The 72,089-nt window shown below is 44.0% G+C and overlaps 1 protein-coding gene across 1 annotated transcript; it reads right to left on the bottom strand.

Moving 5' to 3' along the window:
- Positions 1 to 25,110: 25,110 nt before the first annotated feature.
- Positions 25,111 to 59,651, bottom strand: LOC145404829 (N-acetylated-alpha-linked acidic dipeptidase 2-like). The gene is made up of 16 exons (XM_080276327.1): positions 59,574 to 59,651; positions 59,165 to 59,266; positions 58,435 to 58,591; positions 54,020 to 54,140; positions 51,688 to 51,833; positions 50,518 to 50,707; positions 49,249 to 49,339; positions 46,411 to 46,598; positions 42,810 to 43,012; positions 39,075 to 39,203; positions 38,099 to 38,181; positions 37,690 to 37,780; positions 36,448 to 36,709; positions 34,670 to 34,754; positions 26,195 to 26,287; positions 25,111 to 25,312 (listed from the first exon to the last, which is right to left on the bottom strand). The coding sequence occupies exons 1-16, from the start codon at positions 59,579 to 59,581 to the stop codon at positions 25,111 to 25,113; spliced, it is 2,151 nt and encodes a 716-aa protein (XP_080132453.1). The 5' UTR covers positions 59,582 to 59,651.
- Positions 59,652 to 72,089: the final 12,438 nt, after the last annotated feature.

Here is a 72,089-nt window from a genome sequence, read left to right as displayed (position 1 = left end):
TTTTATAGTGTGTGTATGTATGTTTCGGGGGTAGGATTTGTGCACGTATATAAATATGTATGTATATAATGTGTGTGTTTTTTATGTGTACGTTTTATATATTTTTTCTTGCTCAGTTTATCTCCCTTTGTGTGTGTGTGCGTGTGTGTGTGTGAGGGGAGGATTTGTGTACGTATATAAATGTGTATGTATATGTACGTTTTTGTGGTACGAGCAGAGATGATGTGAGCAAGGTAGATAAACAGTTAAGTAGACAGATAAAAAGTATATTATTAAACCGAATAGATTCCATTTTAGATATAAATGGAAAGAGAGAGAGAGAGAGCATAATGTCGTTTCTAATGGGTGTTGTTCATCCCCATATTAACACTGAAGGTGGGTCTCTTCACACCAAATACTTACAAGCTGTATTACAGAATCTCTCAGCAGACAAAGCTACTGGTCCAGATGAAATTCCTTCAATAGTTCTTAAAAATTGCTCCTCAGTGTTGGCTTCTGTGTTGGCAAAATTTTTCCGCTTATGCATCCGTACCTCAAGTTTTCCAGCCTCTTGGAAAGAAGCAAATATCCATCCTGTTCCTAAAAAGGGGGCAACTTCTGATCCATCAAACTAAAGACCAATTGCAGTAACTTCCATTCTCGGTAAAGTTTTTGAGACGCTAATTACTAAACACATAATCAAGCATCTAGTAATCAATAAATTAATCAGTGATCGGCAGTATGAATTTATACAAGAACGTTCAACTGTAGACATTCTTTGCCTTCTTACCCATCAGATTAACAAAACAATAGACCAACACGGTGAAACACACACAATAGCACTAGATATATCAAAAGCATTTGACAGACTGTGGCACCGGGCCTTATTGTCTAAAATGTCACACTATGGCCTTGCATCACTGGTTCTTCTAATTTCTTCTTACCTTCATAATAGAAAAATACGGGTCATGGTAGATGGTATTTATTCTCAGTTTCATTCCATAAATGGTGGCGTACCTCAGGGATCAGTTTTGGCGCCAACCCTCTTTCTCATTCATATAAATGACCTCCTATCTGTCACTCACAACCCAATACACTCTTATGCTGGTGACTCGACCCTTCATAGTTCTTTTACGTTTAGTACTTCCTTTACACAATTTGATATTATAAATTCCCAAATAAAAACAGCAATTTCTCTGAACCAGGACCTTTTTAAAATTAATCAATGGGGACAAACAAATCTGATCTCATTTAATGCTCAGAAAACTAAATACATTAATTTCTCCAACAGAAAGAATCCCTCAGACTCTCACATAGTTTTAAATGATGTCAATATTCCTGTATCCACTACAATTGATATCCTAGGTGTTACTCTAAACCCCAACCTAAGCTGGACAGCTTATGTTAAATCCCTGGTTAAAAATGCTTCCAAAAAATTGGGACTTATGTACAGAGTTCGTGAGTTCTTCACTGACGAGCAGATGGCCACAATATACAAAAGTCATGTGCGTTCACAGATCGAATACTGTTCACCACTGTGGAGTGGATGTGGAGCGGTTGCATTGAGGCAGTTGGACAAAATTCAAAATAAAGCCATTAGATTAATCAATAATCCTTCCATCACACAAAACCTTCCTCCATTATCAGTACGTAGAGATGTTGCTTCTTCAGCATTATTCAATAGATATTGTTACCATAAGTGTTTTGACGAACTGGCTTCAATTGTGCCTCCCCTTCACATTTTCTCCCGTAATACTCGGGCAGCTGGGAGCGCCCATGAATTCACACTGTCCCCCGCAATGCAGAACCTCTGCTTATCAAAATTCATTTATCCCCAGAACTACTACTCTCTGGAATTCACTTCCTGAGAGTTGTTTCCCACAAACATTTAATCCACTTCAATTCAAATCCAGTTGTTATAAATATTTTATGAATGGAGGATGCCTTTAGGCACATGGACTTATTTTTTTTTTTCCCATTTGTTTTTCCTTCCTCCATTCATTATCTATTTAAAAAAAAAAAATCCCAGGACGGTGTAAGCGAGCGAGGGAGAGAGATGGGGGGTGGGGTAATCTTCTGGCTTTGTGTTTGTATACTTGTCATTAATATTGTGGACAGATGTATGTTAATCACAAATTCTCTCTCTCTCTATTTAATTTTTGCCCAGCCTTTGATGCTCTTCAGCACTCACGAGCGCGGGTGTAAAATTGCCCTGACTTGCTCTAGTTATAGGAAGGTAATATTAACCATATCCGTCTTTATATTGAAATGATTCTATCTTTTATGTAAGACATTGCATTTCCTACCTATAGCCAGATGCCATAATCCCGTAAGGGATCGCCAAAAATAATCGACTCCGTGTTGCCCTGTCTCCAGACATGGAGGCGATTCGATTGTGGCCAACTTTTTCGGGATTAAGGCTATGTAAACTGTTGAACAGATGCTTAGGTTTCAGGCATTTTATCCATTACGATATTTGAAAATTTTAGAGTAGTTCCCGGTGACTCGTTTTCTATGGTCCGTCAATACGAAGTTTATGTTGATGATAAATTTCCAATCGGTCTTTTTCTTCTGCAAGGCTGATTTTTTTTTTCTATTATTATTGTTATCAGTCAGATGTTGGTTTTATGTCGACATAAGAAAAATTTCAGGTCTCGAATGATCTGCAGTGCTTGAAGTTGGTGGCGGAGGATGCTGGCGGCCATGTTTGAGGCGAAGGTGAAAATGTAGCTTGTGTTTTCACGTCTAAATTGTGTCAGCGGATAACAAGACGTTGAAAAACGGGTCAGATGGTGTTTTTAAGTAGCCAGGAACAAGGTGGAAGATGGCGGCATGAAGTGAATATCAAAATGAAGGATATAGATGCCCTTGAGGTAAGCGTCTGTACGGTCATTTTGCCGGCTCATGCATAGAGCGAGTTTCTAAGATGAATTATAGTTTTTAAGATGAAATGCAGGTTGTTAGGATATTTTTAGTGTGATATGTTCAGCTCTTATAATTTCTGTGGCAGTATGGCTTTAGATTAAGTGTAGCCTAATGTAGTGTAGCCTAATTGTTGATGTGACCCCGGCTTACGAGATTGTGAAACCCCATGGACTGTAGGCTGAAATTTTCCGGTATTATTTTACAAGTTGCCAGTATGCGGCTCAGAGCTATTACCGTCATAAACGCATAGTATGATACCGAACTCGAAGGTAAGCATTGCGCTGCAGCAGGTTAGGTTAGGTTAGAATGATACCGTACCTAACTTTTAAGGTAAGCATTCCGCTGCAGCAGAGGTTAGGTTAGGTCCAGAAAAATATACTGCACAACCTGGGGGATGTATTGGCAGCTTGTAAAAATTTACCAGTTTTCCTTCTGGAGACAGCCTCCTTGCTTTTGAGGGATAGGGAAGTAGTTGAGGGACATACTTAGCCCATAACCAGGCAACTCCACTCCCTGGTTCTCAGTGCCACCACATGAAGGCATCCCTCACTATAACCTAGCCAAACTGAATCCTGCCTATTTTATTTAATGCAAAAAGACAAGGAACCAAAGGCCAGAAACACGAAAGATTAACCCAAGAAAGAAAACAAAAAACATTAAAATGCTCAATAACGAGACATGGGACCAAACATCAAAACAAACAAAAAAAGAGTGAGAAAAGCAATAACTCAAAGAAGGTTTTTGGCTAAGAAAAAAATCACTTTTCCATTATATCCGAACGCAGCCGAGGGACGAAAGGTTATAAAAGCATTGTGAATTATTGGGCATATTTTTTTCCCCTAATTTTGCATTATTATTATTATTATTATTTTTTCACAGGATGGCCCTGCAGGAGCAGTTGCTTGCCTGTGGTTGATGGGTCTTCTCGATTGGACAGACTGGGTTACCACAACTGCATGACATCTAAGTAGATGGTAAAAATGAATACCCGTTTTTTTTCCATTTCTTTTTTCCATGTCAGTCATGAATATTACCCACTGGAAGTGAAATTTAATGATGATAAGTATTAACTGGGGCCATGTGCTCCCAGATATATTAGTTTTAAAAGCCTTGAAGAGGAAAAAGGAGGTAAATGATGATCTAGGAAGAAATAGGAGTACAAATCACTCTGAAAGTAGGAAGTTATTCTGGAAAGAGGTGTGGAAATGTAGAAGTGACACTGGAAAGAAATGTGAAAGTGTGAAGGATGTAAGTGGTAGATTATTAACTTATGGTGATGAAGTAAGGACCAAATAGAAAGTATATTTTGAAAGCCTGATGAATGGAAATAGAGAGAGCAGAGCGGCTGTAAACATGATTGGTTTTGGGGGTGTGCAGAGAAAGAATGAAGTGCCAGGAAACGTAGTGCACAGGAGAAGAACGCCATGAAGTGGCTGAAAAATGGGAAAGCAGCTGGGGTTGGTGAGGTCTATGCAGAGTTGATTAAGTGTAGTGGAGAGAGAGGAATGAAGTGTTCGTCGGAGATATGCAAAAAGGCATGGATGAGTGAAACTGTGCCAGCAGAGTGGAAAAAGGCTGTGGTTGTACCCCTGTACAAAAATAAAGGTGAACGAAGTGAGTGCCAGAATTGTCATGGCATAAGTTTATTGAGTGTTGTAGAGAAGGTATGTGGAAGAATTATTATAGAGAAAGTAAGAGAGATCTCAGAAGTTCTTGAGTGATGAACAAGGTGGCTTTAGGAGTGGCAGAGGATGTGTGGATCAAATATTTGCAATGAGACAGATAGTGGAGAAGGCTTGTGAGAAGGACTTTAGGTGTTTATGGCATTTGTGGATCTGGAAAAAGCATACGACAAAGTAGACAAAGAAGGATTGTGGAAGGTTTTGCGCACGCATGTACTGTGTAGATGGTAAGCTGCTAGGTTCTGTCCAGAGTTTTTATGATCGTAGTAAGGCATGTGTAAGGGTAAATGTGCATCTAAGTGAATGGTTCACGATCAGTTTGGGCATGCGACAAGGTTGTTTGATGTCCCCATGGCTGTTCAATATATACATGGATGGGGTGATAAGTAAAACACGAGTAATGGAGAGAGGGATGGCATTGGTAATGAATGGTGATGGATGGAATATCTCAGATTTGCTATATGCTGATGATGCAGTGCTACTTGCAAATATCAGACAAGAACTTGGTAGACTAGTGCAGAGGTTTGCAGAAGTCTTGCAATGGGGTCTATAAAAGCCTGCTTTGTATAGAGGCAAAGCATGGATTCTCTCTTTGGGTTACTGGTAACGTGCATGCATATGGAGCACGAGGGCCTGAGAGCGAATCTTGATCAGACCAGTGATTAATTTGTTATGTTTCAGATCGGTTATTGCGTTGGTTGGCACGGTGTTGGATGTAAGGCAAGGCTTGGAGGGCAATGTTGTTGTTGGTTAACTGACAGCATCCTAGTACCGGAACTTACATTACAGGGATGAGCTGTTTGGTGTGGTCCGTAGTGTCCGAGTGGTGGCCTCTGATGCTACGCCACCATGTGTTCAAAACTAACCAAATTAATCACCAAGAGGAGAAAAGTGTGATGTATTGGGATCTATATAAGCCCACTTTGCTTAGAGGCAAAGTGGGGATCCTCTGTAATAGTAGTAGTAATTGTTCCCAAGGCAGTCTGGCCAAACAGGCCCGAGTCTTTAACCTGCCGCGTGCCAGTACTGTTTTAAAACGGTCTGACAATGCCGCGGCCAGTGCCAGTACCATTTTAAAATGGCATAAAATAAAAAACCACTGTGACTGCATTTTTCAAGATTCCCGGGTAAAAATTGGCAGGCATGTAAGGTAACTGTTCCTCTACCATCCCCCAGGCTGTCAAGACCATACACTCACTCGCTTCCCCCCTCACGCTCGCTCTGCCTCACTCTGCCTGTGTGCCTCACCCAGTGTTGTACATAGTGAAGGCATTTTGTAAATATTTTCATGTAAGTGTAAGTTGTAAATATTTTCATGTAAGTGTAAGTTGTAAATATTTTCTTGTAAGTGTAAGGACTATATAGTGAAGTCAAGTTGTAAATACCTTCTTGTAAGTGCCAGGACTGTACGTAGTAGTAATAGTAGTTGTTCCCTAGGCAGTCTGGCTGAACAGCCCCAAGTCCCTTAGGAAGGCCATGACCGAGACCGGGCTTTCCCAGAGCTCTCAAAGAGTGTATGTTGTGTTGTTGGCGTAGGTGATTGTGTGCAATGCAGTCTTCCATAATGTGCTTAATAGTATGGGGTGCTTTGTTGCATCCTGGACAGTCATCAGCAACGGAGTCATCCAGCCTCTTCTGGTAGCTTAAGTGGGCTGGATGGTGCCCACATCTTGGCCTGGCCTGGTGGACCCCGTCCTCACAAGGGAGATAGGATTCAGAAGGGTGGATATCAGGAGGCCGTGCGTGCAGCTGTGTGTTGTCTTTAAGTGACTGAATGGAGCGGCAAGTGATTTGAGTATGGATATGATTCTGGAAGCTGGTTTGAGGTGGCCGAGGGGGGAGAGGTGACAGTATTTGTGTATGATATCGTGTGCTGGGTGTTGTTTTGATGTTCCTTGGTGTGTGTGGGTGTGCTGCTATGTAGTATAGTGGATGGTGGGGGCTGCGGCAAGAATTTGGGTGCCTCTCTTGCCTAGATGATCCTTGACTTTGAGGACTTTGGTTTCTTGGTGTAGGTGGTCGGTGGATGTGCTAGCTGTGCAGCCTGTGATTATTTTTAGGGCCTTGTTCTGTATTGTCTGTAGAGTGTTGTAGTGTTTTAGTGAGGTTAGAAGCCCAAGCAGGGCTTGCATAATTCATCACTGAATGTATATATTGTTTGTATACTGTGGTGGTGGTTTCTTTGTTATGTCCAAAGGTTGTATGGGCAAATAACCTTAAGGTGTTGAGTCTTGGTGTTAATTTATCTTTAATGTTTGTGATGTGTTGTTAAATGACATTGATGTGTATTACACATAGGATTTTGGGGGAGTGTGGTAGGGGAATGTTGTTTATGGTGAGGTGTAGAATGTGACTGTGTTCTGCTGTCCAGTTAGTGAGAGGGGTCATTTGTAGAATTGGCAGGGGCTAATTTGAGCCTGTTTGTGGTGAACCATTCGTGTAGTGTGTTGAGGTAAAGTTGGAGGATGTTTGCTGCTGTGTTTGTGTTTTGGTTTATACATGTTATGTCATCCGCATAGGAAGCTATGTGTATCTGTGGTGTGTGAGGTGTGGGTATGTCTTGCATGTATATATAGGTTAAAGAGAGAAGGGAACAAAACAGGTCATTGGGGGATGCTGTTTCTGATGTTCGATGACTGACTGGTAATTTGTGTGTGTGTGTGTGTGTGTGTGTGTGTGTCCGACTCTGGGCATAGGCTTCACAGCCTGCTTTCAAGGTCCAGTAGTCCTCCTACATATCATACACCTCTATCCTGCATGTCACCACTTCGGCGTTAACACTCACCATCCATATTGAATACATGCTGGGACTGTCTCATACAGGACTGGTGTATTGGTATTAGTGGGGGTATTTTCACATGTCAGCGGGTCTTCTGGTAGATCAGTAATGTCTGCTTTAATGAAATTCAAATCCTTACAAAGTTCCCTGTCCCAGCAGAGATTTGAACCTGGGTCCGGTAGAACTGCTTGCCACCTCGATTGAGCCACCGCCTCCCCCATGTGCACACCTGCCTGCTAAATGATTTGCCAGGCATCTTAGTGTTATTGTGCATGTTTTTGTTGAATATTGTGTTTGTGAGGTTGTGGCGGGGGATGGCATCAAAAGCTTTGCTAATGTTTAGTGTGACTAGGAGTGGTATGTGTGGTGGCCTAGCTGAATTGATGCCATCAAAAACTCTCTGTGTAAGGTATGTAAGAAGAGTGTTTGTGGAGTGTAGTGGCCTAAAACAATGTTGTGATGGGGCTAGGGGGGTGTAAGGTGTAACTAGTTGTAGTACCAGTCGTTCAGTGATTTTGGAGGGGGTTCAGAGGAGCTTGATGGGGCGGTGTGAGGAAGGTAACGTGGGGTCTTTGTTGGGTTTGGGGATAGTGATGATAGTGCCATGTTTCCAGATGTTGGGTATTATGTTGTGTGAGTAGCTGTAGTTTGATATGTTGGTGAGTGCTTGTTTGCCCTGTGGTCCAGTGTGTTTAAGGTGTATGTTGCTTACGTTGTCTGGTCCACAGGCAGATGAGTGCTTAAGGTTGCTAATGATGTGCATCGTCTGGTTGTAAGTGAAAGGTGCGAAGTCTGGGTCTGTGGAACTCTCTCTTGTGTTGGATGACAAGTCAGTCGTTGCGATGGGGGTTTAGATGGCTGACATGCGAAAAGTGATTGATGAGAGTGTTTGCTTGTTGTTTGTTTGAGGGTATGGTGTTTGTTGTGTTGTTGTGATGGCAGCATGTAACTGTGTAGTGTTGCTGTTGGAGAGCGTGATGCTGTTTAGTGTTTTGTAGAGTTTGGTGGTGTTCGTTTTGTGATCAAGTGTTTGGAGATAATTATTCCAAAACAGTGTTTACTGTTCTGATATTTTCATGTTTATTTGAGTGTTGAGTTCTTGTATTTGTTATGCGATGTCATGTGTATGGGGTGTTGGGGAGTGTTGTAGTGTGTCACGTTGGCTGATGAGGCCTTGAATTTCTGTTGAAGTTGGGGATGTCTTTCTGTTGCCTCCTGGGGTGTCTTTTGTCTGCATTTTGAATAATTGTATTGAAAATGTGCACAGAAGTGTTGATGTCTGTGATGGGTGTACTGTTTAATGTTTCAAAGTGTTGTTCTGTTTCAGTTGTGAAGGCCTCCCAGTTGGCTCTCTTATAATTAGTGTATGTGTGTCTGTGGCCAGCGGGGGTGATTCTGGTTTTAGTGATGATGATTGGGCAGTGGTCAGAGCCAAGGGTTTAGACCACTTTCCAGGATGTGGGGGTGAGGTTTGGAGAGCAAAAGGTGATGTCTGGGGATGATGGGAGGAAGAGGGCTTGATGTGGGATATGGGTATGTTGATGGAGATTATTGAGCATGAAAAGATTATCTGTCTGGGATTGCAGTACCAGCCCTCTGTCTGTGTCAGGGTTGTTGACATGCCAGGCCGACACCTTGATGTTGAAATCACCACCCAGGATGATGGGTGTGTTAGTGATGTGGTGTATTTGTGGAGGGTAATTTTGTGGTACTGTGGGGGACAATTGGGAGGGAATGTTTTGTGTGTGTGTGTGTGTGTCCGTGTCCGACTCTGTGCAGCGGCTTCACAGCCTGCTCCCAAGGCCCAGCAGTCCTCCTCCATACCATACACCTCTACATGTCACCACTTTGGTGCTAACACACACCGTCCCTATTGACTAAATGCTAAGGCTGTCTCATACAGCACTAGTGTGTTGGTATTAGCGGGGGTATTTTTACATGTCGGCGGGACTTCTGGTGGATCAGTAAAGTCTGCTATTATGAAATTCAAATCCTTGAACTGTTCCCTGCCCCAGCGGGGATTTGAACCTGGGTCCGGTAGGACTACAGGCCACAGATTTGTTACCAGTGCGTATTTTAATTGTATTTCTGTTGAGGTGTCGTGTGGAGGAAGAAGTGACTTTGAGTGTGTGCTAGTATATATCTGAAGAGTTGATGGATTGGTGTATCAGGGTGATGAGTCCACTGCCACTGCCATTGGCCTGGTCTTGTCTAATGATGGTGGATCCTCTGTCTGGCTCAGTGGTAACGTGCGCGTGTTGGAAGCGCGAGGGCCTGAGATCGAATCTCGGTCAGACCATTGATTAATTTGTTAAGTTTCATTTCTGGCCCTTACAATCCGTGAGCGTCGTGCCTTGAGAGTAAATGTAGAAAAAAGTAAAGTGATGGTAATCAAGAGAGAAGGTGAATCCCAGTGTGATGTTACAGTGAATGGTGAGAGGCTGGAATTGGTGAGAGTTCAAATACCTGGGTACAGTGAGAGAAAAGAGATGAAAATTTGCAAAAAGAAGTGGAAATTTGAGTGACACAATGATGGAAGGTAGCTGGTGCTATGAAAGCCTTAATAAGAAACAGAGGCTCGAGTGTGCTGTTGCGTGAGGCTTACGTGAAGGAATGTTAGTGCCAACTTTAACATATGTGTGAGACTATGGTGTGGCATGAAAATGAAGAGTCAAGAGTAAGAGCAGTGGATATGGGACTGCTGAGGAATGTATGTGGAGTACAGAGGGTGGAATTGCATACGAAATAATGTGATTCATGAAAGATGTGGAGTGAGGAAGTCGGTGGACACCAGAATCGAAGAGAGTGTATTGAGATGGTATGGTCATGTGGAGAGAATGGATAAATATAGAGCGGTGAAAAAGGTATATCTGAGCGAATTTGAAGGGAGGAGGCAGGGTAGGCCAAGGAGGTGGAGAGATATGGTAGATGAGTGTGTGAGGAAGAGAGGTTTGGAAGTTGGTGAGGCTAGGGAACTGACGAGATCGAGCTGGCCAGATGAACGTTGTGAGGAAAAGTGCATGATCAGGGATTTGGCACCCCATTTTAATGTGGCAGCATCTGGATTGACTCAATTGGATACGCTTATGTGAAGCTACAGAACGTGTTGAATGTTTTTGGCATATCCGATAGAGCCAGGATTCCGGGGGCTTGAATGATGAGTGAATGGAAGCGTGGCCCATTGGACTGGGCAGATTTGGACTGTGTGGACATTGCTACTCCTCACCCTGCCCTAGGGTGGGAAAGGAGGTCCGAATGATGAGGAGGAGGACATTTAAGGTCCAGATGATGATGATGATGAGGACTTATTAGACTTAGGTGGGTTTAGATACAACATTAATACGCCATTAGTATAAAAAACACTTTCCTGAGTTGAATGTGATTTTCATGTAGCAGCAAAAATAAACCGATAAATGCCATCACCCTGTTCGGTATATTTAATCTGGTTTTGGGCTGCTTTTAAAATTCTGTATGCCCATTTATATTTAAAGCCTGTAAGGGATGGGCACAAACAAATCACTTCCAGGTTGCCCTGTTCCCTGCCATTTCACTGCCCTCCCCCAACGTACACCTCCTCTCTCATACATCTCTTTTTGATTTTCATATATTAAATCTGCTTTTTTGAGCCGCATTTATTAATTTTCAAATTATTTCAGGTCTCATGGCCCCAGTGGTGCAATCGTATAGAGTGCGACAATCGTGTCCTGTGTTTGGATTTCTCTTGCCTTGGACTGCCTCTTGTCTGTTTTCGTTTCCTTTCCGAGTATGACTTGCGAAGGAGTACCCAACTAGGTATGTAAACCTTGCCCTTAGTGACTTACCTACCTACATGTACTTCTAAGTATACTTAGTCTACGGTACTTATTTTATTTCCATATATGCCAAAGCTAGTTACAGTTTTTCATTCAACTTGCTACCTGCTTTTTTTTTTTTTTTTTTTTTTTTTTTTTTAGTCTCTTCTTGACTTTTTAGCCTTATATTCGTAGTTTCTCTCTCTCTCTCTCTCTCTCTCTCTCTCTCTCTCTCTCTCTCTCTCTCTCTCTCTCTCTCTCTCAGCATTTATCATTCTCCATGACATCTTCAAAATGTTATACTGTATAAAGTACTTGCGGTATTTCCTGCAATATACTGACATTATTTTGTATTTTATTATTATTAGGAAGCATATTACTGGCTTTGTTCCAGATTTGTTAGCTATTGTCATTTATTCATTTATGTAAAGTACAGTATTTCAGTTTTGTCTGATGTCTTATTTAGTTGCAGTTACCAAAATCTAAACCATTATTTATTCATTTTTTTAAACTGTTTATTTCCAAGTTTTTTCTATTGTCATTTACTCAATTATTGTGATTTATTCAATTATTTTAGCACTTTCCCATCCACCCACACCCATCCAACTACCCACCAAATCAACCACACCCATCCAACCATCCATCCCAACCCCTCTTCCCACCCACAGCCACCTACTAACCCCCCCTACCCACAGCCACCTACCAGCCTGCCAACCCACCCGTAGCTACCTCCCCACTCACAGCCACATACCAACCTACCCACCCAATCACCCACAGCCACCTGCCTACCTCCACATAACCACCCACTAACCCACTTCCACCCACCTACAGCCACCTGCCAACTTAAAGCCATGCACCAACCTGCCCACCCACACCCAGCCACCAACCAGCCTGCCCACCCACACCCAGCCACCCACCAGCCTGCCCACCCACAGCCAGTCACCCACCAACCTGCCCACCCACAGCCAGTCACCCACCAACCTGCCCACCCACACCCAGCCACCCACCAACCTGCCCACCCACACCCAGCCACCCACCAACCTGCCCACCCACACCCAGCCACCCACCAGCCTGCCCACCCACACCCAGCCACCCACCAGCTTGCCCACCCACACCCAGCCACCCACCAGCCTGCCCACCCACACCCAGCCACCCACCAGCCTGCCCACCCACACCCAGCCACCCACCAGCCTGCCCACCCACACCCAGTCACCCACCAGCCTGCCCACCCACATCCAGCCACCCACCAGCCTGCCCACCCACACCCAGCCACCCACCAACCTGCCCACCCACAGCCAGTCACCCACCAACCTGCCCACCCACAGCCAGTCACCCACCAACCTGCCCATCCACACCCAGCCACCCACCAGCCTGCCCACCCACACCCAGCCACCCACCAGCTTGCCCACCCAACCCAGCCACCCACCAGCCTGCCCACCCACACCCAGCCACCCACCAGCCTGCCCACCCACACCCAGCCACCCACCAGCCTGCCCACCCACACCCAGCCACCCACCAGCCTGCCCACCCACACCCAGCCACCCACCAGCCTGCCCACCCACACCCAGCCACCCACCAGCCTGCCCACCCACACCCAGTCACCCACCAGCCTGCCCACCCACACCCAGCCACCCACCAGCCTGCCCACCCACACCCAGCCACCCACCAGCCTGCCCACCCACACCCAGCCACCCACCAACCTGCCCACCCACACCCAGCCACCCACCAGCCTGCCCACACACACCCAGCCACCCACCAGTCTGCCCACACACACCCAGCCACCCACCAGTCTGCCCACCCACACCCAGCCACCCACCAGTCTACCCACCCACACCCAGCCACCCACCAGTCTGCCCACCCACACCCAGCCACCCACCAGCCTGCCCACCCACACCCAGCCACCCACCAGCCTGCCCACCCACACCCAGCCACCCACCCACCAGTCTGCCCACCCATACCCAGCCACCCACCAGCCTGCCCACCCACACCCAGCCACCCACCAGCCTGCCCACCCACACCCAGCCACCCACCAGCCTGCCCACCCACACCCAGCCACCCACCAGCCTGCCCACCCACACCCAGCCACCCACCAGCCTGCCCACCCACACCCAGCCACCCACTCTCAGTCTGCCCACCCACACCCAGCCACCCATCAGTCTGCCCACCCACACCCAACCACCCACGAGTCTGCTCACCCATACCCAGCCACCCACCAGCCTGCCCACCCACACCCAGCCACCCACCAGCCTGCCCACCCACACCCAGCCACCCACCAGCCTGCCCACCCACACCCAGCCACCCACCAGCCTGCCCACCCACACCCAGTCACCCACCAGCCTGCCCACCCACACCCAGCCACCCACCAACCTAGCCACCCACTCCCAGTCTGCCCACCCACACCCAGCCATCCACCAGCCTGCCCAACCACACCCAGCCACCCACCAGTCTGCCCACCCACACCCAGCCACCCACCAGCCTGCCCACCCACACCCAGCCACCCACCAGCCTGCCCACCCACACCCAGCCACCCACCAGCCTGCCCACCCACACCCAGCCACCCACCAGCCTGCCCACCCACACCCAGCCACCCACCAGCCTGCCCACCCACACCCAGCCACCCACCAGTCTGCCCACCCACACCCAGCCACCCACCAGTCTGCCCACCCACACCCAGCCACCCACCAGCCTGCCCACCCACACCCAGCCACCCACCAGTCTACCCACCCACACCCAGCCACCCACCAGTCTGCCCACCCACACCCAGCCACCCATACCAAGCTACCTACCAGCCTGTCCACCCACACCCAACCACCCACCAACCTGGCCACCCACATCCAGCCACCCACCAACCTGCCCACCCTCACCCAGCCACCCACCAACCCTCCCATCCTCACCCAGCCACCCACCAACCTGCCCACCTACACCCAGCCACCCACCAACCTGCCCACCTACACCCAGCCACCCACCAACCTGCCCACCCACACCCAGCCACCCACCAACCTGCCCACCCACACCCAGCCACCCACACACACCCAGCCACCCACTCCCAGCCACCCACATCCAGCCACCCACCAGTCTGCCCACCCACACCCAGCCACCCACCAGTCTGCCCACCCACCTACGAGTCTGCTCCCCCATACCCAGCCACCCATCAGCCTTCCCACCCACACCCAGCCACCCACCAGCCTGCCCACCCACACCCAGCCACCCACCAGCCTGCCCACCCACACCCAGCCACCCACCAGCCTGCCCACCCACACCCAGCCACCCACCAGCCTGCCCACCCACACCCAGCCACCCACCAGCCTGCCCACCCACACCCAGCCACCCACCAGCCTGCCCACCCACACCCAGCCACCCACCAGCCTGCCCACCCACACCCAGCCACCCACCAGCCTGCCCACCCACACCCAGCCACCCACCAGCCTGCCCACCCACACCCAGCCACCCACCAGCCTGCCCACCCACACCCAGCCACCCACCAGCCTGCCCACCCCCACCCAGCCACCCACCATCCTGCCCACCCACACCCGGCCACCCTCCAGCCTGCCCACCCACACCCAGCCACCCACCCCCCTGCCCACCCACACCCAGCCACCCACCAGCCTGCCCACCCACACCCAGCCACCCACCAGCCTGCCCACCCACACCCAGCCACCCACCAGCCTGCCCACCCACACCCAGCCACCCACCAGCCTGCCCACCCACACCCAGCCACCCACCAGTCTGCCCACCCATACCCAACCAGCCACCCACCAGCCTCCCCACCCACACCCAGCCACCCACCAGCCTGCCCACCCACACCCAGCCACCCACCAGCCTGCCCACCCACACCCAGCCACCCACCAGCCTGCCCACCCACACCCAGCCACCCACCAACCTGCCCACCCACACCCAGCCACCCACCAGCCTGCCCACCCACACCCAGCCACCCACCAGCCTGCCCACCCACACCCAGCCACCCACCAGCCTGCCCACCCACACCCAGCCACCCACCAGCCTGCCCACCCACACCCAGTCACCCACCAGCCTGCCCACCCACACCCAGCCACCCACCAACCTGCCTACCCACACCCAGCCACCCACCAGCCTGCCCACCCACACCCAGCCACCCACCAACCTAGCCACCCACTCCCAGTCTGCCCACCCACACCCAGCCACCCACCAGTCTGCCCACCCACACCCAGCCACCCACCAGTCTGCCCACCCACACCCAACCACCCACCAGTCTGCTCACCCATACCCAGCCACCCACCAGCCTGCCCACCCACACCCAGCCACCCACCAGCCTGCCCACCCACACCCAGCCACCCACCAGCCTGCCCACCCACACCCAGCCACCCACCAGCCTGCCCACCCACACCCAGCCACCCACCAGTCTGCCCACCCACACCCAGCCACCCACCAGTCTACCCACCCACACCCAGCCACCCACCAGTCTGCCCACCCACACCCAGCCACCCACCAACCTGCCCACCCACACCCAGCCACCCACCAACCTGCCCACCCACACCCAGCCACCCACCAACCTGCCCACCCACACCCAGCCACCCACCAACCTGCCCACCCTCACCCAGCCACCCACCAACCTGCCCACCCTCACCCAGCCACCCACCAACCTGCCTACCTACACCCAGCCAACCTGCCCACCCACCAACCTGCCCACCCACACCCAGCCACCCACCAACCTGCCCACCCACACCCAGCCACCCACCAACCTGCCCACCCACACCCAGCCAACCTGCCCACCCACCAGCCTGCCCACCCACACCCAGCCACCCACCAACCTGCCCACCCACACCCAGCCACCCACCAACCTGCTCAGCCACCACCCACCAGCCTGCCCACCCACAACCAGACACCCACCACGCTGCCCACCCACACCCAGCCACCCACCAGCCTGCCCACCCACACCCAGCCACCCACCAGCCTGCCCACCCACACCCAGCCACCCACCAGCCTTCCTACCCACACCCAACCACCCACCTGCCTGCCCATGCACACCTTACCCACCAGCCTGCCCACCCACACCCAGCCATCCATCAACCTGCCCACCCACACCCAGCCAACCTGCCCACCCATACCCGGCCACCCACCAACCTGCCCACAAACACCCAGTCACCAACCAACCAGCCTACCCACCAACCTGCCCACCCACACCCAGCCACCCACCAGCCTGCCCACCCACACCCAGCCACCCACCAGCCTGCCCACCCACACCCAGCCACCCACCAGCCTGCCCACCCACACCCAGCCACCCACCAGCCTGCCCACCCACACCCAGCCACCCACCAGCCTTCCTACCCACACCCAACCACCCACCTGCCTGCCCATGCACACCTTACCCACAAGCCTGCCCACCCACACCCAGTCACCCACTAACCTGCCCATGCACACCCAGCCACCCACCAGCCTGCCCACCCACACCCAGCCACCAGCCAACCTGCCCACCCACACCCAGCCACCAGCCAACCTGCCCACCCACACCCAGCCACCCACAACCAGTCACCCACCAACCTGCCCACCCACCAGCCTGTCCACACACACCCAGCCACCCACTAACCTGCCCACCCACACCCAGCCACCTACCAACCTGCCCACCCACACCCAGTCACCCACCAGCCTGCCTACCCACATCCAGCCACCCTCCAACCTGCCCACCCACACCTAGCCACCCACTTAGCTGCCCACTCACCATCCTGCCCACCCACACCCAGTCACCCACCAACCTACCCACCCACACCCAGCCACTCACCAATCTGCCCTCCCACACCCAGCCACCCGCCATCCTGTCCACCACTAATGTGCCCACAAACACCTAGCCACCCACCAGCCTACCCACCTACACCCAACCACCCACCCACACCCAGCCACCCACCAGCCTGCCTACCCACATCCAGCCACCCACCAGCCTGGCTACCCACACCCAGCCACCCACCAGCCTGCCTACCCACACCCAGCCACCCACCAGCCTGGCTACCCACACCCAGCCACCCACCAGCCTGCCTACCCACACCCAGCCACCCACCAGCCTGCCCACCCACACCCAGCCACCCACCAGCCTGCCCACCCACACCCAGCCACCCACCAGCCTGCCCACCCACACCCAGCCACCCACCAACCTGTCCATCCACCAGCCTGCCCACCCATACCCAGCCACCCTCCAACCTGCCCACCTACACCCAGCCACCCACCAGCCTGCCCACCCACACCCAGCCACCCACCATCCTGCCCACCCACACCCAGCCACCCACCAACCTGTCCATCCACCAGCCTACCCACCCAAACCCAGTCACTCTCCAACCTGCCCACCTACAGTCGACCACCCACCAGCCTGCCCACGCACACCCAGCCACCCACCAGCCTGCCCACGCACACCCAGCCACCCACCAGTCTGCCCACCCACACCCAGCCACCCACTAACCTGTCCACCCACCAGTCTGCCCACCCACCCACTTAGCTGCCTACCCACACCCAGCCACCCACTTGCCTTCCCACGCACACCGTCACCCACTAACCTGTCCACCCACCAGCCTGCTCACCCACCAACGTGCCCACCCACACCTAGCCACCTACCAGCCTGCCCATCCACACCTAGCCACCTACCAGCCTGCCCATCCACACCTAGCCACTTACCAGCCTGCCCATCCACACCCAGCCACCCACCAGCCTGCCCACCCACATCTAGCCACCCACCAGCTTGCCCATGTACACCCAGCCACCCACCAGCCTGCCCACCCACACCTAGCCACCCACCAGCCTGCCCACCCACACCAAGCCACCCACCAACCTGCCCACCCACACCAAGCCACCCACCAACCTGCCCACCCACACCAAGCCACCCACTGGCCTGCCCACTCACACCCAGCTACCCACTGGCCTGCCCACTCACACCCAGCCACCCACCAGCCTGTTCACCCACTGACCAACCTGCCCACCCACACCCAGCCACTGACCAACTTGCCCACCCACACCCAGCCACTGACCAACTTGCCCACCCACACCCAGCCACCCACCAGCCTGCCCACCCACACCCAACCATCCACCAACCTGCCTACCCCCACCCACCCACCCACTAACGTCCCCACCCACACCCAGCCACCCACCACTCTGCCAACTCACACCCAGCCACCAACCTGCCTGCCCACCCACCAACCTGCCCGTCCACCCACACCCAGCCACCCACCGGCCTGCCCACCCACCCACGCCCAGCCAACCTGCCCACCCACCCACGCCCAGCCAACCTGCCCACCCAAGTTTTGCCACCCACACCCTCCAACCAGTCTGCTCCCCCAGTCACTCACCCACAGTATATCCACCTGCCCACACACCCACCTACCGATCTGCGCTCACAGCCACCGACCCACCAACCAGCCTTCTCACCCACCCCCACCAGGTACCAGCCTTCCCACTCACTCCAAACCACCCACCTGCACACCCATAGCCACCTGTCCACCCACACCCACCAGGTTCTAGCCTTCCCATCCACACCCACGTACTGACTTTCCTACCCACATCCACTTATCAGCCTTCCCACCCTCCCAACCAACTGCCCCTCCACAGCCACCTATCCACGTGCCCACCCACAGCCACCCATCCACCCACATCAGCCCATCCACCTGCCAGCCCACACTCAAACCCAACTGCCCACCCACACCCACCCACCTGCCCAGCAACAGCCACTTGCTCACCCATATACCCACTCACCCACCCACAAGGGGTGACTGAGTGGTGAGCAGGTGGCTGGAGGGGTGATGGTAAGTTGATGGATGGGTGGGTGGTTGAGTTGGAGACTGGAGAGGTGGGTGTGTGAATGGGTGGTTGAGTGGCTGAAGAGGTAGGTGGTTGAATGGCTGAAGAGGTAGGTGGTTGAGTGACTGGGTAGCAAGTTAACAAAAATAAAATCTGAAGGTTTATAAAAGTTGTGTACAACTGTGTGTTTGCATTCATTTATTCAGATACTTCAGCATTAAGTTAGGTTTTGGAGACAATGCATGATAGAATAACATTTTTACATTTATGTAACTATTAAAGTTATTTGTAAATTTGAAATAATGAGCCATAAATAAAAAAACAAAGCCATAAGACTAGGTGGGCTATGCTTGGACACTTAAGAGCATGTCATAACATCAGCGTAAGATTTTTGTGTGGTAAAATAATCAGCTTTGGAATATGCTGTCCTGATTACCGGTGGTCTAGTGGGTGAGTATTGCGCTCCAATCGGATTGAGCCAGTGAAGGTTTATATCAAAGGGATGGTTGGGGTTGATTGCCCATGTAATGCTACTTAGGGATGAGTGAGGCTGGTCACTCTCATCTTAAATGTCGGGACCAACTGCCTAGCCCCGGGCTCCTACGCTCCTCATGGGGCAGTGTAGGATTGGATGATGGAGGGATTACCACTGGCAACTCAGCCTTAACCAGTAGTGTACAGACAGGACTTGAACAGGTATGTATCGGAATTCTGGGCAGTTGCTTTCAGCCTGAACCATCAGTGGATAGACAGGACATGAAATAGACAGTATTCACTATACTGTTTTTGAAATATTAGCTATATAATATATATATATATAATCAACCCTGCTGGGTAGGTAGGTGGGTGGGTGGTTTAGTGGCTGAATAGGGAGGTGGTTGAGTGACTGGGGGGGATGTGTGGGTTGGTGGCTGGTTAACTGGGTGGATGGTTGGTTGTGGGTTAGTGACTGGGTGCATGGGTGGGTGGGATGGTGACTGGGTGCATGGGTGGGTGGGATGAGGGGTGACAGTGGGTGAGTGGGTAATGGTGGTTGGGTAAAAGGGCAGGTGGGTGGTTGAGTGGGTAGTTGGGTGATTGGGTGCATGGGTGGGCAGGTGGCTGGGCAGGTTGGTGGCTGGGAAGTTGGGTAACTGAGTAGGTCAGTGGTTGTGGCTGGGTGACTGTGTCGGTGGCAGACTGGGTGGGTGACAGTAGGTGAGTGGTTGGGTGACTGGGTAGGTCGGTGGATGGCTGGGTGACTTGGTAGGTCGGTGGATGGCTGGGTGACTGGTCAGTGGGTGGATGGTTGGGTAACTGGGTAGGTTGGTGGGTGGATGGTTGGGTGACTGGGTAGGTCAGTGGGTGTGACTGGTGCATCAGTGAGTGGGTGTCTGATTAGGTGGGTGGTTGAGTGACTGGATTCGTGGGTGGGTGGGGTGAGGGGTGACTGGGTAGATCAATCGGTGAGTGGGTGGGTGGTTAAGTGGCAATTGGTAGGTGGGTAGTTGATGGTGCAAGGAAGGGTGGGGTGATGGTGTGTGGGTGGGTGGGTTTGAGGGGTGATGGTGTGTGGGTGGGTGGGTTTGAGGGGTGACTGGGTGGTTGTCTGGGTGGGTAAGTGGAGGGGTGACAGGGTGGGGGATGAACAGGTATATAGGGTGGAAGACTGTGCATTGCTGGGAGGGTGGGTGCATGGATTGGGTGGGGGGTGTGATGGGTGAGTGGGCAGATTGGTAGGTAGGTGGGTGTGGGTGGTCAGGTTAGTAGTGTTTGGGTGTCCAAGTGGGCAGGTGGGAGGGTGGGTGGGCAGGTGGGAGTGAGTGGGAAGGTTAAAGTTAATAAAGGGGATTAGTACCCGAGCTAGACCTCATCAGATCATATAGCCCTGCAAGGGTTACAGGAGAGCGCTACCCCTCCCAGCACAGCAGCCACCAGGCGGGGCGCGAACTCGCAACCTCACGATTACGAGCCCGACACCCTACCCCCGAGCTACCACGCTCCCCTCGTAGGAAGGTTAAGTGGCTGTTGACGGGTAGGTTGGTAGGTGGCTGTGGGTGGGCAGGGTAGTAGGCAGCGGTGGCTGGGCAGGGTGGTAGGTGGTTGTGGGTGAGCAGGCTGGTAGATGGACAATTCGCTAAGGAAGTGATACAAAGCCTCTAGTGCCACCTATAGTTCATTCACTTTAATTAGGTGGGAAATTTTGACCTTTTGCTACTTATTTACCCTGAACTCAAGGGCAGAAGAGGAGAATACTATAGCTATACAATACATCCTCTGCATAGCTCTTTCTCATGACAAGAATCATAGCCTAGTGCTAAATTCCTCTTACAGTTTAGCATTCCAGATGAAACAATGGGAAATTATTGCTTAGTTACTGTGAACAGAGAATAAAATATGGTGCTAAGCCCCTGTTTGTCTTGATGACCTTCAAGTAGTCAATAGGTATTTATCTAAGCCTTCGAGATTAGTTAGCGGTGGGGTGGAGATCGCCCATGAGATCAAACATCATAATACAGGTGGCACAGGAGACTTGTTGCAATTTTTCTTAGCGATATATGTTTTATACCTCGGCTCCTCTTGTTGCATACGAGGTCTTGTTGCACCCGTTACATTTCTACTTCAATGGTACAGTACAAGAATGTTATTGGATGCTAAGATTCAAATATATTGTATATATAAGTAGAGTGGACTGGTCAGTTTAACAAGGTGTACCCTAAAACTTTTTCTTTATAAAATGCTATTATCGTATGGCATTTTGGGGGGGTAACTAACAGGTTGTTGAACCAATTTCTGCCAACTGTTGTTTCAGGTAAAACTATAAATATATACCTGTGACCTGTATGTGAATCACTGCCCAGCACATCTGAACCCATATTATGTACAAGTTTATACTGCTTTGCAAAGACATACTGGGTAGTCTTGGTACAGCAGTTATTTCGCAGCCAGCGTATGCATGGTGGGATGGTCACCCTATTTTTGCAGTCAGATAACCATGGACACTGATCACCCAAGGCCCGAAGACATTACACAACAGTCATTTGTGTTACAATGAAAACGGAAAGCAAAAAAAACGGAGATATTACACAAGTCATTTGTGTTACAATGAAAAGGGAAAGCAAAAAAAAAACTGAGATATTACACAAGTCATTTGTGTTACAATGAAAAGGGAACTAAGAAAAAAAAAGAAAAAGGAGACATTACACATACCAGTTGTGTTACAATAAAAGGGAAAAGCAACAACGGAGATGTTACACAAGTCATTTATGCTACTAGGAAATGGGAAAGCAAAAAACAGTGACGCTACGCAATAGTCATTTGTGCTACAATGAAAAGGGAAGGCAAATAACAGAGACATTATGAAAGTCATTTATGTTACAACAAAAAGGGAAAGCAAAAAACAGAGACGTTACGCAAGTCATTTGTACAGTGAAATGAGAAAGCAAAAATCGGAGACATTGTAGCACCAGTCATCTGTGGTACAATGAAAAGGGAATGCAAAAAAGTAGAGACAGGGAAGGAGAAACACGACAATGACATGGAAATCATGAGATTCTGGAAGAGAGGGCTGGAGAAGGTGTAGTGAATTATCCAATCAGCAGTCAATTACTGAACTTGCACATGAATTACCAAAATTGGCACTTTTAACTGCAAAGTAGGAAATATTTTATCACCATACGGCTCGTACATATCCCCTTATGTGATTTTAGCCAACACATTTTTATTTGACTTCAGTTTTAAAAAAAATCTGGACAATGCAAAATGTCTTTTTCAAGGTTATGACTGTTGGCTGAAATGGGCACAGAATATTTCAAAAGGTATTTAAGACTATAACAGAACTGCTAAACAATATCCACATAGAAATATCTGGGGTACAATATGCATGAGCATTGGCGAATCATTCAGGGTGAGGGTAGAGGAGGCGATGTACAATTTTTTTTTTTCAGTTATACAGGAGGTATAAATGGTAAGAAAATGGTAAAACTGAAATACCGGTATTTATAGGCATGTTAAAGATTTTTGTAACCACCTCTAATGATTAAACTACAGCATGTAAACAGTCTTCACATTGACAAAGAATCCTCTCTAAGGCCAAATTTCTTATTGTGACACTACGTGTCAACAAGTGGGTTGGTGGAGGGTTAGTGCCCCTCCCCGTAAAACAACTAACTCAAAGTCAAATGGCCACCCCTTATGGGATTGTGGCGTCTGGCAATAGATAGATAGACACTAAAAACCATGTTTTAACTAAAATTCACACAGATTTGTCTGACACAATACAATGATTAAACAATAATTTTTTGCAGTTAAAAGTGTCCATTCAGTGCCAACTCAGTAATTCTTGCACCAATTCAGAGATGAGCAGGTGGGGTATGTGGGCTGGGGGTGGGTAAGTAGAGTGTGGGGGGTTGGAAATGGGTAGGCTGGAGTATGGGGTTGGAAATGGGTAGGCTCTGGCATGGGGGTTGAAAATGGGTAGGTTGGGGTATGGGGATTGGAAATGGGTAGGATGGGGTATGGGGGCTGGAAATGCATAAGATCTGGTATGGGGATCGGAAATGGGTAGGTTGGGGTATGGGGGTTGGAGGTGAGTGGATGTGGCATGACGCTGGATGGATTAGGTAGGGCATGTGGGTTTGAAGTGCATCTGTGGGGTATGGAGACTAGAAGAGCATAGCTGAGGCGTGGGGGTTGGAGGTGGTAGGTGAAGTATGGGTGTTAGAGACTGGTAGCTGGGGTATGAGGGTTGAAGGTGGGTAGGTGGGGCATGAGGGCTGGAGGTGGGGTATTGCAGTTGGCTGTGGATAGGTGAGTATTGGGGTTGGGGAGGGTAGATGTGGTATGGTGGTTGAAGGTGAGTAGGTGGGGTATGGAAGTTGAAGGTGGGTAGGTGGGGTATGAGGGTTGAGGTGGGGTACAGAGGCTGGAGCTGAGTAGGTGGGGAATGAGGGTTGGAAATGGTTAAGTGGAGTGTGAGGGAGTGGGTTTTGGAGGTGGGGTATTGGATGTGGGTTTGGTGTTTGGGTCTTGGGTCCACCTACCCACCTCCAACCTCATACCTCACCCATCTACCTGCAACTCCCATTTCTCATGTACCCAGATCAAACCCATAAATCACACCTGCTCTCCTCCATTAAAAAATCTACCTTCCATGACCTGCACCTGTCCTGTTGACTTACATCTACTCTTGCTACAATATCCTCATGCAACACTCATGCCTGTATCTTGGAAAAATTCAAATACATAAGTTTGGTCTCTGGAACGTAATGGTAAAGATCTGTTATGTCTTTCTCACACTCACACCACCACATATCCACATCCACATATAACTACCTCACATAAATCTATTGGAAAAATTCAAATACATAAGTTTGGTCTCTGGAACGTAATGATAAAGATCTGTTATGTCTTTTTCACACTCACACCACCACATATCCACATCCACATATAACTACCTCACATAAATCTACACCCACCCACACCATCATACATCCACAATCACACCCACATCAATCAATCTCCATAAAATTACCTCTCCCAAATCCAAGACCACAATAATCCTCCATGTCCCCTAGATAAATTTTAACTCGTTCATAATGCTGCTTGGTGTGTAACAGATGTCTGTAAGGATTCATGTATCTTTGCAAAGGTCCTTCAGCAACAATTAATTATTCTTCCCACACCTACATTTTTCCACATCTACACACTGACCTCTCTAGATATAAACAAACTCCCTCATTAGGCTGACTGCTGTTTATAAAGTACTAGTGGTCTAATGTCTGTCTCTGTAAAGCCTTCTCTGAGTGTGCCACTTGTTCAAACTCATGCCTCCCCAACACTCCATCACAGCGTCTAGACCACCTCGAGCTCCGTCAATAGACTGCTTCATGTTTGGATGGAATGGTGAGGTCTGATATTACATACCCTTTTAAAGCTCTGTCTCCCTTTCACACCCACACTCTCCACAACCCATAGGTAAACTCACATTCCATCATAAGGTTACTTGCTGCTTGAAAGCGAATGATGAAATCTGATATTACTGTCTGAAGTACAGCTTTCTTCATGTTCACCAGTTACATACTTCACATGCACACACACACACACACACACACACACACACACACACACACACACACACACACACACACACACACACACACACACACACACACACACGCGCACACACACACACACACACACACACACACACACACTTACTTCTCTAGATGAACTCAAACTCTCTCATAAAACTGCTTGCTGCTTGGAAGACAATAGTGAGGTCTGATATGTGCCTACGTAGTTTTTTCTGGGTGGCTGCCAACTCCTCCCCTTCCTGGTGTTTCATCTGGTACAGCAGATCTGTGATTCCAGGGAAGCCTGAACCAGAATAGCTGTCGAACTGACTGGGGGCGAAGACAGCGTGTCTGGAGGAGGGAGAGAGCATAAAATATGACACAGAAAGGGAAGCACGCAGGATGATGACATGATATAAAGTCAAAAGATAAAGGTAAGAGCATGATGAGGTTGGGGATTGGGTAAGAGATGTTAGCACTGTGATAAAGGTGATTAAGTGAAACCGAGCAAAGACCCTGAAGGGTAGTAAAGGTTGAACAAGAAATAGTAAGAAGAGATGGAGAATGATTATGTAGCAGAAACAATAGCAAGACAAGTATGGCGGTAAGTATGGAAAAAAGATAATGAGCATCATGGAACATAGCCACCGAGAGAACTGAACTCGAGACAAAAAAGAGAAACAGAGGGCTCGTGAGGTGGAGAGTGAATATGTGAGAGAAAGAGAAGCAATGCAGATGATAATGAGTTATGAGAACCTTACTTGACTCATACCCAACCCCATCCCACCAAACCTAACCTAATTCAACCCAACCCAAGCAAACCTAACCTAACCTGATTCAACTCACTTTAAGCAAACCTAATTTAATCCAACCCAACCCAACCTAATCTAACTAAATCAACCAAACCAACAAACTCAATACAACTTACTACTGTACTTCCAAATACCTCTTACAACCCCCATACACCACCTGTCCACCTCCAACCATCATACCCCACCTGTTCACCAGCAACCTCCATACCTCACATACATCCCCACATATCTCGCCTACAAACCCCAATTACAACCCCAATACCTTTCTACCCTTCTATATGGCATTTAACCCACATACCTATCATAATCTTACCCAACCCTCATTTTAACTAACCAGAATAACCATGTTCTTTCCTATATAAGTGGGCCAGCTGCCATACCCCATATACAACCCCCATGCCCCATCTACCCCTGAACACACCTTTCCATGGGCCTGCCTGGTAGTCCTGTGGGCAGAACGAAGACTTGCTCCAGTTTCATCAATTGGTCGTTAAGGGCACGCAGCTGAAGAGGTCTGGAATGTAACAGAGGGGTAACAGTAGAACATCATGGAGAGTAACAGTAATATGGTAGTAACACAGGGAAATTTATCTATCTATTGCCAGATGCCTCAATCCCTTATACGGGATGGCCACAAATAAATCGCCTCCACGTCACCCTGTCCCCAGGCATTTCCCTGCCCTGCTCCCAATTTACTCCCCCCTCTCTCATATACCTCTCCACTCCATCCCTCCATCTCATCCTTGGCTTTCCCCTGCCTCTCTCCCCCTCCACCTCACTCACATACACTCTCTTCGTCAGTCTCTCGCTCTCCATCCTCTCCACATGGCCAAACCACCTCAATGTGTTTCTCCTAAAGCTTCCCATCACATCCACATCCACACCACAATGCTCCTTTATATCCTCATTTGTCAGTCTGTCTCTCCACGTGACTCCACAGGCTCCTCTTAAATAACTGATTTCCACTGCTCTCACTCTTGACTTGTGTCCCTCCAACAACATCCAAGCTTCACTTCCATATGTTAGAGTTGGTATCACAGTACTGTCATGTAGTAACTTTTTCACTTCCATACTCACTTCCCTGTTTCTTAACATTGCCTTCAAGGAACCAGCAATCTTTCTTCCTTGTTGTACCCTTTTGAAGCACTTCACCTTCCAAACTTTCATCCTTATTCATCACATTACCCAAGTACCTAAACATACTCACATTTTCCACTTCCTCATCATCCAGCCTCACTGTACATTCACTAACTTCACCTCTCTCGAAGACCATAACTTGACTCTTCCCTACATTCACCTTTAGATTCTGTTTCTTACACACTCTCCCAAATTCATCCACCAAGCCTTGCAGCTCCCCTTTGTCTTCACTTAACAACACAGTATCATCTGCAAACAACAGTACAGGGAGTTTCCAAACACTGCCCTCTCTCATTAGTGCCACTCCAACATCCACTCCCCTACCTTTTATCTCTTTTATTACCCCATCCATATACAGATTGAACAGCCATGGAGCCATGACATACAGTATCTCTGTTTCAACCCAACCTACAAATAGAAAACTCACTCAGTTCACTATCCACACGCACTGCAGCCTTAGCACCATCACACATACTTTTCACAGCAATCAACAACTTCCCATTTACTTCATATATTCTTAATACTTTCCACAATCCTTGACTATCCACCCTGTCATATGCTTTCTCCAAATCCACGAAGGCTGCATAAAACTTCATTCCCTTCTCTAGAAACTTTTCCACTAAAGATCTAAGAATGAATATCTGATCTACACAACCTCTTCCTAAATCCTCCCTGTACTTCTCCAACAAATTCCTCTGTTACTTCCCTAACTCTGTCAGTAAGTATCCTACCGTATACTTTTCCTATTACACAAAGAAGACAAATGCCCCTTTGATAATTATCACACTTCTTTTTCCCCTTTCCCCTTATACAAGGGAATAATTATATCTGGCTTCCAATCCTCTGGGACTCTACCTTCTTCCCAAGCCAATCTGCACATCGTCCACCTCCATTCTACTACTATCTCTCCCCCATGCTTCAGCATTTCACCACACATTCCATCAATTCCTGGGGCTTTCCCCATTTTGACTTTCTTCATTGCTTCCACAACTTCCATCCTACTGATTTCTTCCTGTCTTCTCACCTCCCTCCTTCTCCCAGCCATTCCCCAGCCACTTATACTTGCATTACTTTCATTCTCTATGTTCAGCAATTCATTAAAGTGTTCTCTCCATCTGCTCATTTTTTCTCCCTTCTCAACTAGTAATCTACCATTTTTATCTTTCACTCCCCTACTAACTTCATTGCCACTCTGTCTGACTCTCTTTACCTCTTTCCAGAACTTTTTCTTACATTCTCTCCACTTGACACTCAAATTCATTCTAAATTCCTCATCCACTCTCTTCTTACTCTCTCTTACTAATCTCTTCACCATAAATTTGTGTACAACAATTAAAACATGTAGCAGTACACTGCTAACATAATGGACTTGGGACTGCAATGGATGGCATAAAAATTCAGCTTAAGAGGGATTTTTCTAACTGGGGGAGGGGAGAGAGACACCCTTCACCAACCCCTTCATTATGTATTTACCTATTTGTATTTACCTATTTGTAGTATACAGGAATTGAGCAATGCTCGTGTTGTCCTGTCTCCATATCCACATTTATCAAGTCTACCTTTACACACATGAATGTTTTTCTCATGCACCACCTCTTTGTCTAAGTCGTTCCAAATATTTAAGAATATACCTAATTGTGATATACACGGAATGTACTATGCTTGTGGGTTTCCGTCGCTGTTTCTCAATAAGTCGAATTTAACTTTAAACTCGTTTAAGCTTTTAGACTGGACGATCTCTTTGTCCAGGCTATTCCATAAGTCTATACTTCTGTAAGGAAAGCTATATTTCTTGATATCCTTCAAGCAGCTTGACTTTTTCAATTTCATTCCATGTCCTCTTGTTGCTCTCTTATCCCATACAAACAGATCTTCTTTGTCAATTTTATCTACTCCCACCATGGTCCTGAACACCGCAATCATGTCTCCCCTCTTTCTCCTTTGTTCTAACGAAGGCAAATCCAGTTTTTCCAGCCTCTCTCTGTATGACAGGTCTGTCAGACTGGGGACCATCTTGGTTGCTGTTCTTTGTATTCTCTCAATCTTGTTTATATCTTTCTGTGTGGGGACCACACTATCGCTGCATATTCTAACCTGGGGCGGATCATGGCCACTATCAATTTTTTCATCATTTCCTCATCCATATAATGAAATGCTACTCTTATGTTAGTCAAGAGCTTATAAGTCTCTCCAACTATCTTGTTAATGTGCTTTTCTGGTGACAAACTATCTCGGACCAGCACTCCCAAATCTTTCTCTTCTCTCCTTTTTGTGATTAATTCATTACCCAAAAAATAATTCAGTGATGGTCTCCTGGTACTTTTACCCATTTCCAATATTTTACATTTCTTTACATTAAATTTCATTTCCCACGTCCGGCTCCAATTGTGTATCCTATCCAAATCCTCCTGCAGTATTTTACAATCCTCCTCAACCTCTATCTTCCTCAAGATCTTTACATCATCAGCAAACAGACTCGCATAACTGTTCACTCCATCTACCATATCATTTACGTAAATCAGGAACATTACTGGCGCCAACACTGAGCCTTGAGGGACTCCACTTATTACTTCCCTCCATCCAGACATCTTTTCCTTTATTACTGTCCTCATTTGTCTGTCTGTCAAAAAGTCTCTCATCCATTCCAGAAGTTTCCCCTTTAGTCCTCCTATATATTCTAGTTTCCACATTAGTCTCTTATGAGGTACCTTGTCAAAGGCCTTCTCTAAGTCTAAGTACACACAATCCACCCAACCATCTCTCTCCAAGCATGAAAGTTATTGTGGAAAAAAAAAAAAAAAGGGGGGGGGGGGTCTGTACTGAAGGGGTGAATTTCTCCTCCCTAAATACACACACAAAGATAGCTAGTCTTGCTGCAACCATGAAATTTTATTCAGCCCTGGAGAGCATCTTTGTAGTGCAGGAGTCAATGAAGGCTATAAATGCCTCTACTAGTTTGAAAGGCATCTCAAAAACTGAGTATCAGGGTATAGCATGAATAAAATACAAATGACATTCCTGACATGAAGGTGTTGGTTTTACGCACTAAATACTGCACAGATACCTTGAACCCCTTCATTATGATGACACATTAGTTTAGTTTAATCTTCCTCTCTCCAGATGAATTACTTCAATTTTGGAAAGACCCCATCATGAAGGGATTAATGAGCACTGTGTGTATAAAAAAAAAAAGTTGTAGCCCCATCTTCATCTCATCATAAACCTGATGGACTCCAGGCCGAAGACTCCTTTTAGAAATATGACACTGAATCAAATGGGTTAATTTTAAAGCCAAGAACATAACAAATATTATATCATCTGGTGTTATCCTACATAAAAGTTCTAGAGGTACCAAGAGCAGAGGAGGGGTTACATGTGGTAATTTTTGAGGCCTCTGACAACTAAGATTTCTTTCAGCTGGATAAACCTCTTTGGCGTTAGTTTAATACAATAAGTAAATGCACCAATCACAAAGTAAAGGTTAAACACAAGAGAGGAAGAGACTGAGGATGAGCTGGAGGGACAGAGTGAAATATATGAATGAGGGTGGCCTGAGTTTAAGGGATGACAGCCTTATGGTGGAGGACAAGATGGTAAAAAGATGTTTGTTTGTGGCCAGCCCTTCTGAAATAAAGACATTTGGCTGTAGGTAAATAGAATTAATGGCTATAAAATCACTACACTGTTAACTGTACAATGACCTTGCTCCAAGTTATCACTTTCATCCTCTATCTGTATGCCAAAGACCTAATACAGTATAGTCCATTTACTCTGATCTGACAATGATACCTCACCCCTTCCAGATTGGCTGGAAGTCATATTCTATCTATCTAGCTATTGCCAGACGCCATAATCTCGTAAGGGGTGGCCATTTGACTTTGAGTTATTGGTTTTGCGGGAGGGGCACTAACCCTCCGCCAACCCACTTGTTCACACGTAGGGAGCATGTATGGTTTGGTTATATGGTTACCACCCAGCGTTGTAAATGATTTCTCGGCTTGGCTTGTCACTCAATGTAAAACCACCTGTAAAGGAAAGAAAAGCAATAAGAAGTGACAGGAAAGATGGGAGAAATAGAAAGAGAGGAGGGCAGGCACAGAAAAAGAATGATAAAGGCTTAGGAACAAGTAGGCAGCATTACATCTTGTGAGTGGATGATGGTCACCACCACCTACCACTCATATTGGCAGGATGATATGACTAGCACAGCGGCCTCTCATCCAGTGCTGTAATTAGATCAGGCAACACTTCCCTTAGGAACCAGACTAATTCCATACTGGACAAATAATAAACCTTATGGTGAAAAATATTTAGAGCAGACAAAACTAATTTATGGCATAAGAATCCCTACAATGATGTAAACAATGAGACATAAACACATCCAACTGCAATTTGGCATGATACATAAGGGCAAGTAGTTAAAACACACACAAACGCACAATGGTACAGTACTGTCCAACACATTATTATGACATTAGCACACCAGTGAGCACAAGGAGACTGTCGTTCAGTGATGTCACCTCTCCCAGCCAATGCATGTTCTCACTGGCTGTGGCACCTGTCACCTCTCCAGAGTAATAAAGGCCCCCTCATCCCCCAAAAAAACAAAATTCAATTTCATGCACAACTTTGGATGCAAACTGTTCTAACATAAGTTTTCTGCAGGAAGTACTCAATACTAAAGAAACACGTGTTGGACAAGAGGCCACTATACTAAAGAAACTCATTCCTACCTCATTACTAAGGCTCTCTGAATTTGTTGTAACCATGACACAGTATTTACACAGCAAAAATGCCCAGTTGTCATGTGAAAACTGACTACAGCAGCAAGAATAATCTAGAAGCCTTTAACTGTCAGAGACTGTTACTGATCTCCACCTATGAGAATATTGCTGAACTTATGTTTTTAGGTGGAGGCGCTCACCATCCACTTACTCAATGTAGTGCTGTTCTCGGGTGTCTGCTCTTTCCTCTCCTCCATCTTGCTTTCCCTCCATCCTCTTCTGTCTTTCTTTTCTTCCTTCTTTCCTCGTCCTTCTGCCTATGGGTGACTTTACACTCCCTCTTGTCTTTCCTTTCATTCATTACTCTTCCATCTGCCTGTGGGTGACTGTTCACTAAGTGACAAACCAAATGGTTTCCTGTAGATCAGGAAACCATTTACTATGCTGGGTGGTAACCATATAATCAAATTTTGGTGCCTGGTGGTTTAGTGGGTACTTATGGTGCTCCAATCAGATTGAGCCAGTGAAGGTTTATACCCAAGGCGTGGTTGGGGTATATTGCTCATGTAATGCCACTCAGGGATTAGTGAGGCTGGTCACTCTCATCTTAAATGTCAGGACCAACTTACCTAGCCCAGAGCTCCTACGCTCCTCCTGGGTCAATGTAGGATTAGGAGAATGATGATGATAATGATAGTGATTTTTTGTATTACAGTAATTAAAAAACTGTTGGTCAAACTGCCACCAAAAAGTATAGACCTGGTCCAGAACCAGACAAAACTTCTTTGGTCAAGACATGCCTCATTTTTGTGTTTTGCTTTTCCCTGTATGGAAGAGTAATTAAAAAGTGTTGAATAGTGGGGTGTCCAAAATACTGTATCATAATGTCAACAACGAATGAACTTCAAATGCTTTCCATAAAAATGTTTGGACACTCATTTTATCACACAATTTCCTTCCACGTTCATGCATCATAATAGTTTTGGAGTTAACCGAGGCTGAAAATTCACGATTTTGAAAACATTTTTGGACCTGTGACCTTGAAAAAAAGGTCCAGAAACTGGGTCAGTGTAATAAGGTCATGGTGCTGTACACTCTCAAAAATTATGATAAAAATCAGAGATGAAGGGTGACGGAATAATAATAATAATACAGTAATAATAATAATAATAATAATATTAATAATAATAATCCATCCATCATCCAATCCTACGTTGCCCCATGAGAGGCGTAGGAGCCCGGGGCTAGGCAATTGGTCCTGGCATTTAAGATGAGAGTGACCAACCTCACTCATCCCTGAGTGGCATTACGTGAGCAATAAACCCCAACCATCCCTTGGATATAAACCTTCACCGGCTCAATCCAACTGGAGCACAATAATTACCCACTAAACCACCAGGCACCAAAATTTGGTTATATGGTTACAACCCAGCGTAAATGGTTTCCTTGTGTACAGGAAACCATTTGGCTTGTCACTCAGTGTAGAGTCACCCATAGGCAGAAGGAAAAGGAAAGAATGAAGGAATGAAAGACAGAAGAGGGAGTGTAAAGTCACCCGTAGGTAGAAGGACGAGGAAAGAATGAAGGAAAGAAAGATAGAAGAAGCTGGAAGGAAAGAAGGATGGAGGAGAGGACAGGGCAGACACCTGAGAGCAGCACTACATTGAGTGAGTGGATGGTGAGGGCCCCTACCTACCACAAATAATAATAATAATAATAATAATAAAAGTTGGTCCTGACATTTAAGATGAGTGACCAGCCTTACTCATCCCTGAGTGGCATTACGTGAGCAATAAACCCCAACCACCTCTTGGATATAAACCTTCACTGGCTCAATCTGATTTGGAGTGCCGTAATTACTCATTAAACCACCAGGTGCCAAAATTTGGTTATATGGTTACCACCCAGCATAGTAAATGGTTTACTGGTGTACAGGAAACCATTTGGCTTGTCACTCAGTGCAGAGTCACCCACAGGCAGAAGGAAGAGGAAAGAATGAAGGAAAGAAAGACAGAAGAGGGAGTGTAAAGTCACCCGTAGGCAGAAGGACGAGGAAAGAATGAAGGAAAGAAAGATAGAAGAAGCTGGAAGGAAAGAAGGATGGAGGAGAGGACAGGGCAGACACCTGAGAGCAGCACTACATTGAGTGAGTGGATGGTGAGGGCCCCTACCTACCACAAATAATAATAATAATAAAAGTTGGTCCTGACATTTAAGATGAGTGACCAGCCTTACTCATCCCTGAGTGGCATTACGTGAGCAATAAACCCCAACCACCTCTTGGATATAAACCTTCACTGGCTCAATCTGATTTGGAGTGCCGTAATTACTCATTAAACCACCAGGTGCCAAAATTTGGTTATATGGTTACCACCCAGCATAGTAAATGGTTTACTGGTGTACAGGAAACCATTTGGCTTGTCACTCAGTGCAGAGTCACCCACAGGCAGAAGGAAGAGGAAAGAATGAAGGAAAGAAAGACAAAAGAGGGAGTGTAGAGCAACCTGTGGGCAGAAGGACAATAAGAATAATAATAATAACAAAAATAATTACAATAATAAAAATAAAAATAATTATTGATACAAAGATCTCCACCTATGGTGGGGATCAATTAAATGACATCAGAGTAGAGAAAAAGTTGACCCCTTCAACATGAGGACACCATTTTCAATGTATTCCTGCTGCTAAGTGTATGATTTTATTAAGCTTGGGAAGAGTTCTTTAGTACATGTGGGCTTAATGAAGGGTTTATTTAACTTCTCCAGTTTGAAACTCTCCTTGCCTGATTAAAATCTTGAAGTACTGTAGCAAGAATAAGATAAAAATGGATATCATGGTGGTGAAGCTGTGGAATAAAAATGATTACCCCTTGATGTAATCACTAAATTGCTATGTATATTACTCTACATCAGGGGTATGCAACTGATCACCCTCGACTTACATGTCAGGGCTAAGTAGCCTTGCCCAGAGACCCTATGCTCCTTGTGGGGCAATAAGAGGTTATATGATAGACAAACTGATTACAACATACTCACTCCAGCTTATCCCTCTGGTCCTCCACCTGCCTAGTGAAGATCTCAGTAGCAGCCTTGAAGTTGCCTACTGCCTCCTCCAGTATGGCTGTGGATGAGTAAACAGTGAGTAAGCCGGTGGATGAGTACACCTTCTAAAAAAAGTATTGCAACACTCATCCCTCCGGGATAGGGCCAAGGCTTTGAATTACTTTTTTTTCTCTAACTCTGAAATTCACCAACTGATGTTTCACTACTTGGTGACTCTCCTAGATCCAATCTCACACTCTGCCTGCCAAAAGCCTTAAGTGCAAACAGAGCCCAGGAGGCTACTTGTACATGTGTATTGTTTCCAGCCCTAACCACCTGGTTTGTAATTTTCATTTATTTATTATTTATTTTTTTGTGGACCACCATAGTTTATTCCCAGTCCTTGCTCCACATACCTGTGAAGAGCATGTCATGTGAAAAAAGTGTAAGAATCCTCACTTTACAGGAAGAAAACATCCCCGTTAAAGAAACTGCCATACTGTAAGCACAACACTACAAACTGATGGCTGCATTAAGTGGCCTGGCAGCTGTTCAATTCCTGCCATTAAATCCAAGTTCTGATTGACCCCACAAGACTTCTAAGGTCACAAATTTTTCTGAGGTAATAAGTACTCAAGACCCCTAGCAAGACAGCGGCAGAATTACAATTATTCGATATCCTGGGAATGTATCATACCACATCAGTCAACATTATCTCTGAAAAACAGATGAACTAGCCCGTCGCCAAGATCCCAGATAAAATGCACTGGCTCAGTATGAATTTGCCCTCATATATCACCCATGGACACAGAGCAGTGGATATGTCATGTTTGTTGAGAGCTCGTTCCAGTATGCTAAAGTGAGTGTAAGGTGTCCATGGAGTCAGCAGGAGCATCCATCAATACACCAGGAAATCTATTAAACATCCATACCATTTTATGATCTGGGGATTTTTTCTAGTAGTGTTATCAGGAGAAGTATCCTGTATTTCTTCCCACAGAATGTTATAATGAACAGTGACAGATATTCCCAGGTGTTAGAACAGTATTTGCATACAATTTATGACATTAATGGTTGTAACATCTTTATGCTGGATGCAGCACTGTGTCACTGGTCCAAAAGGAGCTCAAATGTTTAAGTGATAACAATATTTACAATATGAAATGGCCGGAGGCCACCCAGAACTTGATTCCAGTTGAAAAATGATTCTCAGGATACCTCATCCATGTCCCATCTAACAAAAGCCACAAAGAAGATGTGGACACAAGATTAAAGTGCAGAATACTTTCAGACTCTGTCTGAGCCTATGTCAAATGGTCATACACAATATAATCTGGACCATCGGACAAAGTGAATGGTTAGCAGTACCTTATCATGGTTTTTCTACCATCAAATAATTGAGAGAGATAGACAGAGAGAGAGACAGACAGACAGACAGAGAGAGAGAGACAGACAGAGAGAGAGAGAAAGAGAATATCCCTAACACCAAAAACCTGTCAAAGCATTTCTTATGCTAAAAAAAATTATTTATACCCCTAAAACATCTTGAAGGACAAAAAAAAAAAAAATCCCACACACTCACACCACCAAATTTTCACCAAATCCAACAATGAAACTATTCTAAACTCATGAAACTTGCCATACACAGTACAAGTTTCCATAAGAAATTCCTATCTTCATTTACCATGTCAGAAAAATATATCTCAATTCCCCAGAACCCACCAAAGTCCCCTAACAAATCACAAAACTTATCATAAATCTCCACAACTCACGAAACTTGTCGTAAATCTCCACCAGAGTCTTCCCATCTTTGTTGTTCTTCTTCACTGTTTCCAGAGCCTCCTTGGCGGCCTTGGGAAAGTCATTAAGGCTGTATGGGAGAAGTGCGGAGTCAGAGAAGTGGCGCAGAGTGAGGGCAGCCAGTCGGCTGCAGCCCTGGTGGATCTTGAACTGAGGATCGATATTTGTTGCTACCATATAGAAGGTTTCATAGCCCGTGTGGTATGAGGGGTACGAGGAGATGTTGTACTTATTCTGGAAGAGTTGGTAGGAGTTGGTATGAGGGCAAAATGGTTGGTAGAAGTTGGTATGAGAGCAATATGGTTACCAGGAGTTGGCACGAGGGCTACATGGTTGGCAAGGGTTGATACGTGAGATAAATGGTTGGCGGAAAGTTTGTTAAATCATCAGATTACAACAGATTTATGGTAAGCCAGTGAAATATGATGTAGACAGAGATACTGCTCTTATTCAGAAAGGTTTAACTGGCTGAAGTTAATATGAGGATGAAGTAGGTGTTAGGAGGTTCATTAAATTAGGCTATGTCAGATTAGATTTGATTTGAGCAAGTTAGATTAGTGAGAGCAGTGGAAATGAGTTATTTAAGAGGAGCCTGTGGAATCACATGGAGAGACAGGCTGACGAATGAGGATATAAAGGAGCGTTGTGGTGTGGAAGTGGATGCGATAGGAAGCGTTATGAGGAACACACTGAGGTGGTTTGGCCATGTGGAGAGGATGGAGGGTGAAAGACTGATGAAGAGAGTGTATGTGAGTGACGTGGAGGGGGGAAGAGGGAGGGGGAGGCCGAGGATGAGATGGAGGGATGGGGTGGAGAGGTATATGAGAAAGGGGGGTGTGAGTTGGAAGCAGGGCAGTGAAATGGCGGGGGACAGGGCGACTTGGAGGCGATTTGTTTCTGGCCACCCCAAACGGGATTGAGGCATCTGGCGATAGATAGACAGATTAGCTTAGGTTATAATAAAGGTTAGAATGATCATTAATAGTATGGTAAGTATCTGATTAATACAAGTGAATCACATGATTGACAGAATGGTTAAAAGGCTGGAGAGTATGACTAGAAAAAAGCCAGTAAGTATCTCAGTAAGACTGCAAAGTATCTGGTTAATATAACAGTACATAACATGATTAGCAGAATGGTTAGCAGGGTGGTATGACTGTAAGTAGGACAGTAGGTGTGTTGGTAAGTAGGACTTTACATCAGTAAGTACTTACAGTATCTATCTTGAACCAGTAATCGAGGGAGGGTATTCCAAGGTAGAAGGAGAAAGGGGCAAAGTCACTGCCAGACCCTAATGTTCCCATTCTGTGGATTATAAGGGTAGTTAGTTTCCCTCTCTCTCTCCCCACGGGTAACTTCAGCCTGTAGAGCACACAAATACTGGACATACATGTCACCCAAAACCTAGTATCAAATAGCATCCTGCACATCACTCTCACAATATGGACGACCATGAAATAAATAGCAAATCTATGGGAGTGGGTGGGTAAAATGGGTGTGTCCAGCAGTCCAACAGGTTTACTCCAGATGAACCTGGGCTCAAAACAACAATCAAGTACCCTTATTTACCAATACATTACATAAATCAATCAAATCTCCCCCTCTTATCACCCATGCACTCACTCAGGTGCAGATGCGTTGCTCTTGATCCAATAATAGGCTGCCCATTCATCATACAGGGTGGCTCCTTCCACCACACCAGGAACCTGTTGGCATAAAGGGAGGCTTAGCTCTGTGGAGGGATTTGATCATAATGATGATAATGGCACTTTCAATGACAGTGGTGAGTGGTATCTCAATGGTGATTAACATTTTCGCAGTTCAACCCCCCCCCCCTGCAGCCAGCAGAACCCTCCCGCTTTCGCTCCAACCTGCCCTCCCTCCTCATGCCCTGCTGTGTGATCGAGTTTTTTCTTTTCTGATCATTTTATCAGTTCCAAATATTTGGATTAGCAAATTTGTTTTTATACTGTTAAAAAGCTGAGACTCTGTAAAAAAAAAAAAGTGATATTGCATAAAGTAAAATAGTTATGACAAGTATAAGTTGAAAGAGTGCATAAGAATGTTTATACCAAATCCATGCGCTCGTTTTATCTGTTCCGATCATTTTTTCACTTCGAAATATTTGGATTAGTGGATTTGTTTTTATACCTCTAGAAAGCTGAGGCTTTGTAGAGTAAGAAAGAAAACAAAGAGATATTGCATTATGTAAATAGTTATGACAAGTATATGTTGCAAGAGCACATAAGAATGTTTATACAGTACCTCTTTTTTTCCTAAGCATTTTATAGTCATGTTTTCAAATTTTCCCATGAATGAAAATATTATCTCCAAACTGAAAATTCAATCAGGATAATATCAGACCATATTTCAGGATGCTAGACACAATTCCTGATTAATGGCGAATATTTCTTTGGACATGGATCTGCATCTAAAGACCTGGTTGGACACTTCCAGGCTGGATGTGGACCTGCATCCAAAGACTGTGAATGTGTTAAGAAAATGGATGTTGACAATTGTGACCACAATGCATGAAGAAAGTATAAGGCTGGCCTACAAGTAATGGTGGTGGGTGTTTTAAATTAGGAAAGAGACATACTAGCTTGGTAAGCATGTTGACAGGACCCCACAGCATTGGTGATCCATTAGCTTGAAAGTTTGGGCCAGATACACAAGTATCGGTGTTCACGTACACCACAGCACGCTCCTGAAGTTTACTCATGTGTTCCTGAGGGGAGAGAGACATGAATATATTGGCAGATGAAGAGAGTCTAGATATCATCCCTCAATGGATGGAAAGAGAGAATTTTTGGTAAATTAACTGACTGTGAAAAAGTAATTTATCATACTTTTTCATAAACAGCTGTTGCTTATACTGGGCCTAGATACACCGTAAAAATGAAGGCTTCATCACAATACATTTACTCTGATGATGCAATCATTAGTTCCCTATTCTGCCACAAAAAAGGAAGTTCTCATATCAACTTTTGGGAATGTTTATCATTAAGGGTAAACCCAATTAAACTGAGAATAGGCTGTTCATGGACATGTCTGCCGCATCCAGATGATCCTGAGGTACAATGACAATGTTTATGACGAAAATGTGGCCCATTATCATATACAAGATGTTTACATCTATCATTGCATGTGGCTGGCTACCACTGACCTGGGTGGCAGCCTACTTTATATGAATGAAATGCAACTACAAACTTGGTAACCTGCCAGGCAAAACATTCAAATGCTGGCAAAGAACTTGGTCACAAATACTGTACACTGAAAGAAGCAGATTCACAGACACACTCGCATACATGTTTTTTATCTCATAACTTTGCTATGAATACAGCATTATCTCTGAAGTTGGAGGAAAAGTATGCAGCACTACAAAATTATTATCAGTGTACTGTGGACGCAAATAAAGAGGAAGGGGTGGTGTCGACTTGAATCCCCTTATTCCCTTCATACACAACATACTAACATATTACTCATCAAAATGTATGCCATGCTAATTTTAAGTGCAATACTGGTGGTAACCAACATCCACTCACACAGTACTACCTGCTTCTTCCTTCATCTTTATCATTCTTTTTCTGTGTCTGCCCTCTTTTCTTCCTGTTTCTCCCATCTTTCCTGTCCCTTTCACTACTATTCTTCCACTTCAGGTGGCTTTACACTGAGTGATAAGTTGAATGGTTTCCTGTAACCCAGGAAATAATTTACAACACTACGTGTTAACGATATAAAAGGGTGATGTGGAGACTACATGATGCCCCTGTTAAATGGTGCAAGACCTTGTTGGTATCTTGCACTGTTGATACCTTACCTAAATAATAAATAGTACAGTATAATCACTGTTACATGGTTAAATTCTACTTCAAAGTTATTAACATTACAACATTATTCATATTATGCCCAAAACAACTAGAAGTATTCCCAAACAATTCTGAAAGTCTCAGATCTGGGTCCTATGTCTGCTTAGGGTCCAGTGAAACAGAGTAGGCTCTTGTACTTGGGTGGAATGCTCGAGGTGTAAAAAATGTAAAAGAATAGAGGTAGTGAAGGTGCTTGAGGAAATGGGTATGTGACAGGGTTGTATGTACAGTACAGGATGAAGGTGAGGGACAGTCAAGTTATTTAACTTAAAGGTGTGATTATATAAAATCAAAAATCAGCACTTGCAGACAAAGCAATAGGGGAAGTAGTCTGCTGATGAATGATGGACATTAGTGATGTATATGGTGCATGTACTGTATGTCAAATTTAAGTCTGAGATGATGACAGTGACTGTGATGTGGAGAAGAAGGACAAGTTTTGGAGTTACAGTTTCTGTGATCTGAATGAGAGTTCATAATGGCCCTGTGAACGATGTAAAGTGTCATTTGGCGTTTCAGGGGAAAATGATGATAGGGGTCAACTGGGGTACATAAAAAAATTATGTTATGTAGTGTACAGTATAAGAATTTCATTTACTGACTCACAGCTTGGGAAGGCTGCATTGAATGCTAATCAAAATCTATCTCTTATGCACTTGTAGACAAGTCAAAGGAATAGTTCCTTGTCATCACACCCTACCTGTAAAACCATTCAAGTATCCAATAAACACACACACACACAAATAAGCATGCCCTCTTATGTACCCCTCACCTAACTTCATTCCCTGCGTACATCACATAACTTCATTCCCTGCGTACATCACATAACTTCATTCCCTGCGTACATCACATAACTTCGTTCCCTGCATACATCACTGAAGCACTCCTCTTAGGTACTCCCCAAGCATGGTCCTTTACTTACCTCAACTTCACAAATTGTGTTCCCCAAGGATCTGTTCTGTCCCCTACTCTTTAACCTATACATGCACAACATACCCAAACCCCACACCCCACAGATACACATAGCTTCCTATGCAGATGACAAAACACTTACATGTACACACCAAAACACAAACACAGCCGCACACATTCTCCAACCTTACCTCAACACACTACACGAACGGTTCACCACAAACAGGCTCAAAATAGCCCCAGCCAAATCTACAGTGACCCTTCTCACAAATTGGACAGCAGAACACAGTCACATTCCACACCTCGCCATAAACAACACTCCCCTACCACACATACACACACACACACACACAAAATCCTTGGTGTAACATACAATACATCAATATCATTTAAACAACACATCACAAACATTAAAGATAATTTAACACCATGATTCAGTGCCTTGAGGTCTTGCCCATACAACATTTGGACACAACAAAGAAACCACTACCACAGTATACAAACAATATACAGTATACATTCAGTGATGAATTATGCAAGCCTCACTTGGGCTCCTAACCTCACTAAAACACACTACAACACTCTACAGACCATACAGAACAAAGCCCTAAAAATAATCACAGGTAACTTGCACAGCTACTACACCCAAAGACCACCTACATCAAGAAACCAAAGTCCTCAAAGTCAAGGATCATCTAGATAGCACTCAAATTCTCGCTGCAGCCTCCACAAACCCACAACATCCACTACACAACATGGCAGCACATCCACACACACCAAGGAGTATTGAAACAACACCCTGCACACAATTCATACACAAATTCTGTCATCTCTCCCCCCTTGCCTGCCTCAGACCAGCTTCCAGAAGCATATCCATACTCAAATCACTCGCCGCTCCATTCAGTCACTTAAAGACAACACACAGTTGCATGCATGGCCTCCTGATATCCACCCTTCTGAATCTTATCTCCCTCATGAGGACAGGGTCCACCTGGCCAGGCTGAGATGTGGGCATCATCCACCCTTCTTTAAGTTATCAGAAGAGGCTGGATGACTCCGTCGCTGATGCCTGTCCACGATGTAACACAGCACCCTATACTATTAAGCACATTATGGAGGACTGCACTGCACACAATCACGTGTGCCAACAACACAACATACACTCCTTGAGAGCTCTGTGGGAAAGCCCAGTCTTGGCCGTGGCCTTTCTTAGGGACTCAGGGCTGTTCGGCCTGACGGCCTAGGGAACAACTACTACTACAAGAGTACTACTTAAGTCAACTTGCAAACCACACTTGTATTTAAATACAGTACACCTATCAATCCTGCAGCCCAAACAGTAAGTTCCTGTTATGTCACTTTTTTTTTAAATATTCATTTTTGCTATCAGGTCTATAGCGTATTACAGACTTGTACCTAAAGTTACAACAATACTGTAAGAAATGTAGCGAAAATGAGGGAATATTTACTAACACTTCCCACAAATCCCTAACGTATAATGAGGATTGCCTATATATTTTTTTATGAACCCATGAAGCATGCCCCTGATGTACCTCAGCCCACTCGACTGAGCCAATAAGTCCGTGCTCCTCAGCTCCCCAGCTGCAGAACACAAGGGTACGTCTGGGTTGCCACCCCTCCTTCAGTAGCTGCCCTAGAACACGTGCTGTCTCCAGGAGCTGTGCTGTGCCACTGGAGGGATCCACGGCCCCATACCCCCAAGCATCACGGTGGTTTCCGATCAGCACATACCTGTCTACAAGAGTGGATGGAGAGAACAGACTTAGTTGGGCAGGGGGTATATACAATACATGTGGGGACTTAGTATGTACTTTAAGTGTAAGGGCTGTTAGTACAATGCCAAGTACAGTCAGTACAAGCCTTAAGTCTGTGATGTGTGCAAGCAATATGCTACTTTATGTGAAAAAACTCTGAGACATCCTTCAAGTTAATAAGTTAGGGGAAAAAAAAAAAATCAGACTTCTAAGCAAATTATTACAATACTGGGTGCCATGTAACTACAACACCACTGTGGGCCACCAGCAAAATGTGTGGACAAGCTTTTAAAATCCGGATACCCAGCTGTACATACATAACTTTACATAAGATGTGCATGCATGCATGCATGCGGACGTGCGTGCATGTGTGTGAGTGCGCATGCACACACATAAGCAGACAGTGCATGAATGCAGTTGATAATCTTCCAACTATCACAATTTATAACTTGTTTGTGCCTGTTCTACACGGAATGAGTGGGTCAAATGTCCTGTAAAATGCTCAGTAAATCAACTGGTAGAATGACTGATAGCTTAACACCCAGTTATACTCAAATTTTTAATAGAATTGATCGTATGTATTTGGTAGCTTGGCTTCTGCTTACATCTTTTTCAGCTAGGTGGTTTTCGTAAGTTAATGTTTCTATTGTGAAAGATAAAGTATTTTCCTATATGCAGAGATCACCACCATCATCTAGAAGGCTTGGAGGAAGCAGAGGTGTAGAGGAATTAAGAAAGATAAAGACTCAGAAGGGTTTGATGAAAATGACAAAATAGCAAATCTGACTAATGTTACTAGAGTGAACGGACCTGATCAAAAAGTCTGAGTATTAAGAGGGAAAAATAAAGCTAGTAGAAGAACAAAATAAATGAAGGGATGAGATAGATGAAGTGGTCAGATATGAAACAACTCGAGGAAAAGATAAACAATATGGTAAACCAGTATTCAGTCACAAGAGAAAGCAAAAAAGGGCAAGAGTATTGAAAGTCAAACTGAACAGATGAAAACAGCCAACAAATGTAAGTAAGAGGCAAGGAAAACTCTTGCTGAAATAACAGGGAGTACAGAAAATCTGCTAGCAGATGTTAGCATTAAAGTAAAGAACAAGGCTGAGACAGCAGAAAATAATGATACTGTATCTGGAGTAAAAGGAGACATGAAAAAGTTAAAATCTTTTAAGGGACACAATGGGAAGAAACAGATCAGTGATAATATCTGGCTACAATATAACACAAATAAAATCCAGAACAGAAAAGGACAGAGAAGACAAGAAGTTTATTAAGAACCTACAAAGGAAGTTAACAAATGATTAAGTGACAGAGATATATTAGAATTCCGCAGGACTGGAAAATACAAAAAAGATCAAATCAGACCCCTCAGTGTGACTTTTCCAGTACACAGATTGTATACACAATTCTGAGCACAGCAAGTGAGGTAAAGGACATTGAAGTGTTTAAACATGTGATGATAAAAAGAAATCTTAGCAAGGAGGGCACAAAGGTATTAAACGAAAGTCTCAAAGAGGTCAAAAAGATGGACAGTGAGAGAAATGACAATGAAAAGGCTATTTTTTTTTTCTACACAGTTGTGGGACTGCAAATAGGGAAGTGGTGGGTAAAGAGAGTATAAATGATTCAAGCTAGGTGGAACAATTGATATCTAAGTTACTGGGAGTGAAAAATACAAGTACTACACTAAGCAGAAAACCAGATGTGGTATACTTAACAGACACTAACATAATCCCAGAATAGCAAGCGAAGTTTTGAATACAGAAGACTATGCGATAATGGAGGAGAGACAGGGGGAAGGAGAGGAGTGGGGAAGTGATGACAGTGATAAAGAATGAATTGCAGATTATGGAAATGGAAACTGATGATACTCAGGCTGAAGTGGTAGTGGTGAAAATAGTAACCAAAGAGGGAGAAGTATTGGTTGTTACAGTTTATATGCCAACCTTCAAAAATGCTTGGCACAGAGATTACAGTGAAATACTGTAGCTGACAAAACTGAGCAAATTATAAGAAGTATATGGTACTAAGGAAACTGGAAAGGTGAAGCAGCTATTTTAGCTGGGGATTTTAATAGCACTTTTAACAGGACTGACTCAGACCCACGGGTAGAAGATAATACTTGGGATGATGAATTATTAAACGTGGCAATCAGATTCCCTACGTGACAAGTGGGTTGGAGAAGGGTTAGTGCCAATCCCCATAAAACAATTAACTCAGTGATACATGGCCATCCCTTGCGAAATTATGGCATCTGACTGTAAAGAAACAGATAGACAGATTACTTTATTAACATATTAATGAATTTACAAGAGCTAAGGGTGAAGGAGAACCTTCAATCCCAGCCTTGGTTTTCAATATGCAAGAAAACTGAATAAACGAAACAGAATAATCTCCACCCTTTGGGAGAAGTGACCATGTAATAGCCGAGTGTAGATTATAGTGTCATATGGTACAACTGATAGTAATGACCAGTACAAAAAAAAAAATTTAAACTGTAATAATAAAAAGAGGCACTGGTAGTTGTTAAGACTTTAAAAGATACAATCATGAAATAAACTGAGAAAAGGAATGAGATATAGTAGATGTGGAAAATCAGTATGAACAATTTTATGACATTTAAATCTAGGATAGAGAAATGCATGCCTAAATTTAAATGAGGAAAGACTAGTAGGGAAAATGGTTTGATGCAATATGTATTAGGCTAAGCAAAAATGAGACTAGCTGTGGATGACCAACAACAACAACAACAACAACAATAATAATAATAACAACAATCAGGTTTTTCGTTTTTTGAAAGCACCAATTATTCCAAGGAATTTGCAAGTGCTAAAAAAGCTACATTGCTACTACTATATAAGGTATATATATATATATATATATATATATATACACACACACTATATAAGGTGTATATATATATATATATATATACTAAATAAGGTATATATATATATATATTATATTATATTATATTATATATATATATATATATATATATATATATATATGTGTGTGTGTGTGTGTGTGTGTGTGTGTGTGTGTGTGTGAAAGGAGGTTATTCAGGTTATTCATGAATTAGGTACGAAAACATAAGTCCAATCTTCAACTATTACTGTTACATTTACTGATTACCTAATGGGTAAAAAATAGTGTCCCTCACAATTTACCCATAAGGTCATCAATAACTGTAATTCAACAACAGCTGACAACTTGATCCATGTGTATATAATATGCATTACACAAAATCAACCAAGAATAACCTCCTGAAGTTTGGCACACATTTCTAGGGACACCATGCATGTGTGCACATGTGTGCACGTGTGTGGGCACACACCCCACACACAAACTCATTCTCTCTCCTACCCACCAGGCTCAACACTGCCCCTAATGGTAGCGATGACATTGTATGACTTAAACACTTTGTTTGAGTTGTGTGTACTGAGTCGCAACTTGTGGCCCGAGTACTGAGAGAGGAGCTGGGGGCCTAGCCTGTATGCCACATCTGTCAGTCCACCTTTCCATTCCTCAGGGGTTGGGACAGTGCTGTCCATGAGTCTGTGAGGAGTATAGAAGGATCAGAGGGAGACAGGGCGGGTGGGTCTAGATGCATGAGTTGAAATCAGGAAATTGTATAACGTTCTGGGAGACTGAGAAAAAAATAAGAAAGGAAGAAGGAAATTGAAGAGAAGTGGGATGTTTGGAGGTTGAAGAAGTGGATTCTACATTAAAAAAAAAAAAAAAAAAAAGGAGAGAGAGAGAGAGAGAGGAGGAGAAGGGTAAGGCAATGGAAAGGTAAGAAAGAGGAAGGAGGAAGGGAAATGAAATGTTTATACATACCATTTATAAAGGCTCCAACATGCTTGCATGCATCTGCCTTTGTCATCTGATTGTGGCTCTCCACTGATCAATCTCTGGCAGCCTCCCTAATCAGTCCCTTTTCTGTGAAGTCACCCTCAATGAGTAACTCTATCTTGTGCAGGGTTTGTGATAAGTGGGTGCATAGGAGATGTAGTCGTAACAGAGAAAGCCTGGAAATTAATGCTGATTTTGTGTGCATTGTGTCAGAGAGAGCAAGTTGGTTGTCAGGCATGCAAGGTCTGATCTTGCCGGAAGAGTCTCTTGAGTGTGTGGAGAAGTTTTGTCATTTGGGGGACATGTCATGGGCTGGAGGTGGAGCTGAAGCTAGCTCTGTGGCTAAAGTGAGAAGTGGCTGGAAGAAGTTAAAGGAGCAATTGCCTCTCCTGACGCTGAGAGGGCTTTCCCTCCATGCTAAGGGATTTTTGTATGCAGCATGTGTTAGGAGTGTAATGTTGTATGGTAGTGTGACTTGGACAGTAAAGGAAGTGGATATTTGTAGGCTCAAATGTACAGAAATGACAGTGTGTTGATGAATGTGTAGTGCATCCTTGAATTTGAGGTCTGGGCAGGCTAGGACTGTGCAACTGAAGAGTTAAGAGGATGGATTGGTCTTGAATGTAGTGGTGCTCTGATGAGGAGGGGTAGATTGAGATGGTTTGGCATGTTGAGAGGATGGAGGATGAAAATTAGGTGTGGAAGGTGCAAAATGTGAATGTTGGGAATAGGGTTGTGAAAGGCAGACTGAAAAAGACTTGGGACAAGGTCATAGAGTGTGACCTCAGGGATAGGGGACTGAACTGGGAGTATGCCAGAGATCGAGCAGCATGGGACCTGCCATTAGGTGACCAAGGCCAAACCATGCAAGCATACCGAAGGCTTTATAAAGATACAATACAATACAAAAGCAGCTTTAAAAAATAACACTGTATAACACAATAATCCCAAAATTATACCAAAGTAGCTTGAAAAACTCTTGAAAATGCTCTAACACCCATTGATAAACTCCCCCAAATTTTTCTCCATTTTTTTTTTTTTCTTTTCTCCTTGCTCAGTGTCATGGTGTGTGTATGGGCTGTGTAATTAACTTACTGTACTGTACTTGTATTCTTCTGGCACTAACCATAACACTTTTGGCAATAACTGTAATAACAATAAAAATAATACTGTAATAATAATAACAATACTACTACTAATAATAATAATTTGTGGTAGGTGGGGGCACTCACCATCCACTCACTCAATGTAGTGCTGCTCTTGGGTGTCTGCCCTGTCCTCTCCTCCCTCCTCCTTTCCTTCCATCATCTTCTATCTTTCTTTCCTTCATTCTTTCCTCATCCTTCTGCCTACGGGTGACTTTACACTCCCTCTTCTGCTTTTCTGTCCTTCATTCTTTCCTCTTCCTTCTGCCTATGAATGAATCTACACTGAGTGACAAGCCAAATGGTTCCCTGTAAACCAGGAAACCATTTACTATGCTGGGTGGTAACCATACAACCAAATTTTGACATCTGGTGGTTTAGTGGGTGATTATTGTGCTCCAATCGGATTGAGCCTGTGAAGGTTTATATCCACGGGGTGGTTGGGGTCAATTGCTCACGTAATGCCACTCAGGGATGAGTGGGGTTGGTCACTCTCATCTTAAATGTCAGGACCAACTGCCTGGCCCCGGGCTCCTACGCTCCTCATGGGGCAACGTAGGACTGGATGAAGGATGGATGGATGAATAATAAAAATAATAATAAAATCTGTGGTACGTGGGGGCTCTCACCATCCACTCACTCAATGTAGTGCTGCTTTGGGTGTCTGTCCTTTCCTCCCTTCCTTCCTCTTCTACCTTTCTTTCCTTCATTCTTTCCTCTTCCTTCTGCTTACGGGTGACTTTAAACTCGCTCTTCTGTCTTTCTTTCCTTCATTCTTTCCTCCTCCTCCTGTCTACGAGTAACTCTACACTGAGTGACTAGCCAAATGGTTTCCTGCAGACCAGGAAACCATTTACTATGCTGGGTGGTAACCATATAACCAAATTACGGCGCCTGGTGGTTTAGCAGGCAGCTGAGGCGCTCCAATCGGACTGAGCCCGAGTAGGTTTTTATCCAAGGGGTGGTTGGGGTTTATTGCTCACGTAATGCCACTCAGGGATGAGTGAAGCTGGTCACTCTCATCTTAAATGCCAGGACCAACTTGCCCAGCCTCAGGCTCCTTTGCTCCCCATGGGGCAACACTGGATTAGATGATGGATGGATGGATAATAATACTGTAATAAAAATAATAATAATGATGATGATGTTGATGATAATTATACCCCCTTCCAAACCCTACAAAAACCCTTGAATTAACTCATACTCACTTGAGGATAACTCTGGCGTCGTCGTATCCAATGGGCTGGCAAGGGATCTTTGGAAGCTTAGCCTCGGAAATGTTAAGGCGGTATGCATTCTCTGGGGGGGGCAAGCATGCAAGCAATTAGTTAATAAAGCAAATAATCTCTCTCTCTTTTTCTCTCTTATAAGCAAGCAGTCTAACTGTCTCTGTTTTTCTATATATCTACAAGTCTATCTATCTATGTACCGTATATCTCTATCTGTCTACTTTTCTATCAGTCAATATGGTCATCTGTCTAGCTGATCTACTTCAAATACTGTACATGTCTTTTGCAATACATGTCTTTATTTTTCTCAGTAAGTCCATCTACCAACCTATATTTTACTCCATCCATCTTCAGTTTTTACTAGAATACTTACAGCAAGAAGCAAAGGCTACTGATATCAAGCTGAAAACAAACAAGTCAACAGGCATGTTCTTCATACAAAATAATAAAAGTTCTGATCCAATAACAGTCACTTGCAAAAATATTAAATAATGTTCATAGTTTTTAAGCATCTAGAATTTATTTCAGACAATAATAGCTTGAATACTCTCAACTGCAGAAGCAAATTTTATACCAAAATTAATTACATTTCCAGGTCATGTCCTATTTAGTTTCCACTCGTTGTAACACGACAGTTTCACTCAACTACAGAAAGCCCTCTCATATCGAAGGGGCTTAATGAGGCTATATCTAACACTTATATTTTGAGAAGTTTATCATAAGCCTAATAATATCAGAAATTACTAGAACAAAACAAATAAGACATCCTTGGGCTCAATGGGTTACTGTTGTAATGAAGCTTTTATAAATCATTTCTGAAAAGTTTATATGGCACTGAAGTATGTCTTTACCTAAGAAGTGTGAGTTACCATTAGAGCAATTTTCTACTGGCACCAATTTATCCTTCTATCAACCCCTATATCCCTAATCCTAATTAGTGGACATCCACTTTGTAATGAGAGAGTTGCTCTCACCCAAACATATAATATCCTACAGCATCTACAACCCAGGGAGACTGTAAGACCTCTGCCAGCTTAACCCCCTACCCTTCCCTTTCTCTCTATCAATTCTCCTGTTCCTCTATCCCCAGTCCCCTCTTCTCAGTAAAGCAGCCATTCCAGAGAGTGGAATGTTTTCACTTATATAGGTGGTGTCTCTCTGTGTCTCCAGTCTGGGCAGTTATCCCTTTGAAAGTTAAGGAATCTACCAGTCCTTCTATCTAACCCTCTATCCCCTATCCCAACTAACCTGTAGATGGCCATTCTGGAGTGAGAGGGTCTCCATTTTCCATTTTGGTGGTGCCCCTCTGCATCCCCGATCCAGGCAGCCAGAATGAGTTTGGGTATACCTTGCTTGGCTCCACACCTTCCCCGGCCACATCCTCAGGATCGGAGAACAGGATCACGCCCAGGGCGCCTCTCTCCTGGGCATGTTGCAGCTGGGGATGGCAGCAAATGGTGCTGGATTGGTCAAGAGTGTGTGTGGTTGTTTGTTTTCTATTATCCCAGAATCACAGTATACCTTTAACCCTCAGATGATGAAAGGCCACCCCTGAGCTGAATAAGATCATATGGTGATAGAAAAATTTCTATCATTGCCAGACCATCAAAATGCAAGATAAAATTAATGAAACTCACAAAAAAATGGCAAAAATTATAGGTAATTAACCCTCTGCAGGAGAGGATATTCTTTAGGCATTTTATTCTGGGTTAAAAAAAAAAAAGGTCATAATTTATCCCACTGAAAGACAGTGTGAGGCAGGATTAAAAAACAAGGAATCAGAATGCATGAACAAGGCAAAACTATCAATAGTACTCTCAGTGCACCAGATCACTAATTCAAACATTGCACAACTCTCCAGAAGAGAACCCTGACTCCTCCTCACAGGCCCAATCATCTACAGATTTTCACAATTTCTACTAAAGAGAATCAATTTATCAGCAACCAGGTAAGAAAAAGGATATTAAACCCTTGTGATGTCCTTAATTCCTTCCATATACAAAGACTACTTGGGCAACTAAAATGGCAGGGTATACTTCTACATGTCTACCCATGCAACCATTCAAGCAGACAGTGATCATGTTTGAGAGGCAAGTGTTCTGAACAAACAAGAAAACCACCACCACATCCATTAGCCTTGTTCTCCCTAAACATGGGACCATAATGAGCAATAACCATGATTCTAGTAATGTTAATTCTACCATGACCATGTCCTAGCACAATCACCACACCCAGCCACAACTACATACTAAAATCACTGAATTCCTGCCCTAACCATCACCATGCATCCAACTTAACCTGGCCAAGCAAAACATAGGCCAAGCAAAACACAGCCCAACCCAACTCAACCTAACCAAACCAACCTATCCTAACAAGCTACCTTAACCTATCGTGGCTATCATCACCATAGCCACTCACCTTATTCCCTCTGAATATCTTGCCATAACGAGCAATAACGATGGTCCCAGTGACGTTAATTCCCAGTTCCTCCAGTTTATCGAAGTCCTCCACTCTTCCGTAGTTAGCGTACACCAGGCCTTCACCATTGTTGGTCTCCACGTCAGCTGCAAGAGTAAGAAAGTGAGAGAGAGAGAGAGAGAGAGATAGAGAGAGGAGGGGGGTGACGACTGGAAGACAGCAAGACAGTAAAAGGGTGAGAAAGAAACTGAGTGAGACAGAGAGGAGGAGATGGGACTGAAGGGGGTAAAACAGAGTTGAGGAAAGAGAAAATGAAGTGTGTGAGAGAGGGAGAAATGATGGAAAGGACTTAAACTACAGTTTGCCTATCAATTCTGTTGTGTGTGTGTGTGTGTGTGTGTGTGTATGCGCGCGCGCACGTGCGTGCGTGTGTGTGCGTGTGTGTGTGTGCGTGTGTGTGTGTGTGTGTGTGTGTGTGTGTGTGTGTGTGTGTGTGTGTGTGTGTGTGTGTGTGTGTGTGTGTGTAGCAGTTGGGAGGCAACATTGTTACCAAGCATAACAGCAGAAGTTTTCACTTCACCCAATATGTTTTGATGTGAATGACAATGTTTTTAATATACTCTGATCAGTTAAGTATGCTTTATTAATCTTTTATGAGTGAGACAAATATATTGCTGACGGTGAGATAGTGATGGTGAGTGAAGTGGCTAGAGACATTTTGTCTATTGTGCTCCCAAACAGAAATGCCGTATTGTACTTCAGTTGTAAATGAGTACAACAGCACTCTGTAGTATTAAAACTGTAAACTATACCCATTTTAAACTAACTTGGCCCTTAATATCACCCTTTTGCGATTTCTCACATCTTTTTCATATTGCTTCTTCATGACTAGTACAGAATTACTACAGTCTGTTATGAAATCTCAGCAATCATGATGTGGAGGGGGAAATTTCAGACCAAGCTAGGGTAAGAAGGGTAGGAAACACAAGTACTGTGACCCACTGCGCCCCATGTAAAAGCCATTGTTCTAAATAGCTAATGACAGTTCAGTGGGTTTTGTGGTATTCTTTAAATCTAATTACTTCTATATCAGGGCTTGTTATAACAAGGGCTTACTGTAGTCAATGATAAGTCGAGATCTGATGTGAGAAAATTCCCTAACATCGGAGGTGTAGAGTATGAATCAAGCATGATCCATGAAGGGTAAATATTCTGCTATAAACTTCATTGTACTGTACTTGATTTTTTTGTGGTTTTTATTCTGTTTTTGTTATCTAAGATTTTAATATACCATACACACATACAAGCAACTGCTTTACAGATAAAGAAAGTGTATTTCTACTTGCAATGACCTTTGTATTTTCTCTAACAGATGAAAGACAGAAATATTGAATTCACCCGTGTTGTTTTAAAGTCATTTAAACAAAAACAGTATTCATCTCTATTAACTGACATATATACAGGTATTATTTAGGCTTTAATGGAGGTGAACTTTAATGTCAGTTATTGTATGAACGATATCAGACGGTTCATGAATATAAATACAGTGTTGAAACATAGTTAAGATGGCAATGTGGCCCTAAGGAACTTCTTGTGAGGAAGGGGCTGTTACTTTTTTTTTTTTATGGTGGTACAGTTCTTTTATATAATAAAAAAAACAATGATGAACAGCACTGAATGGAGATTCTGAAAGGTAGATATGTATCTGAGCGAAAACGACTCACATCAATCAATGCTTTCTGCAGTGCTGGACAGTGAAAACTTAATTTTTTTCTCAGAACTGCCTCTCCAGGATTAGGATCAGTCTTTCACAATGTTGTATCTTAGATCCACAAAAATACGGTGATCCTTCCCTGTACTAAACAAAGGGTGTGCAGGTGTACAAAATTAGGGTCATCATTTTTTTTCCCACTGCTTCTCCTATTTGTGCCTATCTCTAACTCTTTTGCCTCTCCCAGTGTTCTTCCCTCTAAGCTACAATGTACTGTACTGTACTTCGTTCCTCATGACTAATATACTCCCTGTACTAATCAATCCCTATGTGTCAAGTGAGGTTGGTGAAGGATTAGTGCCCCTCTCTGTAAAACAATTAACTCTAAGCCCTTGGCCACCCCGTTTGGGATACATGGCGTCTGGCAATGGATGGATGGATGGACTAATCAATGACACCGAAGGTGTACACAAATTTGAGGTCTTCATTGCACCCAATTTCCTTTTTAATATCTTTCTGCAACCTTTCTACCTCTCCACAAGTACCTCCCTGTAATCCGTGTACTTCCTCAAGACCCTTGTACTCCCCTACTCTCTTCCCCCTCCCCCCCTTTGTACTAACCAGCAGGTGTGTAGGCATTAAAGGCATGTACAAAGTTGGGGTCATCATCGCCCTCCTGGAGAGGCTCTTCCTTATAGTGGCTGGTGAAGATGATGTCCCCTGCAGAGTTGGTGATGGTGATCTGTTGAGGAGAGATGGATGAATTGGTGGATGACGGGATGGATGGACGAACAAGTGCAAAGGTAGACAGTTTGATGAATAAACAGATTTCCCTACATGAATGGATATAAAGTAGTGTATATACTGTACATGTAGCATCGTTTCGTTTCGTTTTTAAAGGCTCCAACATGCTTGCAAGCATCGGACTTGGTCACCTAATGGCGGCTCTCCATGCTGCACAATCCATTGCAGCCTCCCTGTTCAGTCCCTTAACCCTGAGGTCACACTTAATGACCTCGTCCTATGTCTTTCTCAGTCTACCCCTCGTAACCCCACCCCCAATATTAACACTTCTCACCTTCCTCACCCAATTATCATCCCCAATCCTCTCCACATGTCCAAACCATCTCAATCTACCTCTCCTCATCACAACACCAATACACTCCAGTCCCATCCTATCTCTCAACTCTTCTATCATGAACCCAGCCCCCCCAGACCTTGGACGCAGGGACACACTACACATCCACCTAATCATTGTCATTTCTGTACGTCTGAGCTGGCAAATATCCTCCTCCTTCACTGCCCAGGTCTCACTACCATACAGCATTACACTCCTAACACATGCTGCATACAAAGGCCCTTTAGCACGTAGGGAGAGTCCTCTCAATGTCAAGAGAGGCAAGAGCTCCCTGAACTTCTTCCAACCACTTCTCACCCTAGCCACAGAGCTAGCTCCAGCCCCACCTCCAGCACACAACATGTCTCCCAAATAACAAAACTCTTCCACACACTCAAGAGATTCACCAGCAAGTTCAATTCTTTCACGTCTGACAATCTCCACCTGCTCTCCCCGACACGCCGTACACATAAAATCAGCATTATCTCGCAGTCTACCTCTGATACCACTACATCTCTTATGCACCCATTTATCACAAACACCGCACAAGATGGAATTACTTCCCACGCCCTTGTGGCAAACTGCACATGGCCACTCTCCCTCGTCTTTGACAGTACCGCCACCAACCCTAGATAGCATACATTGATTAAATGCATGCCCATATGCATATACATACCACATGTGCATGCATGCATGCATGCACATGTGCACACACACACACACATGCACGTACACACACACACACAAAATGCATACATATTTGAACAGTCCCATATATAATGGTACATAGAAAGATATCATAATCACATGGGAGCAAATGCCATGGGATGCATAGCCTCAGTCGCTCTCTGACTCTATCCATTGGGATCCCTTCATGCTACTCTCCAGGCTGTGATCTTTCCCCCTCTATGTCTCTCTCGACAGGAAGGATCAACCTGCTCCAGCCATGAGTTCCATGGCCTTCCCCTTAGTCCCCTCCATCCCGGGTTAACTCTCCGAGAGCTGAATGTCACACTATCGTGAACATGAAATAGGGTACAAAAAACCCACACTGGCAAATGAAAAAGATGTACAGTATTTCCAAACAGTTTCGGTGACAGCTGTCGCCCTCTTCAGTGGATCTACTGTATGACCATGAGTGGTACATACAATTATTGAGAAGCTGCTTATATGCAGGGTAACCACACCTGGTCTCTGTTGAAGATGAACAGTAAGTAGTTTCTTGGAAGAGAAATTACCTAATTGTAACATTGCTCTTGACATGCCACATGATGTCTTTCTCCAACTTATTAGACTATGTGTGCAATGTAATGCATTCTCTTTTGGTTCTCAGTTTTTTATGAAAAAGTTTGTTATGGGTATGGGCTTGCCCCCTTCTCATATTCTTAGCAACCTGTACATGGAATATTTTGAATCCAACCTTCTTACCATCATATCTCCTCAAAATCTAACTTGGTATAGGTATGCCGATGTGTCTTCCCTTTGGCCAGACATATAAATTAACTCTGAAGATTTTCTCACAGAATTAACTGCATCGGCTCCCTCAATTAAAGCTGAATGGGAAAATAATGGTTCCCTTCCATTTCTACATGCACAGTATTTGTGCACTGGGATGAACAGGGGACACTAAGCTTTTCAGTACATAGGAAACCAACTCAGTGCAATTTGTGTACAGTATACAAAATTATTCATATCACCACAGTTCCACTAAAATGTCAGTTATTTCTTCTATGTTTCTTGGGGCACTCAGAATTAGCAGTTCCAGTTGGTTTATAAGGCATGTATATTTAAAGCCAGAAAAGCCTTTTCTGTACCTAGACCAACATCACAAAGTCAACAAAAGGAGCTGTACATCACAGTACCATGTGTCAAAACTTAGCCTGGTGAAATCTGTGAGTCATGATTTGGTTGTAAACATTGCAGTTACATATACTTTCACTTTAAGATCAATGTTAATACAGAATAAACCAGTTAGTAACGAAACTGCAGGGATGTACAAAGTTCCATGTAGAGACTGTGACTTCAGTTTATCTGATGAACCTGGAAGGGATTTTTTTGGTACAAATGTAGTAAAGTCATTATAAGAAACACAGGATAGTAGAAGCTGTATGTATACAGAGAGAATCATTTTAACCATCGTGAAGGAATGTATAAATTAGATCCAGTAATGAGAGGATTAGTGGCAGTCTGTCTCCCCCCCCCCTTCCTCCCCAAATAGCTACGTCACTGCCTGGTTTATGGGGATGTGGATTTTTATGGTCAATGACACATAAGACACTCCTCACCCTCAATTTCAGGAATTAACTGAAAAGATGATACTATGACTCTCTCTCACTCATCATTTTCTTTTATAGACTTTACATAGTAAGATAATGAGAACATGCCACGCTGGATCACAGAGTTTTGTGTATCTGTTACTACGCAACTCCCCCCCCCCCATATCTGTCTCCTCCATTTATCTCCCTCCATACATAGGTCTCACAATTCCTTTGACAATGGCAACAATAGCTTGCAACATCATCATCAAGGGCATTAACAACGCAACAGGAACAATTGCTACTACTACTGCTACTACTACTACTACTATTACTACTACTACTACTCTAACAATGTACACTAATTACAAATATATCCTACCCCACATAACTTCCCCATTTCTTAATTCTTCCACTACATAAACATTCTCATGATAATTTACTCATCAATTCACATGGTAACTGGGCACCTTATTTAACAGTACAGTAATATCAGAGTAAATTAGCTATTTATTAATTGCATTAGTACGATTAAGAGGTCTAAATTCATTTCACCTTAATTTGGCCCAAAAAAATGGCATTCTCTGCATCTTGGACGCTGCGTGATAACAGATCAAAACTAGAATATGATGCTAGTCACGAAGAAGTGCTTTGGGATGGAACCTTAGTTTTGCTTGCACTGTGATAACGCCAATAGGCTCCAAAAAGATGAAAAAAATGTGGTCCAGTTTGTTCAATAACCTAAACAATATACAATAATGTGAAAGCAAGACCTGGAATTACCAAAACTGGATGGGTATATGCGAAATGAACCCAGATAACAAGGGGGAATTATAAAATACACTTGGGGGTTATAAATACTTAGCCTGCATCCCATTTTATATATCAGCTATATATAAAATACTGTATATAAAAAACCTATATGTTAGTAGAAGGGCTATGAAAGGTTTTATCTAATCCTTCCAGCTTGAAAACTGAAGTAAATCAAATGATCAGAAAAGAGCATGAAAAAAAATCACACAACGTCCTCCATGTATGTGTGTGTGTGTGTGTGTGTGTGTGTGTGTGTGTGTGTGTGTGTGTGTGTGTGTGTGTGTGTGTGTGTGTGTGCGTGAGAGAGAGAGAGAGAGAGAGAGAGAGAGAGAGAGAGAGAGAGAGAGAGAGAGAGAGAGAGAGAGAGAGAGAGAGAGAGAGAGAGAGAGAGAATGAATGAGTAAAATAACTGTTGTGTTAATAATATGTTAAGAAAACGGACAAGTGGAGAGAGGTGGATAAACCGGTCGCCTTAGGAGTAAAAAATAGGATGTTGTGTGGAGGTGTTAGAGACGACCTTGGAAAGCCCACGGTACACACACACACACACACACACACACACACACACACACACACACAACCCCTCCACAACCTTACAATGTCATAACCTTCAATCCCAATAATTGCATATACTGTCTTTATATCTACAACCTCCTACACAACCCCAATATCATTACCGTAGCAAACCTCACTGTGGTTGGCGGGGTTTGGTTTAGAGAGTACGACACCAAGGCACCCATCAGATATGAGGTGGTAAAGCCAGCAACCTCAAACGTTTTCTGTAAGAACCCCACAGAATAAACCACCGCTCCCAATCCTACTCCACCCCCTCCACAACCCCTCGTACATACCAGGTTGGGGTTGTTGGGGTCAGGTAAGGAGAGTAGTACGTTGTAGGACACCAGACGTGAGGTGGTAAAGCCGGCATCGAGAAACCTCTGCTGTAACATCATGGCCAGTGCCTCGTCTCTGGGGCTGCCGGCAATGTGGGGCTCCTTCGACAGCTCTCTGGGAGTGGCCAGGTGCAAGGGTTAACTGATGAGGTGGGTTGATGGTGTTAACAGACGGTTTGGATTACTGATGTGATGAATTATATAGGAGTCACTATTGGTGGGGTTCCTTCAATGCTCTGGCCTGGGCAGGGGAATGAGTTAACTGACGGAGTCGATTGTAGAGGGTTAACGACTGTTATACTTGGACTGATTAAAACTGGTGTTAAGAAGTTATTATGGAAGTGAAGTGTTTCACTGGTATCCTTGGTGGTAGTTCTTTTAATGAAAAAATGAAAGAATCATTGGCCGAAAGCCTACAAGAAGCTTTTTTCTTTTTTTTCCCTCAAGAAAAAACGGTCTAAATACACACACACACACACACACACACACACACACACATACCTATCTATCTATCTATTTATCTATCTATAGTAAATAATATAATATATATATATATATATATATATATATATATATATATATATATATATATATATATATATATATATCTATATATATGTCAGAGAGAGAGAGAGAGAGAGAACCCATAACAGGATACAAATAAGTACAGTACTGCAGGTTGTCTCACCTGAGATTCTCCCTAATGTTGTCGCTGCTGACCAATTCAATGATCCTGTCGTTAAGGTGGGAGTCTGCCGTCCACCCATCACGAACCAGCTTTTGGGACAGGCTGGGGTAACACGGGATATTACAAGGCGTTACTCTACCATGACAATACAAGCATTATATGTTACACGAACGACAAGTATTAATGATGACATGATGATGATGACGATAAAAATAATAATAATAATAATAATAAATAAAAATAATGATAATCTCACTGTCAGTCGTACGCAAATGTGCCCCTCCACATACTTATTAAAATGCGAGATAAAGAAATACAAACAACAGAATTAACAAATTTACAAGACGTCACGTTATCGATGGAGATAATAATAAAACGACCGTCAGCCAGGTAAACGGGCTTGCCTTACCTGTCCATGGAGTCACCCGCGTAGGTCCTGGGCGTGGCGAAGTGACCAATAAGCCCGCCGATAAGCAGGGCCACCGCAGCCACCGCCGCCGTTACAACCACCGATTGCCCCACCATCTGCAATTGCAAAAGAAGGGATAGCAATTTATGGAGGCCAGAATATAATGGGAGTTGGAATTTGATGGAGGTTAAAATATGATGAGGGTTGAAATTTAATGGACGTGGAATTTGGAGGTTGAAGGCGTGGTTCGAGGATCATATTCAGAAACCTTCCTAGGCTAAACCTTGTCTTTTCATGGCACGCCTCTATATCATTCCCTTAGCACTTCTTCGTGATTAGCACCATTTTCCAGGTGTTACAACTCAACCGTCAAGAAGGGCGAGATGATAATATTTGGCAAAGTTCATGTGAAACGAGGATTTGGCGAATTTTAAGGGATGAGTGAAGGTTTATGACTAACTCCTCCAGTTCCAAAAATCCCCCCTGAGCTAAGTAAAACCGTCTTGAGGCAGAAAAAAAAAGAAAGAAAAGAAAAAAAAGGTGCTGGGAGTGAAAAGGACTAATATACCAGATCATTTCACTCCACCCCAAGGACGTGTTTTGATGATGCTGCTGCCTTCAGACGATTTTCTTCATACTTTTAAAACCTGAGGGATTACACACAGCCCTCATCAATCATCTTTATACTGGGGTTTTCTTTCAAGTTGAGAAGAAAAAATCGCCCGGTAACCTAACACTGAAAGATGTGGCGTTTGGAGGTTGTGCAAGGTAGGTGAGAAAAGATGGAAGGAACGAAAAGAGAGAATGAAGATCGAATGCAGGAAGGAAGGACAGATGGAAGGAAGGGAGGCAATGAACGAATGATGAAAGGAGGGAAGGTAGCACGGAGGGAAGGGAGGGAGGAAGGAGAGGACAACGGGCGAATGAAAAAGGGAAGGAAAGGATGGAACAAGAGGACGGAGAAGAAGGAAGGAAGAAAACGAAGGTATGGCAGACGGAAGTAGAGAACAAACGAATTAATGGAGGGAGGGAGGGAGGAAGGGACAAAGGAAGGAAAGAAGGTAGAAAAAATTATAGCTTGTGATCAACTTCCTTTGCATTGTCTATTAGTCAGCCAATCTCTCTCTCTCTCTCGTGGAAATCAGGACGGGCCCATTAGTAAACATATAAGACAGAACAAATAACAGATAGATAAATAGATACCAAGGCAAATATAGATAGATATAATGCCTGAGAGATAAGGAACATAGATAAGGATACATGGTAAAGACAAGATAACAGATGGACAGACATACATACATACTGATAGGGTCATAGATAGAGAGGTACACTTAAAGGAGATAACGATGGGCAGACAGACAGATAGACATGGATAGATGGATAGACAAATAGATATAGAGATACAGGTGGAGACTGATAAGGATACAACTAAACTAATCCGACACACACACACACACACACACACACACACAAACACACAAAGAGAGAGAGAGAGAGAGAGAGAGAGAGAGAGAGAGAGAGACGTGATTACCTACCAGATCTTTCCCAGTGTGTGTGTGTGTGTGTGTGTGTGTGTGTGTACAATTACGCAAAGAGGTATAACAGCAGGTAGCTAGGTGGGTAGGTAGGCAGGATGGTGAGTGGGTGTGTAGGCTGACTGGTGTGTAAGTAGGACAATTAGGTAGGTAGGTAGGTAAGTATACAAGTACCGAATATGTTGTTGTTGATGATGATGATGATGATGGCTGTTATTATTATTTATTTATATTTACGTTCTGACCTTGGAAGTGAAGACGTAACTTATACATTCAGCTCCCGAGGGCCCAACAACCCTTCTACGTTTCACACTCCTTCGCATGTCACCGTTTCGACGCTAATATCAACCATCCATACTGAATTCATGCCACTGTTTTCCCACTCAACTGGTGTGATGGTAATATTTTTTTTTTTCTTTTTTTATGTAGGTATAAGTAGGTAAGTGTTCTGGAATGCATACGCAGGCGAGGCAGAAGCAGGTGAGTATTAATATTAGCATGTATGTATGTATTTATGTACGGAAAGTATGTATGTATGTATGTATGTAAACTGGCTTGTAGGTAGGCCACTGTGGAAAATATGTTAGATGTATATGAATAACAACACAAAATTTTGGCTTCACAATGCTTGCTCCAATACTTCCACCACACACTGCCAAAAAGTAACGGACAATTTCCCTATGAAGCACGTGCACATTTTTTCGGCCTGGAATAGTGATACAGTCTTCGCTCTACCCAAAACAACTTCATGTGTTCTATGTACAGTGAATTAACCCTCCTGTACAAACACTTCCTCCTCTTTCCGGCAATTTGCAATAATCTCACTAAGAAATGACGACTTCTTTCCCTCTTTTTCCCCACCCACATGGTTCTTCTTTCCTCCCTCTTTCCCACCCACTTGGTTCTTCTTCTCTCCTCCCTCTTTCCCACCCATATGGTTCTTCTTTCCTTCCTCTTTCCCCAACACATGATTTTTCTCTCCCCCCCCCTTCCCACCTACATGGTTCTTCCTCTCTCCTTCCTCTTCTCCACCCAATGATTCTTCTCTCCTTCCTCTTTTCCACTCACATGAATCTTCTCTCCTTCCTCTTTTCCACCTACACGAGTCTTCTTCTCTCCTACATCTTTTCCACCCAGACGGTTTTGTAGCTGTTCCTCTTGTGACAAAGCAGAACTCTACTCAGACTCTTCCACCTAACTCTACTGTGGATAGTTTCAGTGATGTCCCTCCTTTCCTGTCCTCTATGATACGTGTCTCCCATTAAAATTCCTCAAGTAATGGACTTTCCACTTCCTCTCCCTCGGTACCCTTAAGACGTACAGTCCCAATGAAGTCCATCCTGTTGTTATCAAGAAATGTGCTTCCATGCTGACATCCTGCCCAGATAAACTCTTTTGCTTTTATCTGTCACATTACATCTTTCCTTTTTAAAAGTTTACTCTCAAGCACCCTGTCCCGAATAACAAAGAAATAAAGAAGCTGTAACGTCCAAACTGCTCTCCAGAGGTTTTTCTATCCTTTCTTTGCCTTAATCTCAAATTTCCTTTACCCTTTTTATGCCTTCATCTCAAGTTTCCTTTCCGGTCGTCATATACCTACTATTGAAGTTGTCCACCGTTCTTCTAAAACCACCAACAGCGGTGTTCCTATGGGTTTTGTCCTTTCATCAACTCTCTCCCTTCAGTTCATCATTGACTTTCTGAGCTGCACGGTCAAAACAAAGTCTGTTCGCCTCTCCTACCTATATTCCACCGCTGAATTCGTAAGCGCCTAATGTGACGTATCGGCCTACTAATCGCTATGTTTTATTTCCGATGGGGTTAATTCAGGCTGTGTATCTAATCGTTCCGTTTCTTTACTTACCTGAATAAATTCGCCGTGTTGAGGAGGTTACAGGAATTACAATGGTCAATAAATTTATGTATTATGTATGTATCTACCTATTTACCGTCAGAAGTATTAAATGGTGGTCACAAACGAGTCTCTTCCATGTTACCTGTCCTATGCCATCTAGCTGCCATCTCTCCGACTCACACACACACATCCACTCTCTCTCTCCCTCCATTTTATCTTCGGTCTTACCCTCCCCCTCACAAACACGCTTCTGTTATAGTCGGTCTCCCCTTCCCTCTCGCTCATATACACGCTCCTAGTCAGTCTCTCTTTCTCCCTCCATTCCACGTGGCCAAACCCTCACTAAAGTACCTCGTCGTAATAAAACACAATTCTTTATAAGTCGGTGCACAAATTCTATCCTCCTTCCACTTGGTCTCTTCCGTCTATCCACTCATCCACATCCATCCACATCTATCGTCCAGTCACGCGCCTGTTCTTCCATCCATCCATATCTGTCTACTCGTCTATTATTGCCATCCATTTACCATCCACTCGTCTCTCTCATCCCTCAGCATCTGTTCTCCATCCATAGGCCTATTTCTTTCCATCAAACATCTATCCTTCATCCACTCTATTTATTATTATTTTTTTTTTTTTTAGCAATCCACATATATTATTATCCAGCTATCCTCCTCCTCTCTCTCTCTCTCTCTCACAATCCATCCTCCATACATTTATTTTTTTACACACTTCTATAATTTCAACCATCCATCAACTTGTCTACTTCTTCCGTTCATGATCATACTTCTCCTCTGTTTTTTCTATCCAACCATCCTCTACCCACTCGTCCATATTTTCCATCTATCTTCTATCTATTCGTCTATTTTTTTCCATCTATCCTAAATCCACTCGTCTATTTTTCCATCTATCCTGAATCCACGCGTCTACTTTTCCATATCTTCTATCCATTCATCTATTTTTCTCATTCATCCAAGATCCACTCCTTTATTTTTCCATCTATCACCTATCCACGTCTATTTTTCCATCTATCCACTAGTCTATTTTTCCATCTATCCTCTATCCACTCGTCTATTTTTCCATCTATCCTCTATCCACTCGTCCGTTTTCCCACCCATCCACTATCCACTCATCTATTTTCCATCTATCCACTATCCACTCGTGTATTTTTCCATCTATCCACTATCCACTCGTCTATTTTTCCATCCATCCACTACCCACTCGTCCGTTTTTCCACCCATCCACTATCCACTCATCTATTTTTCCATCTATCTTCTATCCACTAGTCTATTTTTCCCTCTATCTTCTATCCACTCGTCTATTTTTCCATCTATCCTCTATCCACTCTTAAATTTTTTCACTCATCTGTTTTCCCACCCATCCTCTATCCACTCGTTTATTTTTCCATCCATCCTCTATCCACTCGTCTATTTTTCCATCCATCCTCTATCCACTCGTCTATTTTTCCATCCATCCTCTATCCACTCGTCTATTTTTCCCTCTATCTTCTATCCACTCGTCTATTTTTCCCTCTATCTTCTATCCACTCGTCTATTTTTCCCTCTATCTTCTATCCACTCGTCTGTTTTTCCATCCATCCTCTATCCACTCGTCTATTTTTCCATCCATCCTCTATCCACTCTATTTTTCCATCCATCCTCTATCCATTCGTCTATTTTTCCCTCTATCTTCTATCCACTCGTCTATTTTTCCATCCATCCTCTATCCACTCGTCTATTTTTCCCTCTATCTTCTATCCACTCGTCTATTTTTCCATCCATCCTCTATCCATTCGTCTAATTTTTCCATCTATCCACTCGTCTATTTTTCCCTCCATCCTCTATCCACTCGTCTATTTTTCCATCTATCCTCTATCCACTCGTCTAATTTTTCCATCTATCCACTCGTCTGTTTTTCCTCCCATCTACTCCCTCACCTTCCAACATGCACAGGTTCCACGTCCGTCCGTCCCCCTCCACGCCTCAGCACACAATGAAGGCGGTAGGAATGTGGGATTGTGGGGCTGGACTACGGAGACACCGAAGTGGGTTGCCAGGCAGGGTGTGCACTGAAACGCACTTAAGTTTGGGAGGGAAATAGCCCAGGAGTAGTCCAGTGGTGTGGCGGGAAATAGCCCAGTGGTGTGGAGGAAAATGGCCAAGTAGCAGCCCAGTGGTGTGGCGGGAAATAGCCCAGGAGTAGCCAAGTAGTATGGCGGGAAATAGCCCAGTGGTAAAAGTGGACCCAAGAGTAGCCCAGTGGTAAAAAATGGACCAAGAGTAGCCCAGTGGCAAAAAATGGACCGAGTAGCCCAGTGGTAAAAATGGACCAAAAGTAGCCCAGTGGTAAACCGTCCAAAAATAGCCCAGTCGTAAATAGTTCAAATATTCAGGGTCCAGATCTCCCAACACCCCTAGATAAGGACATTCTTAAGGACGAAGTTACGACCTGCTACGAAAATTATCACCGAAGGTATTTCCTGACCGTTTTTCTTAGGCCTTCGTGGGAGTATCGTGGTAAAAACGTAGCTGTGTCGTCCTCCAATCTCCGTAGTCAATCACAGCATCGGTTTTTGGCGCTCGGCTTTAACTATGGCATAACACTGACAGCCATAAGTAGCCTAACACTGACAGCCAGAAGTAGCATAACAATGACAGCCATAGGTAGCATAACAGATAGCCACAAGTAGCATAACACAGACAGCCATAAGTACTGTTCACATACTCAAGGGTCTTTCCACGTTAACCTGCATCCACTACTATACTCCTTTCACCTTAACCTGGGCCAGAGTTATGTCCTTTTGCAGCTTATTTCACGTAGCTCAGTGGCGAGGAAGACAATACTACAGCTCTATATCCTTTAGCTAGCACTTCTTTCTCAGCAGCACCAGCACCATATTCTAGGGTTACTTCACCTTTACACCTCAGCAAGCAGGATGGAAAGATGGAAATGTTAGGCCAAGTAAGAGTGTAAAGGGTATAGGAGGTACTAAGGACTAATACCGATCCACTTCGTGACGATAAATTTCGAGACGTTGAACACTGATTTGAAACCCTGTGTTGTGACCTTCCGAAACAACAAGCTTTTCAAAGTACTGAGTAGCTAAGAATTTCATAACCGTTCGTCTTTAAAGCGAAGCGAAATTCCTCATTGAAATTTTACGTTAAAAGGATAACTACCTTTTATGGGAGCGTGCAGGTAACTAAATACAGGTACTTAAATGCTCCAAGATCTAACACTAAGCTAATGACACCTATACGAAGTACTGCACAGGTGTATATCGCCGTAGAAACGTAAAAAGGTAAATGATGTAAAAATAAAATGCCGGTCAGGATGCTAAGTCCGTACTGCCATCGGTTAAGAAAGCTCCTCTGCACTTCTTTGTGACTAGTTGACTTTTGTATATGGTTATGTCAGAGTTAAAATATTAGTCTATTGCTCTACGACTTCAATGTGTTTACCTCCCCAGCACTTCTTCGTGACCAGCTCACTTCTGTATATGGTTAAGTCAAAATGTTGGTCTCTTGCTCCACTGTGTGTACCTCCCCAGCACTACTTCGTGACTAGTTGACTTCTGTCCAGTCAAAAACAATGACTACGGTCAAAAACACCAACAGAGGAACAGGGTAATCTGCCACTAGAGGTCAGGTTAATCGCACACGTCTCCCCCACCCCCATCTCCCCCACCAAACCACTGATTTGTTGGGCGGATGGATCGGAGATATGAAGCTTTGCTCACTATCACGTCTTGCCGCATGTAATGTTACTTTCAATTATCCTACTATTAGGCGTATTATTATGATCATATATATATATATATATATATATATATATATATATATATATATATATATATATATATATATATATATATAGGGCCCAGTAGTCTTACGTTTAACCACCAATCACTCCTTAAGACTCAGGATTTTAATATTACATGTAAGGACACATTTTATAAGTTAAATAATATATTACCTAAATTATGGTAAGATGTACGACCTGCCTGTCGACTCACACCAATACGAAACTATCCCTACACGATTTAGGTAATGGCAGATCAGAAATTAAATCGAGGATATCTGAGGCTAATTCCCTCTAAATTCTGCTCAGTATGGTTGCAATCACGCACACACTTGGCTACAGCCTGTAGCACTGACCATACAAGCCGTTTTCCTTTTTCCCAGCACTAAGGTGCTGAAAACAACTCCCCACCTCTAATCATACGCTCGTGATATCCCTTTATGAAACACTCCCATTCACATACGAAAGCGTGAACGAAATATTACTTTGCTTCACGTGTGTTCTTACCTAATTGTTCTTACCTAATTGTATCTTTACAGGAATGAGTCAAGCTCGTACTGTCCCGTGTCTTAAACCATATTTATCGTACATATCCTTAAATTTGTGAATTGTTTTGGCACACACTATTTCATTCGGTAGTGCATTCCATTGATCAATTGCTCTGTTTGGGAAACTGAATTTCCTTACGTCTTTATCACCTCTCTTCTTATGCAGTTTTTTGCAGTGTCCTCTTGCTGATGCTTCTCCATATGTTAAGTAATCATTTATGTCTATTTTCTCCTTTCCTGATATGCATTTATATAGCATTATCATGTCACCTCTTTTCCTTCTCTCCTGTAGTGTTGGTAGATTCAGTTTATTTAGTCTTTCTTCGTAGCTTAGGTCCCTTAAGCTTGGTATCCATCTTGTAGCGGCCCTTTGAACTTTTTCAATCTTGTCTATGTGCTTTTTGAGATGAGGACTCCAGACTACGGATGCATATTCCAGGGTTGGTCTAATGAATGATGTTATTATCCTTCTTAGCATGTCTTCATTTATGTATGTGAATGCTATTCTCATATTTGCAAGCAGTGTATACATGTTCCTTACCTTCTCGCTGATGTGGTCAGCCGGAGATAGTCTGTTATTGATAATCACACCTAGGTCTTTCTCTCTTTCTGATGTATATAGGGTTTTATTTCCTAACTTATAATCCCAATCAGGTCTTTTTCCACTTTTACCAAACTTGATTACATGACACTTGTCCACATTGAATTCCATTTGCCATGTAATACTCCATTCATGAAGTTTATTTAATTCTTCTTGTAGCTCTTTACAAGAGTCTGTGTTAGTAATTCTCCTTTGTATTTTTGCATCATCTGCAAACATATTCAGATAGCTCTCATTTCCAGTGTTACTGTTTATAGCTCTCATTTCCAGTGTTACTGTTTATATCATTTATATACACTAAAAACATGATTGGTGCCAGCACTGAACCCTGTGGTACTCCACTAGTCACTTCTTTCCATGATGAGTAGTTTCCTCTTAGTACTGTCCTCATTTTTCTTTTTATGAGAAAATCTTGCATCCAACAAAACAGTTTGCCTCGAATTCCTCCTTGATGGTACAGTTTCCATAAAAGTCTTTGGTGTGGTACTGTGTCAAAAGCTTTCTTGAAATCTAAATAGATACTGTCCACCCATCCTTCCCTTTCCTGAATTGTGTTTGGTACTCTGTCATAGTAGCTTAACAGATTAGTAACACATGGTTTTCCTTTTCTGAAACCAAACTGTCTTTCTGTTATCATACTGTGTTCTTCTAGATGATTTACCCAAGCTTTTCTTATAAGTTTTTCTAATACCTTGCTTACAACACTGGTCAGAGATACTGGTCGGTAGTTGAGTGGATTTTGTCTATTTCCTTTCTTGAATAAGGGGACAATATTTGCTTTTTTCCAAATATCTGGTAGTTTACCTTGACTCAAGGATTTCTTGAAAATTAAAAATAATGGTTTACATAACTCCTTTGCACATTCTCGTAATACCCAACATGAAATTTCATCAGGACCACTTGCTTTTCCTCTGTCTAATCTACTTAACTCCTCCTGTATTACTTTTTCTGCTATTTGTATATCTGGTAGTATGTGTGGACATGCGTGTTCCACATAGTCCCTCTCAAAATTTTTTTCTTCTGTAAAAACTAATTGGAAATTCTTATTTAGTGCTTCACAAATATCTTTCTCTTGTGTATAAGTTATTCCCTCGTCCGTAATGGATTGTATTATATCTTTTACTTTAGTTTTGCTTCTGATATAGCTGTAAAACAGCTTTGGTTGATCACTACTTTTATTTATTATATCCTCCTCAAACTGTTTTTGGGCTTCCCTCCTTATTCTTGTATAGTCGTTTCTTGCCTGTTTGTAATTATTGTACGCCCTTTCACTATTGTGTCTTCTGTATCTATTCCACAACAAATCTCTTCTTTCTTTTGATTTTTTACATTCTGTATTGAACCATTTCTGTATTTTCTTATCTGCTTCTTTGTGCTGTGGGATGTAATTCTGGACTCCTATTTCATAAAATTCACAAAAATTTTTATATACAGCATTTAAATCTTGTCCTCTAAGCTCATTTTCCCAATCAACTTCTAAGAAATACTTCTTTAGGTCTTGATAATTTTCCTTTTTATTGTTTAGGCTCTTTTTGTAACTATCATTGCTGTTTACTATGTCATATGCTATCCTGAAGTTATAGTTTAGTACTGCATGATCGCTTTTGCGGAGTGGAGGGTATATATTAAACTGTCAATATCATTTTCTTGCCTTGTTAATATTAGATCTAGCACTGAAGGTACATCAAGTCCTCTTTTTCTGGTGGTTTCCCTCACATGTTGCGTTAAGAAAAACTCTTGTACGAGATCCAGGAGCTTTTGGTCCCAACAGCTTTCTTGGCTATTTATATCTAGAGTATTCCAATTTATATTTGTATTGAAGTCCCCAGTTAGTATAATTCTTTCCGATTTCTCTTCCATTTTATGTAGCAATGATCTTACACTCTGAATTGTACTCTCTGCCAGGTCCTCATATTCGTCTCTTTCCCATGTGTTTGATCTGGGTGGCATGTACAAATTTGCTACAATTACTTTACCTTCAGATGTGTCGATCTCTACTGCAATCATTTCTACTTGTGATGGTATATCTAGTTTTATTTCCTTGACTTTTAGATTATTCTTAGTTAATATTATAATTCCTCCTCCTTTTTTTAAATTTCTGTCTCTTCTCCATATATTGTATTCCTCTAAGTTTAGTATGTCATTTGATATCCTTGGTATTAATTTTGTTTCAGTTAGGCATATTATTTGTGGTTCATTTTCTCTGACATAATCATTCATCTCTAGTAATTTAGATACCATTCCATCCACATTTGAGTACATCAACTTTATCATCTTGTTTATATACTTGTCCTGACATGGTTCTACTACCTTCCTCCTTTTTCTTCCATCCTGTTTGTGTACCACTTTCGTACCTGCAATCCTATTACTTTGTAAAGAAAATTCTTCTTGTCCTCTTCTGATCTTCCCTCATTTTTTGTTTTTGCTTCCTCCCTTTTCTCTTTCAGTAATTCCATTTCCTCTTGTGTTAGACATCTTTTTATCCATACATTTTTGAACTCCTCTTTTTCCTTAAGATTCTTTGCATTTTTTAGTATCTCTTCCACAGTGTTTACACTCTGGAAAGTCACCTTTAGAGGTCTTGTCTTGCTTTTCTCGTATTTCCCTAACCTTTTGTGTTCCTCTATGTCTTTACTACAGATTTCCTCTGATACTTCTTTCAGTAATCTCATTACATTTGCCATCTCCTTTTTGTCTCTTGTGATCTTGTTTTTAACTTCATCCTCTTCTATACCAGTGATTACTATTGATTTGTTTATCTCTACTGAATCTCTGACTAACTTTGGATTGTTTTGGATTATTCTTTTCACCTCCTTTTTAATGCTTTTTTCCTCCACCCTTGTTTCTAAGTCTTTCTTTACCTTCACCATTTCTGCATACGTGGTTTCTACATCATTTTTGTAGCTTTGCACAGCTTCATTTACTTGTGTTATCTTCTCCTCAATATCACTGCTCTGGTCAATAAGACTGCTAACTTGCCTAATTGTCTCTGTGTCATTTTTGAACTCTTCCATAACACTCTCGTGATTGACTACTGTACTTGCCATTTCACTAATTTTCTTCCTAAGTGTACTCAATTCCACTGTTAGTTCACTGATGGTTGTGTCTTTCTTATTGGCCTCCCTTCCTAGTTTTTCTATTTCTTCCTTTTGCAAGTGCATCTGCTTCTTTATTTCATCAATTTCATTTTTGAAAGCCATTTCTAGTTTGTTTACACGTTCAACCAGTCTATTGTGGGTCTCTACTTCAACCAGTTCTTGGTAGAAATCATCACTTTGCTTTTTACCTTTATCCCTTTTCTTTTCCAAATTTGTTTTACTGAAGTATGTATCCATTTTGCAATACTTAAAGTGCAAAGCATATACTTACAATCTCCGTCTTGTTGTAAACAAACCTCAGAGATGACTCAGCGTATTACTTTCGTCTTGGTTCTATTTCCTGTTTTTACAAGTCTTGTTGAAACCTATTATTTTTTTCCTTTTTATAATGAACAATCATTTAGTCTAACCTGGTACTGAGCTTGACTCATACAAAGATACTATTTAGGTAATGCCACTGGCCGTGATTGGTACGGAGCGCCGGTGTCACACGTCCACCTAGCTTGAATCCCTGTGTGTGTGTGTGTGTGTGTGTGTGCATTCTATATCGATATCTAACACAAAGATATAAGGAAATGAAGACAATTGGCAAAATAAATCGCTAAGGAACAGGAGCAAAGAATGCCTCTACATACAACACATACAGTTCATTCACCTTAACCTGGCCCAGATTATCGCCCTCTTACGCCTTACTTTACACGGCTCAGCAGATTAAGATAATGATAAGGCGTCGCATTCATTCTTTAGCACTTCCTCGTGACTAGCATCATATTCTAGTGTAAAAAAAAAAAAAAAAAAAGAAAAGTCACCTGAAAAACGGACCATTTCTCAGCCATTACCTTCATTTTTTTTTTTTCCCTCTCCTCCATTCCTCCGTCCGACCCTCCCTCCCTCCCTTCTTCACCTCTTATCCGTCCTTCACACTCCCTCCTGTTTCCATTCATCCCTCTCCCCTTCCTCCTTCCCTCACTCCATCCCTCCCGTCTTCATCCATCCCTGTTTTTCACCTATCCATCCTATCTTCCTCCCTTCCTCCATCTATTTAGCCATTCATCCATCCACCTCTATTTCCTTTACC

This window comes from Coenobita brevimanus, chromosome 65 (genome assembly GCF_032717465.1).
Source record: "Coenobita brevimanus isolate Jiangsu-jjx chromosome 65, ASM3271746v2, whole genome shotgun sequence".
Classification (NCBI taxonomy): Eukaryota; Metazoa; Arthropoda; class Malacostraca; order Decapoda; family Coenobitidae; genus Coenobita; species Coenobita brevimanus.
This window is presented reverse-complemented; position numbering and strand designations above follow the sequence as displayed.

Coding starts and splice junctions, on each gene's coding strand:
- LOC145404829 (XM_080276327.1), bottom strand. Junction 54,141..58,434: donor ACCCCAACAACCCCAACCTG/GTATGTACGAGG, acceptor TCTCCTCAACAG/ATCACCATCACCAACTCTGC. Junction 36,710..37,689: donor ACTGGTTCAAGATAGATACT/GTAAGTACTTAC, acceptor CAACTCTTCCAG/AATAAGTACAACATCTCCTC.